The 71,925-nt window shown below is 47.8% G+C and overlaps 3 protein-coding genes, 1 long non-coding RNA gene and 1 other non-coding gene across 5 annotated transcripts; 3 read left to right on the top strand and 2 right to left on the bottom strand.

Annotated features, from left to right (window-relative positions):
- The first annotated feature begins 751 nt into the window (after window positions 1-751).
- LOC120838843 (sulfotransferase 1C3-like) lies at window positions 752-1,389 on the top strand. The gene has a single exon (XM_040208929.1). The coding sequence runs from the start codon at window positions 769-771 to the stop codon at window positions 1,387-1,389; it is 621 nt and encodes a 206-aa protein (XP_040064863.1). The 5' UTR covers window positions 752-768.
- Window positions 1,390-2,961: 1,572 nt separating this feature from the next.
- Window positions 2,962-3,036, bottom strand: Trnas-gga. The gene has a single exon. It is a non-coding gene; the product is annotated as a tRNA-Ser (tRNA).
- A 3,129-nt stretch (window positions 3,037-6,165) lies between these two features.
- LOC120838762 lies at window positions 6,166-8,837 on the top strand. Its single transcript, XR_005715178.3, has 3 exons — window positions 6,166-6,351; window positions 8,195-8,277; window positions 8,748-8,837. It is a non-coding gene; the product is annotated as an uncharacterized LOC120838762 (long non-coding RNA).
- A 16,551-nt stretch (window positions 8,838-25,388) lies between these two features.
- Window positions 25,389-35,881, top strand: LOC115321780 (sulfotransferase ssu-1). The gene is made up of 2 exons (XM_040208821.3): window positions 25,389-26,171; window positions 34,971-35,881. Exons 1-2 carry the CDS (start codon window positions 25,564-25,566, stop codon window positions 35,254-35,256), a joined length of 894 nt encoding a protein of 297 aa, XP_040064755.1. The 5' UTR covers window positions 25,389-25,563; the 3' UTR covers window positions 35,257-35,881.
- Window positions 35,882-62,847: 26,966 nt separating this feature from the next.
- Window positions 62,848-64,492, bottom strand: LOC120838841. The gene is made up of 2 exons (XM_040208925.1): window positions 63,269-64,492; window positions 62,848-62,952 (listed from the first exon to the last, which is right to left on the bottom strand). Exons 1-2 carry the CDS (start codon window positions 64,490-64,492, stop codon window positions 62,920-62,922), a joined length of 1,257 nt encoding a protein of 418 aa, XP_040064859.1. The 3' UTR covers window positions 62,848-62,919.
- Between the last annotated feature and the right edge of the window lie 7,433 nt (window positions 64,493-71,925).

The raw sequence follows: 71,925 nt of genomic DNA, 5'->3' as shown, positions 1-71,925 counted from the left end.
GTATTACACCACGGTTAAGATATATCAGGACCAATTATCGAAAATGCTGCGATCAGCTAAAGCTTAGTGTTATAACATGATGTTTAGGGAAACTCACAGTCGCAACGACTTGGTATTTATTAAAAAAAGTTAGTTTTAAATTTTGTTTTGGTTCTGCCCGTCAGCCTGCTGACGATATTGAACCAGATGGTGTTATACCAAGTGGCCTCTTTTAGCTGACCCGTTCAGTGAATACTTATACAAACAGTAACATCGATCCATGTAAATACATTAGCAGCAGAATGGCAGTTCTCTTTTTCTTGAACCTGTTACAGATGCTGAGACATTATCTACACTTGTGTCATTCAAAAAAAGTTCGAACCGAGTAGGATTTACTCATTTGTAAAGCTATAGCCAACGCGATAGGAGAATAGAGAAAGTTCCTTATCGCTGCAGAGATATCTAAAACCGTCCCCGAAACACGCAATCACGACATAAGCTCTCTGCAGCACGGGAATCAGAAACCTCCATAATCAAGAGCGTCCGATAGCGCCGCGCCAGGGGGGAATGGTATGGCGACACCCCGCTCCGAGCTTTGGGGGCTCTCTACGCGGCACTTTAATCGACACGTACCGTTTGACCTTGCCATAATTACGAGCGATTCCTCCTCCTCGTACTCGTCGAGCGATTCCCGGCTCTCAACGCGACAGCGACGCTTCCTCTTCGTTCGCCCTCGTTCTCCATTGAGCCAGAACAGCGAGAGACGTCTCATTCTAACCGCGCTCAGCGATGACCGAGCGACACAAGCCGACGTACAAGCGACACCCCGCCACGGGCTGGGTGTTTCCCCGAGAGGGTTTTGAATGGTCAGACTTCGAGGCCGCCTGCCGACACCCACTGTCCCCGAAGGACATCGTGCTGATGACCTACCCCAAGTCCGGGACGACCTGGGTGCAGCACATGCTGTACCTTCTGGTAAGGGACATGGTCCCCGTACCGGAAGGACGTCGACTGGACAGCTTCGTACCTTACCTGGAGAAAGGAGGACTGGACTTGCTGCGGGGACTGGACCTGTGTCCCCAGCCCATCAAGACTCACCTGTCTTTCACGGTGATGCCGTGGAGCGAAAAGCCGCGCTACGTCCTGGTGTTCCGCAACCCGAAGGACGTCTGCGTGTCCCTGTACCATCACGTGCGGGGGTTCTCTCGGTATCATCATTTTGACGACGGATGCTTCGATGACTTCTTCGAGGAGTTTATGGAGGGCAACGTGGACTCTGGAGACTATTTCGATCACCTGCTGTCACTGTGGAGCCGTCGAGAAGAGTCCAACGTGCTGGTGCTCACCTACGAAGAACTCAGGGCGGATCCACACGCGGGTGCCCGACGTCTGGTGGATCACGTCAGGTAAAGATTGGGGGAGGCTTCGGGGTTGTGAACGTAGACCGTTTTATATTTTGAAGTGTGACCGCGGCCGACGCTGGTATCTGTAGAGCCAATCAAAGCAACCATACAAGTGCATCGTCACGGCGTTCATTATCTTTGTTTGTCTTCATTCCCCGGCTAAACCAATCGCTCACTGAGAGATGATCGTGGCGCATTCACTGTGCGTGAGTGCGGTTGCGCTCGGACTTAAAAGTGATACAGAACCTCAAAGCGCCGTTCACACACTTGCAACCGAGTAGGACAGAGAGTGACAAGACCGGTTTTTAAGCCTCTGGCGACGGCGTAAGACCTGCTCCGCAGCAGCGCATTCGGTCGTCCGCTGTCGCAAGAGGCTTATATAATATAGCAATCGACCGGAATAAACAGGACTGCGCATAGTATCGAGAGATTCCCTTCAGGACAAAAGCACTGATCGCCGACAATGACACCACGAGTGCCAAAAGCCGTCCAAGCAAGGTTAGTCGGAATAAGTGAAGCGGGGTTGTCCCAGCTCATAGTGTGGGCAAGACACCCCTCGAGCGGGCCGTTCCATGTTGCGCCACGTGACTTGCTTAGTTTCCGCGAATGCCACCAGTCTAGCGCTCCCCGGAGAAAGCCGCACGCAGAGAAGGTAAAAGAGAAAAGAATGCACTCCCCCTCTCACCCGCATATCGTCTGCTCCGCCGAGTGGGCTGTACCTAGCACCTGGCTGGCGTACAAACTCTGTTTAAAATCGCGTCATTTTGGAAATTTCAAGCGCAGATGCGCAGATTTTGGTATGCCAGTTATTGTGTAGTACTATGCTAGATAAAAGACTAACAGGGTCCAATTGCGCTGTTACCTGCGTGCAAATAAAAGAAAATAGGAACAACTCTGTCAGATTGGCCAGTCTCTCCGGCGAAAAGTAAATCCAGTTGCTGTACCTTTTTTACTATACAAAGTTCGTACTGTTGTAGGCGTTTAGCGGCTATGAGTGGAAGTCTGAAATAATAAATAAAAACGTGCTCTCCTGCCGCAATACACGCAGTAGTTGAGGGTAGTAGTGCTGGCTGACTCAATTCCTATTTAGGTAACAGAAAAAAGATATGCTAGTTGATCATTTACCGAAATAGAACAACAAAGAGCTCAAGGCTGAGTTTGTTGTAGCCATAACTATCCTAAGAACGCGAACCACTTCACAACGGCAGCCACGAGCGAGAGTTCGATGGTCCGTACAGCCCGCCGGTACAGCCCAAAGATGGAGAATGGCAACCTCCCGGTTTGTCGTCTGCTAGCGGAGTCGGGCGCGTGCCCTCTCTCCCGTTTTACCCCGCCGAACCCGCTGAATTTCCCGGATGTATGGAGAGGACGCTCCTGTCGAACAAAATGGTGATTAGCACTGTACATAAAATTTATACGCAGCTGGTCGAACATCTCTATTTTATTAAGATGCAGTTAATGCAAAAATGCAAGCGAGCTGGACAAAAATGGTAATATTAATCTCTGGAGAAGGGGAACAAAGGACAAATACGAATCTCCAAACATAGCTATAGGTGAGTGGTGCACGACCGAAAAAATCCGCCTGGTCCGGGGATTGAACCCGGGACCTCTCCATTTCCAGTGGAGCGCTCTGCCAACTGAGCTAACCAGTGGTTAGCTCAGTTGGGGTAGAGAAGGGGTTAGACGTCAGCAGATTTTTTCGGTCGCGCACCAGTCACCTATAGCTGTGTTTGAAAATTTGTGTTTGTCCTTCGTCCCATTTGTTCCTCTTCTCCAGAGGTTATTATTGCCATTCTTGTCCAGCTCGCTTGCACCTTTGTATTAATGTCATCTTAATAACCTTAATAACGCAGGCCGTTCACCCTTGTTGGCGTTGGGCTGGTGGCAGCTGATAAAACCCGTTTGCTCTACACACTAAAAGTTTTTACACCTTTAAGGGTGTAAAAGGGGTGTTTTGGTAATTTACACCCTTGACTACACCCCTTTAGCACCCTTAAATCAGCTACTGCACCCACATTATTGTACCGAGAGGGGTGTTGTTTCGTGTTACACCCTCCATTTAGTGGAGGGTGTGAGAAGGGTGTAGAAGAGGGTGCTAAATAATAATATGAAAGGATTTCTGAAACCTTATATGTGGACCTCCCCATAAATGTATACACGAACTCATCTCTGTTACGTCACGGCGCGGTGGTGGCGCGTCGGACGCACTTCCGGTCCGGGGCTGTGGGCGGAAGTGCCCATTTGAGACGTGTATTCCTGCGTTGTTTTGAAAGGAACCAGACAAAAATTTGCCTTCTCGTCAAAATGCTGCGACTGGGGCTGTTTTAAGAGAGTCGGGAAAGGTTTGAAGGTCAGTTTTCATGCGCTCGGTTCGTCCGAGAACGCGGATATGTCCAGTGAAAAAAAAAAAAAAAAAGTGAAAGCCGTTTACAACTCCCTGTAACGCCGAATTTGAGCGCAGCTCTTGAGGAGGGGGAGGGAAGGGTAAGGGGGGTGGGTGGGTCACGTGACCTTGGGGGGCCACGTGACGATGCCAATGACGTCATCAGTGACGTCACTGATGACGTCATCAGTGACGTCACTCATGTGACGATGACGATGCGGATACCGATGACGTCATCAGTGATGATGACGATGACGATGCGGATGCCGGTGACGTCATAAGTGACGTCACTGATGACGCTATCAGCGATGATGACGATGGCGATGCGGATGCCGGTGACGTTATCAGTGACGATGACGCCATCGGGGGGGGGGGGGGGTCACGTGACCTCGGGGGAGGGGGTCACGTGACCTCGGAGTGGTCACGTGACCCCCTCAGGGTCACGTGACCGGGGGGTCACGTGACCTGGGGAGTCACGTGACCTGTTGCATGCAACCTGTTGCATTTCCACTGAGTTGCTGCATCTCAGGTTGCATGCAACCTGTTGCATCTTCATCGAGTTGCTGCATCTCAGGTTGCATGCAACCTGTTACATCTCCTCTGAGTTGCTGCATCTCAGGCTGCATGCAACCTGTTGCATCTCCTATGAGCTGCTGCATCTCAGGTTGCATGCAACCTGCTGCATGTCAGGTTGCATGCAACCTGTTGCATCTCCTCTGAGTTGCATGCAACGCGCGGTTACGCCGACGGCGACGGCGACGGCGACGGCGACGGCGACGCCGCTCAGGCTGGAAACGGGCCCCTAAGAGCTGCGCTCTAAAAAACCAGACGCCGTTGGACCAGATTGCTTGGGTGGGAAGCATTTTGGGTTAAATTCACGGATACTACTGGCCATCAAATTTATTTGTATTGTTCCAAAATGAACGCCGGAAAACCGTCAAGTTGTACGGACCACCTGCGAACTACGTTCAGTGCGTCTTCAAGTTCAAACGGTTGCCTGATCGTTCGAACCGTCGTCTGCTCTTTCAAACGTTTCTGCTTGTCGTCTGCTCTTTTAGAGGACACCGGCCCGTAGACCAAACGTGGGCCCGGTACTTGCGATAAGAATCAAGTGCAGGCCTCAAAAGACTTAAGTTTGAAGGTTGGTAAGCAGGCTCGACGTAAACAGTAGATACAAGAAGATGCTGATCATTGTTACCACTGGCCATCACCGACTTGTTATGCCTGATTCACTTGGTTGGATTCTGCTTGCGATTTTCAGTATCGACGTCGACCATCTCAGCTACGGTTCACGCTTTTGCAGTCCGAGCGACGTCGCTACTGAAAATTGCGAGCGAAATCTCATCATGTGAATCAGGCTTTAGCGTACATTCTGCGGCGTCTACGCGGAATGAATCGCCGCATATCAGATTATTCACGCGCAGTTTTGCGGTGTAACGAGCCTCGTTAATTTCGCTGACGCTGCTCAAGTAGTCAGACATCGCCTGGAAGACGTAGAGTCAACAATTCTAACGCGAAAAAGAGCGCGGGGACTCACACCGGCGCCGACAACATCGCATTTCAATGGTTTGTTTATGGGCGACGGCGAGCTTTTTGCCCACACCCCCATCGCGCATGCGCGGCGCCGGTGGCGTCCGCTAGGGGCGCTCCGGTTTGTTTGTAAACATGAGTTGGTGTATAGGTTAAATTTATGCTTAAAAACATCGGTTGTTAGCAGTCGTTTTTTATAATGTTAGTTGTAATTCATGCAAATAGTTGATAATAAAGTGCCTCTCCTGCGTGCAATTTTTTGTGTTCACAAAATTTTATACGAGTTCATATTCAATTTTCTTAAAAATTACTCCATCCACAAAAAATTGGAAACCAGGGAGAAATTCTGAATGCTATCATTTTTTACAAATATTTATTGATCGAAGTGTAGCAGTAAGAAAATCAGTCTCCAGTTTACTTCTGACAACATAACATGAAATCAAAATATAATATGTTTGACAAATATTCATGACATGCTGCCAGAACCTGTCACATTACCATGTCAACCTATGAAAAATATTGATTTGAAAATATGACGACATGCACAAGAACTCACACACATAAAGAAGCAGAACCCATAAAAAACCAGTCCGAGCGAGACATAAGACTTCCTAAAATATGGGCTAATGCAGTATCCTGGTGTAGATCACACAAAATCTGGAGAACCAGGAGAAAAAAGGAGACATTTGACTTTACTTTAGATGCATCATGTGAACAGATCTATTTACGGCGCCCCTCTATCGCGATTTGGTCAGTTTCGGTTTCAGTATTGCAACTTTTACTGGTTTCGGTTTCATATTTTAAGGATCGCGTCTTCGACGCCCCATCGGTAGCGACACCAGTTCTTTGTATTTTTTTTTTTTTCCGGCATGGTTTCGCCATTTTTGCGACCGTTAGGTTGTTTTTCCGTTTCGCGGTATGGAAATGCCTTTAGAAATGGAAATGTGCTAATTTAATCAAGTTTATCTATCTGTGAAGTTTTCTCTTGTGATGATTATGTTCAAGAAGAGCGCGGAAGGCCGACGACGCAACAGAACGAGCAACTCAACGCAGTTGGTAAGTGTACTTCTTTGTTTGCATTGTACGCGTTGAACGAGAAGTGAACATTATGGAGTTTTAGAATAATCTCGTGGCTGCTGTGCATGCGCAGACCCAAAACAAGCTTCGGACTCTAGCTTTGGGGCCCATTATTTTTCGATAATAGCGTGGTTACCTTAAAAGGCGGCGTACCGCAAAAGGCGGCGCCCACGACATCTCCGTTGATTGCGTCTTCGACGCCGTCGCCCGCTCGGGAACTGCGTGAGTCGCGCTCGGCGACCGCGGTCGGTATGGTCGACGCGTATTGAAAACGTCACAAATCGCTGGATTCACATCTCAAAGCTATCGAGGCGCGTGTACTTACGATCGCGGCAGACATGTAAGCATGCCTGGGTGGTGGATCGTCTGGGCTTCGTAAGTACAACAGAGCAGCTTGGCAGCGACAAAAACAAAACATGCGGCATTGAGTGTAAAAAAACTACAAAAATGTTACTCTGGACAAAAAGCTTGTTTAATTTTCAAGATAAACCGTTCTAACTTTCAAATAAAAGCTGCCGCGACATATTGGTGGCGTTTTAAGCGCGAGATGCTTGCGTTTGGGGGGGTCCCCTTCAGAGAAACGCTATTCTAAAATTCTTCGCCGCAATCCTCGCTATTTTGCCGTCCGTAACGCGCGGTAAAGTAGCGCCCGATATTCTAAAACTCCCTATTTTCTCGTTAAGCTAGAATGTTTTTTTTTTTTCTTTTTTTAACTAGTTGGGTTTGCTTTATCTGTCCTAATGTTTGTATCTATGTGTAGCGTAATGAAAAGTTGCCACTCATTCTGTGTATGGTCCGAGAAAGTGTAGCTCATGTCAACAGAGCACGTATTGAATTCCTAATGCTACTTTCGGTCCGTTGCTTTAGGAAATGTCTTATTGGTCTAGCAGTGTACTGATGTCTTTCAACTATAAATTGACTACATTGACAATACTTCATTATATTTCCGAAGTCAGACTTCCTTGGAATTCGGTTCATGCAGAGACAATATTCCTTTTCAGTCAAAATGGTTGAAGAGGATATCCATCTTTTGTTTTGAAGTTATGGAAGTGGACTAAATTGTACTGTTAGGACAAACTTCGGTCCCCTGGCTTTCTAGAATTGAACTGGGTTTATATTTGTCGGTTAGAACTTTTGATAAAGCAGTTGTTCCTTTTTCCTCTTTTTTTTCTCTTTCATTTTGCAATTGTGATGTGATCAAGCCGAGGGCCGCAGTTATTCCCAAATGAAGCAGCAGCAGTGTGTTCCCAGCTTGCGTCACTTAGATTCATTTCAAGGCATGCCACGAAATTAATGCCCCTGTTCATACACCGTTGGAATTGGGACTGACTTCAAGATGCAGTTCGACACAGTGTTTAAGCGGTATGAAACGTCTGTTGAATGACCTATGCGGTTGTCACAGGTTCGTGGTTGGTCAACCCGAAACGCTTGTCTTCCTCTTCCCAATGGTTTGAAGCTCGGCCGGCATTATACTTTTTCATACTTAGCGTGCAACGCTGTCAAAGCTACTGGCGCGAGTGCGTGGCTTCATCTACGGTTTTGTTTGTGCGAGAAGGCGTGCAAATGATCAACAAGACCAAGCCCCACGCTCGCGCCAGTAGCTTTGACAGCGTTGCACCTTAAGTATGAAAAGGAGTATAGTCTCATCCGAGCTCAAGCCTTTGACGCTCAGGTAAACATGTGCGAGGATTGTAATTGACCCTGCCCCCAAACCACCTATAAACAGCCCAAAATGACAAAAAAGACAAAATTTGTGACAGCGGTGTTCGAGAGAAACTGCAGACGTTTAATTACCCTGCCTGAAACTTTGCAAACATTTCAGTGTGGTTGCACCTGTGTGGGCGAGGTAAATCCACTATGAAAAGACCCTGAAGTGACGCCTTCAGGATGCCGAAAATAATTATGGTAAGTTAGAAATTAACCCACTAGTATACTTCCTAAATATTTGGGCCGGGTGTCGATTAAAAAATTTTAACCCAGTTCATTTGTCACAAATTTTCAGGCATAATATCTTGAAAAGAATGGAACTGCAGATGTTCCAAACTGGCTGAGGTAAATCAGCCTTGCAGTGCACCAAGGTTTACACTGAACATACTTTTGTGTATTGTCCACGAGGTGTAGCTCTTGCATTGAAGTTTTATGTTGTAGTTTCTTCAATGTTTGAACTTTCAGCGCGCCAGCTGGGTAGTGTGTAAATGTTTTTTTTTTATAGCGCAAGCAATATCTTAATCCTGGTGGCAGAAAGTTTCGGCTAGCAGTTGACATGGTTGGACAACGGTGTGCATGCTTGCTTTCTCTGAAGCGGCCAATGAAGCGAAATAACAGCATGTGCGGATTGTTCATGCATTTAATTTTTTGTTTGTTGTTCGTTTCAGACTACATGTGCTCCCAGTACAAGGGGTGGCCCTCCAGGCACTGACGACCAGCATGTCATCTCTGCTGTGCTGTCGAGGGAAATTTAAAGGGTAAATATTGCAGCTGCAGTTTTTTCTATTCTATCCCTGCTACACTTCCTGCGAATTTCTGTGCATACTTGGTCTTTTTGTTTTCATAGTACTGTAAACTTTTGTTATAATCCGTTGCAACTATAGAATAGCACAAGCCCCTCCCACAATTCCCTTTGCTCGCCATGATTGGTGGTGTCCTCTCGGCTCTCCTCCTCTCTAGTGTTTGCTTATTAAAAAGAGTGAAGGGCTTTGTGGGAAGGCCTTCTGCTATTCTAGAGTGGCAACAGAGTATAATGACCTCAGTTAATTTAACCATTTCGAAGAGTCCTAGCAGGCACCCATGCATTTTTATGGGAAGGACTCTGCATCATATTTTGAACCGAGAAAATGACCCCACAAACGGGAAAGCACGGGCTTTCTGCTACAAAATTAACGGAACCAAACTTTGTTTTCAAGATCAGACCGGAAAAAGTCGACTCCTGTCTTAAACGGCGAGTAACAGAAATCCTGTGCTAGTCTCGCCACGTTGGGAAGCTAATGCTATGACCCCCATCTTGATTTCTTTAATGCTTGTTATGGCTGTTTTCACATCTGGTATTTTCACTGTTCTTTGGCCAAAAGTGAGTGGCAGGTCACCATAGGTTTCCAGGAGAAAGTGGTCGCATATGCAGAAATTTCTAGCAAGTTCGTAGCGCAGTGGCACTTCGTCGCAACCGAGGAAAAACTATGGTATTGTTGGTGCAAAACATTAAGCCTCACGACTAGCAGCAACTTAATCATGGATATACTGCACCGTACGGCGTTTATTTGAGCTCTACTCCACTCAAAATATTACAGGGGCACTTAGGTACCCCTTTGTGGATTGAATGCGAAAGCATTGCCATTCCTAACGACACTTCCTTTTTTTTTCCTCTATTGTTAGGAATGGCAATGCTTTCGCATTCCATCCACGTATGTATAACTAAGTGCCCCTCTAATATTTGTATTACGTTACATAATACGGCGTCACACATCATGGTACGTCATGTCGTCACGTGAAGTGTGATGCCATCGAACCGAGGACATATTTTTATGACCATCTTTCGGGCACATCAACGCCGATGCCGTCAAACATGATGAAAAAACAGCCTCAGATAAACAGGGACAAAAAACGGGTAAAGACATGCCATCTTTTGCTGTAATGGGACAAGCTTCTTTTTGAGGGGAGAGTAATGTCGCATTCCGAAGCAGCTGAGATAGCACAGCAGCTAGCATGCCCGGCTCTCACACAGCAGCACCGGGTTCAAATCTCAGCCGTGAAAGTACATTTTATTTTTTCTTTAATCCTCCGTTAACGTTTGGTACAACTCGGATTTTTCGCTCCATGGACATATAATGCTTTGGCATTAAAAAGGCACATCCAGTCAGGAATGTGCCTTTTCGTGTGGTAGGGTCGTACAGCCGCTCACCACTTTGAAAATCACTACTGAAGTACAAGGGGGCGCTAATGATCACCAAATCAGGTTCACGCCATTCATAGGTGAAGGATCCTTTTGCGTGCACTGAAGATTTGTGTGACATTTGCTTTCGTTGATTCATTGGCGCATCTCGCCGTTGATCGCAGTCCTGCACCTGGTTAGCTCTAACGGGCTGGATGGACAGCTCGGCAGACTCGTCGGCTGAATCCTCCGTGTGTAGTTTAGCGTTGCCCTTATACTGCTTCAAGTAGGGATGCATCTGAACAGTGCGCAAAACACATGCCTCTTGCCCACGCTTCTATATTCATTGCTGGTCGCGGCGAAATAGCCAAGTGATGTGCGGCCATGTTTGCCCTAAAAAGTTTGTGAGACATTTTGGATAATGTCGTAATATTTAGTTGTAAGTCACTCAAAAGGTGCGACAAATTTTGTTTTGTTAATACGGATTTCTTCTCGGGTATCGTAAGTTTGCTTTTTAAACTCGGCCTCTGATGTATCGATCCTCCCAATAATTGAAACTTAGTGTGGCGGATCCAGACCTTTGTTTGTTTTGGGGTGGCGGAAAATTTTTAACGATACTATTCTCCCATTCTTTCTTGTTCAAGGGGTTCCACTCAGGGGGGTCCACTCATGTCCAATTGCCTCCGAGAAGGGGGGGGAGGGAGGGGGGTCCCCCCCCCCCTGGATCCGCCACTGTTGTGAAACCTGCAGTTGATACTCACCCATTCGGAGCATGGCTTTATGATCCGCATAGAACCCTATTACCGTTTCCTTCCTGTCCAGTGTGATTAAAAATACTTGTTCAAGATAGTAAACAAACAAAAAAATTAAATAAAAATACACAGGGACAACAAGTAGACATAAAACACTGGCGCCAGTGTTTACCACCACTTATTGTCCACGTGTTTTTTGCGGCGCTTGTCTACGATCATGGATCAGTTGGCCCAAATTGCCATGTTAATTCTGCGAGATGCCTATAAGTCTTAGCTTCTCTATGTTCAAATTTGGTAAACTTCATAAGCGATAACATCTGCTCGCTTATCTTTGGTAGACCTTTTCAAAAGCCGAAATAAAAGAGTGCAATGCAGCAGCAAAAACAGTGAGCGATTGATTCTCGCAGACTCGGGGGCAAAATATACTTTTGCATTATGGTGCCCCTGACAATGTTATTAGTGCCACTCATTAAACTATCAAGGTAGTGTGTAAATTAAGTGCCTGGGTGAGCAAAAATGTAGGAATTGTGATTGTGACCTGCATTTAGGGCTGGTTCACACATACAGTGCAGCGCTAACTCAGTCCTGTTAAGGCAACGAGTCACTGCTACTTCCATGGCTTGTATCGTGTGTTCTGAGGGTCCTCCTTTCCTAAAGGACTGATGTCCCGGTTTGTAATACTGATTCAGCGCTGAGGTAGTGCTGCGCTGTGAACAGGATGCCTTGCGCGGACATTGAAGTTTAGATAAGCAGATCAACGTGTAACTGTGCATCTTTTTTCTTTATAGGTTACCAGTACAAGGTCTCCCATGGACATGAAGGCAGTACAAGGTCTCCCATGGACACAATGGCAGTACAAGGTCCCCCATGGACACGAAAGCAGTGTACCGTATACTCGAATTTTGCATTTTTAATAAACCAGTTATTACTCCTTCACACGGTTTTATGCAGGCATTTTTCGAACACTGCATGCGTATATAGGCATACATAAAAGTGACACTTGCACTCACTTTCCCCTTCCCTCAAAACAACCGTTAGATCCGGACCACATGTTATGCAACCTATTGCCGTCTTTCCCCTTAGAGCCGTCTATCTAGAAACCCACGCTAGGAGTATAATTTCTAATACATTTCATTTGAAAGTCTAGATACACTGCTTTGAGTCTCTGTTGAAAATCAAATGTTAATTTCTACTGCGTTGCAATTCAGGTTTTGATGGGCCATCTCATTTGGTATATTCGGACTCGTCGGAATATACCTAACGAGATGGCACGTCAAAACCTCAAGTACAACGTGGTAGAAAAAAACATTTGATTTTCAACAGAGACTCAAAGCAGTGTATCTAGACTTTCAAATGAGATCTATTAGAAATTCTTATGAGGTGGCACGGCAAAACCGTAATTGAAACGCGGTGGCCAATAGTTTTCGTAAACTCCTTAGGGACTCGTTACAAAAAATCAATTGTTTTTCAACACAGACTCGAAACGGTGTCAATAGACTTTCAAATTATATTCATATGAAATACATTGGAAACTTTATGCGGTAGCTTTGTCGAAACATCAATTGGAACGCGGTGGCCAATAGTTTTCGTAAACTCCTTACGGACTCGTTACAAAACTCGTTTGCATTTCTATTGAGACTCGAAAAGATGTAATGAGTAGACTCCATAAACTGTCAAATGAAATTCATTAAAATTTTTTGTAAGGGCACATGGCCTAAGATTGGATCAATTTTGGTTTTCAGTTGTTAAGCTTTTATACCCATGTCTTACATGCTTGAAATAAGGAAGAATTCTTCTATCAAAGTGTGCTATAAAAAAAATTTGAATTTTGGGTACATTTTTTCGAAAACTGGCTGGCGCTTAAAGGGTTAAGCAAAAAAAGGAAAAATTAACAGATGAATATCTCAAAGCCTGTTGCTTTTTCGGGAACCGTGTCAATTGGGTTGGCTTTTATTAATGGCCACCTTTAAAACTACAATAGACCCTTTCCGGAATTCAGTCTGGCCACTTTGATCACTATCATCATCATCTGAAAACGCCATATGTGCTACACTAATGGCGGACTTCTGTTTACTGATGAAGGAAGTTGAAGATGCTCCTGAGCATCTTCATCTTCAGACCCTCAGGGCTAGGGTGACCAGACGTCCCGTTTTGGCCGGGACAGTCCCGTTTTTCAGGTCCATTTCTGCCGTCCCGTCTTTTTATCCCAATATAGAATCATGTCCCGTTTTCGCAGAAGTACATAGTTTCAAAATTGGCACCAAGCGAGTAGAAGCAAACTGCAACTATGCCTATTCGTTGCAAGTATATTTTACAAAACTAACCGTAGGTACTTTACAATATTTACCCAGAGAGTAAAATTTAGGACTGTTCTTGCCCACAAACACTTTTTCTTTCGCGAGGACGGTAGAAATATTTTTTTTTTAGTTACTGGATATAGCACGGATGTAGAATCATGTAGGAATAGCACGCATGTAGAATTTAATTACATTTTTTCTCAAACTTTAGTACCCCCCCCCCCCCCCCCCCCCCCCTTTACCGCTGGGATGTCTCGTTTTCTACCTTGAGGAATATGGTCACCCTACTCAGGGCCTGAGGACATTGCAGAGGGGAGTGTGTTACAAGGAGACATCAAAAGCAAACAAACAACAATCAAAAGCAAACAAACGACAATCTTAAGAATGAAAAAAATACATAATAATGAAATGCTAAAAGTTAACACTGTTAAGGCATCGTTTAGAAGCGATGGAATCGGATATGGATGCCACAGATGCTGGAAGGTGATTCCATAAGACCGTCGTCTGAGGTTCAGTCAAGGGCTAGACCGCCATGCTTCCAATTAGTAAATAGATATGCTTAAGGAGATGAGTGAAGCGTGTTTCCTGCAATCCTCTGAGACAAAACTTGGTACTTGATCTCCAAACAGGAAAGCTCCACATGCTTCATTTGTAAAAGCCCATTATGTTTATAACTATGGTTTAGCCGTGCAGTACGATGCTTGGGGCCACTGCTTGCTCACTTGAAGTTCGAGAAAGGGCGGCACCGGAAGCACTACCAGTTGCCCTCAGGCTTATGATGTGGCTTGCAAGTAGCTCTTTTGTATTACTTCATGAAGTGAGTTGCGTTCAATGTGACTCGTTCTTCCTTTATCATGTGCCTTGTATGTGATTTGGCAATACCCCCCCAGGTGAAAAAAAGTAAATGTGTTTAGTAAACATGATAAGCTGAGAATCATGATAAGAATATCCAATACTTTATATGATTTTCGTACAATTTAGAATTTCTGATATGTGTATTGGACACATGCCTATAAAATTTTTACTAGGGCCTATGCTTCATTTCAGCTTTCGTCCGAGTGCGGCAGACGCTACCGGCCAATCCAGCATCGGCAGAGTGTCATGTGAGCTTGAACTCCACATAACCAAAACGTTGCATGATACTCTCCCGGCACTGGATTGGCTGGGGTGGCCCAGCATCCACTGGGCCACCCCAGGGGGCGCCCATTTTACGGCAAGCACCCTCTACCAGGGGTGTTTGGCGAGCACCCATTATAAAGGGTGTTTGCCTGAACACCCTAAGGGTGTTAGCCCTGGGACAAACTGATGTACACCCTTAAGGGTGTAAAAACTTTTAGTGTGTACTGACGCCTAACCCGTGGTTAGCTCAGTTTGAAGAGCACTCCACCTGTAATGGAGAGGTCCCGGGTTCGATACCCGGACCAGGCGGATTTTTTTCGGTCACGCGCCAGTCACCTAGAGCGGTGTTTGGAAATTTGTGTTTGTCCTTTGTCCGCTTGATTCGCCCCTGTCTAGGGATTATTGTTGCCATCTCTATTTGTATGTTTAAGATGCCTTCTAAGAAAGTTTAGAGATAAGTCTTGGCGTATATGTGACCCACAAGACTATTCCAGCGCAGAGTATCAGCTAAAACGACTGCTAAATTCTTAGATTCTTCTAATTGATTAAGTTCGAAGCCGCCTATAGAATACAAGAAGTCTAAGACCTTTTTCGTACTGGTAATGCTGCGAGAGAGTTTAATCAAAATTAATTACCATACCCCATTTCTTACTGCACGAGAAGATTTTTTCCAAAGACTGGTTGAGAATTTCCTGGTCCTGAACTGTAGCCACTTGAGAAAATACCATACAGCGGTCTGCGAACAATTTAACTTGAACAGAGGAAGGTACATTTGTTGCTATATCATTTATATAAATTAGTAATAGTAGAAGATCTAACACTGATTTAACGGTACTCCTGAGTAAACAACTAAAGGGGGGGAGCAAGCTTTGTTAGAGCTAACATACTGCATTCGTCATACTAAATAAAAACGTATCCAAGATATCTAAGCCCGATTGAACCCCCAGAGGCTAATTTTTTAACTAATTTGTCATGGGGTACCCGCTAAAACGGTTTAGGGTAATCCATAAATATTACGCCCATCTGACTTGCGAACTTGTGTGTGACCTCTGATAGTTGCGTGACTGTCGATAGACCCCACCGAGCCCCTGCTGGTGCTTATACAGTAAGTTATTTTCCTTTAAGTATTTATTTATACTTTTAGAAGTTATGTGTTGTAAAAGTGTGCACCATGTCGTTGTTAAAGATGTAGGCCGATACTTTTGAAAGTCCATCTTATTTCCAGACTTGTAAATGGGCACAATTTTCTAACATAGCCAGTCTTCTGGTAGCTTACTCTGAAAGAGAGACGCTTGAAATTTTAAATATAAGTACCGCGACACCCACTCGGCATATCTTCTCAGAAATGCGTTAAAGATATTGTCTGGTCCGGATGCCTTTCTATCATTTATATTCAGAAGCAAATTAAAAATACCACTTTCTGGCAAAACCAACTCTGGCATTTGTGAGTCATTGGGTCCGTTGTCAAGGTCTACCGGCGGGTGACGTGACACCGTAAAGACAGACTGGAAGTACTTGATGAGTTCTTCCACAATTCTAAAAAGGACATGAGGCGACCTCATTATGAAGTAACTCTTTAGACGTTTCTTCCTTCGGAGTCGAAAAGAAGCGCCAACATTTCTGTGGGGCTTCCCTCAAGAACCGCGAGAGCACATTACCACAGTAGCTTTTCTTTGTTTGCGTCACGAGATCTTTTAAAGGGCAACTCCACTCCATTTTTACAATTCTTGGGTTATGATCTGTTTAGTCGAAGCCGGCGGCCCTGAATCACGAGATGTAATTTGTTTTTCGGTAGTGTGTATAGTTTTGTAGATATCGCGAATCCAAGTATCGTCCCGGCGGCACGGCGAAACCGAAACTACCGGTTGAAGCAGCTTGGCAACACTGATACTAGTGGCGCGTCGTCCGGAACCGGATCGGACGCGGACGGATCGGACGCGGGTTCCGGAGCTCGAAGCTAAGTGAAAATTTGTTGTTTTGTATCTGAGTTTGGTTTTAAGTGTACTACTTATGGCTTAGCATAAAGTAGATTCAATAGAGCAGTAGCATCGGGGAGGTGAAATGGGAATGTAGGGGTAGGGGGAAGCGATTGTAGCGGTAGTGTAGGGTCACGTGTCGGGACACGTGTAGTTCAAATTTTTTTGGCGGGCGCTTTGTCTCGGTCAGTTAATTTGAAATTATATAGGGACACTGTTCCTTCTCTTCAGTTGGATTTAGAGGTATTTGGGGAGGACAGGAGCGCGAATGGCAAAAAAACCGGACAAGGCCAAGCCAGACAGGGCCAAACCGGATGTGCCCAACGTGGCATGCGGTAAGTGTGAACGATGGTGCTTCCTCATGGAAACCCCGTTCGGGAGCGTGGAGGAAGCAGCGGACAAAGAGTACCAATGCCGGATCTGCGTGAATGCTGATGAGGTGAAGGGGATGTTGGAGATGATGAGGGGGGAACTCGGGAAGGAGCGGGAGGCTCGAGAGAGAATGGAGCTGCAGATGAAGGAGGCTAGGGAGGGGCTCAGGGACGAGAAGGGCGAAAACAAAGGGGTGGACGGGGGAGAACTTGGCGGGCAGAGGAAGGGAACACACGTACAGTGTGGTGACTGCAAAAAGTCAGTGGACATAGAGGACACAAGGTTTGATAGCGTAGACGAGGCAGGGATGACAGAGTTCATGTGTAGAATGTGCGTCCTAAACGCACGACAGGACAGGCTGGAAGCAGAGAACACAGAGCTGATGGCAAGGATTGTGAAGTTAGAGGCAGAGCTGGAGAGGGAAAGAAGTGAAAGGCAGACAGTGGACGACAAGCTGGCGAAGGCGAACGAAGAGTTGGCAGATCTGGAGGTGGTCCTTCTGCTATCGGACATCACAGCAAACGACACGGTCGTAGAAAGTGATGGGGGGAGGACGTACAGAGAAGCACTGAAGCCGGGAGGAGAAGAGACGGGAAAAGGGGAGGAAAAGTCAAAGGGCAAAGCCCCTGCTTTAGTGGAGAGTAGGCAGGACATGGAGGGCAACGTGATCATAGCAGGGGACTCCAACATGGAAAGGTGCAGGAGGGCAATAGCTGAAAGGGTGAAGGGGGACGCCAGGGTCCGGATTGGGGTGTTGCCTGGACAGACAAAGAGGGCGGTGATTGAGGGGGTGAAAGATAAACTATGGGAGACAAAAGAAGGCCAAAACCTCGTGGTGATAGCGGGGGGACTGAACGATGTATTACGAGGGAACGGGGGAGGGGTGGGGAAGCAGTTGCGCAGGGGAGTGCTGGAGTTGAGGGCGACATCAGACAATGTAGAGATCCATGTCTGCACAGTGCCAGAGGTGAGGGACCAGGGCGTTCACATCGAGAGAGCCGTGGTGGCCGCAAACCGGGACATCAGGAGACTGGGAAGGGAGATGGGTTTCGGGGTGATGGACATGAATTGGGAGGTGCGCAATAACAGAGCGAAGGCTTTTGAGGGGACCGGTATCCATTTCAGCCCCTACGTGGGGAGGGCCGTTGGGTGGCGGATGGCAGGGAAGGCGGTGGCTTTTTTAGGAGGCCCCAAAGCTCTAAGGGCGAAGAATCCTGCCAGGAGCGAGGCGAAGGGCCCGTAGGAGAGGGGAGGTGGGGTGGGCACATCAGAGAGACACCGGAGGGCAAAGGGGTAGAGGAGAGCGGCAATGTGGGTTTGGGGGAGGTGGCCAGGGAGGGTGGGAGGAAGCCACGCAGAAACAGGAAGAAGAAGCTACTTAACATAGCTTTCATAAATATGCAGGGGGGCAGGAACAGAATAAAGTGGGAGATTGAGGAGCAATTAGAAAGCGAAAACTTTGCAGTGTATGGATTAGCAGAAACACATCTGAGAGATTTGGAAGAACCACCACACATACCGGGATATCATTGGATGGGATGCAACCGGGCCAACGGGGAACGCAAGGGAGGCGGATTAGGGATTTTAGTGAAGGGTCAGGAATGGGAAAGGGAACGAGAGGACTGCAGGGAACACATGTGGATCAAAGGCAATATTGGAGGTTTAGACACAATCCTGGGTTTTGTGTATCTAAAAACAGGGAGCGATGCAGGGGAGGAAAACGCAGAACACTTAACATGCATATCAGGAGACGTTAGGGAAATCGGCACTAACAAGGAAATAATTATCCTGGGGGACATGAATGCACATTTGGAAGACTTTGATGGACATACGGATACAACAGGTAGGATGTTAGAGGAGTTCTGTGAAGCTCTTGATCTGGTATTGGTTAACGCCCAGGTAAAATGTGATGGAAAAATAACATGGGAGAGAAAGAACTCACACTCGACTATCGACTACTGTTTAATGTCACGGAAGATATACAACAGACTTGGAGGTATGGAAATAGATGAGGAAAGCACAAAAAGTCTGGGGAGCGACCATAAGAGAATCAAGATCAGATTTGGCACAGTAAAATCAGAAACGCAAAATCAAAAACAAGAGGGTAGAAATAACTTAAATGATAAACAATTACAGGAGGTATCTAAGCGGATCGAGAACATAGTGTCCAAGCTACCGGAAAGAGAATGGACATATGAAGACTTAGTTACTGTTTTCAAAAGAGAATTAGAGAAATATCGAACCAGACAAGGAGGAAGGAAACATAAACGCAAGCTCAAAAGCTGGTGGGATAAAGAGGTTAAGGCAGCAATATCGAGACGCCAAGCGGCATCTAGAGAACACAGATGGGCAAAAAATAAGGGGGCCACTCCAGCCGAAGTGACAGCAAAATGGGAGGACTTTCAGGAACGAAAGCGGGAGGCATCAACATTAATACAGGCCAAAATTGGGAGGGCAGGGGTCCAGTGGATGATAGAGATAAACCAAAAGGATAGGAATGCGGCAAAAAGGTTCTGGGAACACATCAGTGCACAGGGAAAAAAGACTGAGGAGTACCAGAAGACACTAATCACACAGGAAGGGACAAAGGTAGAGGGGGAAGAGGCAAGGGAATACATTAGACATACAATCGAAGCAGCATTTTCAGAGTTAGAATCAGATCAGGCCATAGGGAATAATAGCATCTACACAACACAAGAGGAGGATCATAGTGAAGGAGAGGAAACGACCATAGGGGAATGGGAGAAAGCAGAAGGAAGGGTTCCGGCTGGAACTGCGACAGGTCCAGATGGCATACCAATGAGACTGATAAAAGTTCTAGGCCAAACAAGCAAATTGAAACTAAGGCAGGTGATTGACCAGATACTTATGGGAGGGGAGGTACCCAGTGACTGGAAATTGAGCAGAATGAGATTATTATATAAGGGCAGGGGAAACAAAGACAGTATCAAATCATACCGACCAATCACAGTAACTTCAGTAATATACAGACTAGCTATGCAAATCGTAAAAAGAAGAATGGAAGAATGGGCAGAGAGAAAGCAGATTCTGGGGGAGCTCCAAAACGGTTTCAGGATGGATAGACGATTAGATGATAACTTGTTCATAATCACTCAGTGCATAGAGATAGCAATGACAAGCCAAAGGCCATTATGGGTAGCATTTTTGGACATCAAAGGGGCATATGACAATGTGAATCAGGAAAAACTTTGGGAACAGCTAAAAGGGTATGGCCTAGGGGGAACCACGGTTAAGTTCCTAGAACGGGTTTATACGGAGAATAGGGTGATTATAAAATGGGAAGCCGAAACTACAAAACCAGCAGCAATAAAAAGAGGACTTAGACAGGGTTGCCCATTGTCTCCCCTGCTCTTTATGATATACCTCAGTGAGATGGAAAAAAGATTAGAACAGTGCAACCTAGGTTTTGACCTGAATTACATGGAGGAAGGACATAAGGTAAATCAACTATTGCCAGGGTTAATGTATGCAGATGACATTGTACTCGTATCAGAAAGCCGTGAGACAATACAGGAACTGATTAGAATTTGCAGCGGGGAAGGGGACAGTTTAGGACTAAAATTCAGTAGGGACAAGTCGGGTATAATAGTTTTCAACGATGAGAAGGGGGAACCCCTGGAGATACAGGACACAGTGATAGAACACGTAGAAAAGTACAAATATCTAGGGGTCTGGCTCAATGAAGGAAGGAAATATCTAGAGGAACACGAGGAGAACACAATTAGAAAAGGGAAAAGAAATTCATCTATTATGAAGCTCAAGGCACTATGGAACTATAACAGATATGAAGTGGTCAGAGGTATATGGAAGGGAGTGATGGTGCCAGGACTGTCTTTTGGCAATGCAGTGCTGTGCATGAAATCTGAGGTTCAATCAGGGCTAGAAATTCGACAAAGAAGCGTAGGCAGATTGGCGCTGGGAGCACATGGAAAAACACCAAATGAGGGAGTACAGGGGGACATGGGATGGTCGTCTTCTGAGAGCAGGGAGGCAATTAGTAAGTTGAAATTTGAACAAAGGTTGACTGAAATGGAGGATACGCGGTGGGCACGTAAGGTATTCAAGTATTTATACATGAAAAGTTTAAACACAAAATGGACCAACCGAACCCGAAAGCTTACATTCAAATATCTACACACAGGTGATGGGGCTGAACAGACTACGTCAGTGAAAAAGAAGGTGAAAGAGGCGGAGAGGAAAATGTGGGAGGGGAGAATGCAGGAGAAATCAGCTTTAGCAGTGTACAGGTCACGAAAGCAGGAGATAAAAAAGGAAAAGCTATTTGACAATTCACTGGGAAGTGCTTTGCTGTTCGAGGCAAGAACGGGAGTTTTGAGGACACGGACATATAGGGCTAAATTTCAGGAGACCGACACGTTATGTGCCGCCTGCCATAATGATAGCGAGACACTGGAGCACTTGGTTTTGAAGTGCACGAGGCTTCGTCCTGCCCTCCCTGAAGGGGTAACGGATTTGGCCGGGGCCCTGGGTTTCACTGGCGACGATGGAAGGATGGTAGAGAAAAAGATTACAGTGACAAAGAGACGATTAGAGGATTGGTGGAAATTATCTAGGGAAAATTAAATGATGGACAACTAACTAGCACAGCTGGGAACAGGCGGGACAGAGGAAAATTGGGACTCCCTCCCGCGTGGCTCCGGCCCAAAGTCTCAACCCTGTCTCCCAGTGGGTCCGGTGCTGGGGTAACGCCGAAAAGGTTTGACCAGAGGAAAATTGGCGACTCCCTCGCCGGGGGGAAGAGGCAGGGGGGTGATGTTTTTTAGTTTTTTTGCCCGATCCCCCGAAGGTCATCCTGGTGATATCCCACACTGCCTGGTGATAGTTAGGGGGAGAAAAATTGGTCTTAAAAGGGCGGGAGGAATCACGTTTTTGTCTTTTTAGACTTAGGCTAGGTGGCGCAAGCTACCGCCCGTTACAAAGGGAATAGCCATTAACATCCATCCATCCATCCATCGTCGGCATGACCTAGTTCTCGTCCCGCGCTTCTGAGCCGACGCGCCGACGCACCGACAAGGTCGGCTCAATCGCACGTGGAGTTTCAAAACAGAAAGTTAGATGCACATTTTCTTTTTTTACCGCTTCACCTTGTTAATATGCACCAAATGTAGTAAGTTTTAGTGTGTATTTATAAATTTGCCGGCCGAAAAGCGAATCCGACTGCTATAAATATGACGCGGTCGGTGCCGGCGCAGCGTGACTGTATTTGTTTCTTGCTCGCGGACCGAGAGAAAACGAAATAATGGGAGATAGATGGACAGATCTATATACAAGTGGTCTAAGTTGCTAAGCTAAGGTGCCTTTATGTGCACGCTAGTTAGATCAGCCGCGACCTGCTGCGTCCGGCCGATCGTGCTGGAGCAGCCGGCGGACGGTACGCGAACAGCGACGGCACCGCATCGTTCTTCAAAGACACCTGTTTCGTGGAGAAACCCGCAACAGTCAGAAGTCACAGATCCCGTGTGTAGGTGTCTGACGTAAAGTGCTGGGAGCAGAGCTTCGCGTTGGAGCTCGGAGTCAACGGTCTTCCGAAGTCTATCCGGCGAACGGCACCGACCCACACCTTGTGCCTCTTCCGGTCTTTTGGGAACTGGTGGAACCGCAGCTCCGGGTTGCGCACCGGGTTGTTGGTGCAACCCAGAGCACTACAAATCCTGCTCGACATTGCCCAACGCGAGTCCGGCGGGTCTCTCCGGCTCCACGACGCGCGCGTGAGCGAGCGGCACCGCTTCGCTCTCTTCCGCGCTGTCGCGGAAGCAATGCTGGAGTTAAAGGAACTGCCTAGAGGCTAATAAAAATAGGGAAACACAGGATAATGTGGTAAACACCTCGTGCCGTCAGCAGAATCGCAGAATGCCACGGAAAACGAAGCGCTCGCGGCGTCCGTACGATAGCGTAGGACTAGAACTACGTCATTGCCCAGTGTTGCTTGACTAGCTCACCCGGTGCCAGCGTTGCTCACCCGCTTTCGGGCCGCTAACCGAGCCGGGAGAACATTTTTAATATTGGTTTTAATCGGTAACGCGGCGTCGGTTTGACGTGATATTTTGAGTATGACCGTATTTTGACCTCCTAAAGCAATATCAGTCACTTCGATAGGGTCGACTTTTTGAGTGGAGTTGCCCTTTAAAGGGCAACTCCACTCCATTTTTACAATTTTTGGGTTATGATCTGTTTACTCGAAGCCGGCGACCCTGAATCACGAGATATAATTTGTTTTTCGGTAGTGTGTATAGTTCTGTAGATATCGCGAATGCAAGAATTGGTCCGGTGGCACGGCGAAACCGAAACTACCGGTTGAAGCAGCTTGGCAACACTGATACTAGTGGCGCGTCGTCGGCATGACCTAGTTCTAGTCCCGCGCTTCTGAGCCGACGCGCCGACAAGGTCGGCTCAGTCGCACGTGGAGTTTCAAAACAGAAGGTTAGATGCACATTTTCTTTTTTTACCGCTTCACTTTGTTGATATGCATCAAATGTAGTAAGTTTTAGTGTGTATTTATAAATTTGCCGGCCGAAAAGCGAATCCGACTGCTATAAATATGACGCGGTCGGTGCCGACGCAGCGTGACTGTATTTGTTTCTTGCGCGCGGACCGAGAAAACGGAAAAATGGGAGATAGATGGACAGATCTATCCACAAGTGGTCTAAGTTGTTAAAGCCAAGGTGCCTTTATGTGCACGCTAGTTAGATCAGCCGCGACCTGCTGCGTCCGGCCGATCGTGCTGGAGCAGCCGGCGGACGGTACGCGAACAGCGACGGCACCGCATCGTTCTTCAAAGACGCCTGTTTCGTGGTGAAACCCGCAACAGTCAGCAGCCGCAGACCCCCCGTGTAGGTGTCTGACGTAAAGTGCTGGGAGCAGAGCTTCGCGTTGGAGCTCGGAGTCAACGGTCTTTCGAAGTCTATCCGGCGAACGGCACCGACCCACACCTTGTGCCTCTTCCGGTCTCTTGGGAACTGGTGGAACCGCAGCTCCGGGTTGCGCACCCGGTTGTTGGTGCAACCCACAGCACTGCAAATCCTGCTCGACATTGCCCAACGCGAGACCGGCGAATCTCTCCGGCTCCACGACGCGCGCGTGAGCGAGCAGCACCGGTTCGCTCTCTTCCGCGCTGTCGCGGAAGCAATGCTGGAATTAAAGCAACTGCCTAGACGCTAATAAAAATAGGAGAACACAGGATAATGTGGTAAACACCTCGTGCCGTCAGCAGAATCGCAGAATGCCACGGGAAACGAAGCGTTTGCGACGTCCGTACGAGAGCGTAGGACTAGACCTACGTCATTGCCCAGTGTTGCTTCACTAGCTCACCCGGTGCCAGCGTTGCTCACCCGCTTTCGGGCCGCTAACCGAGCCGGGAGAACATTTCTAATATTGGTATTAATCGGTAACGCGGCGTCGGTTTGACGTGATATTTTGGGTATGACCGTATTTTGACCTCCTAAAGCGATATCAGTCATTTCGATAGGGTCGACTTTTTGAGTGGAGTTGCCCTTTAAGAAGATTGCATCAAAGTTTAACATCAAAGTCGTGTTATCTGCGCCGGACAAACTAAAGAAGTTGTGTCCGCAAATTAACAACAAGCACCAGCAACGGGGTGTGTGCGGAGTTGTACATCAACAAAGATACGTCGAATGCCAATGTGCAGTCGTATACGAAATACCGTTTACTTGTGGGAAAGTGTATGTGGGTCAGACAGGAAGGTGTGTCAACGATCGTCTAAGGGAACATGCTGTGTCACAAAAGTCGTTGCTAGCAGGCCACTTAGCCATACATGTCAGGGACTGCTAGTGCTCCGCCTTGTTCAGAAAAACAAAAATTCTGAAACGTTTAGGGGAACGGCGAACTCGCGAGCTCTACGAGGCAAACATTATTTTGTCCAGTGGGGATGCCTGCGTAAGCGCGCCGTCCGTGGCTTTGTCACCAAAAGAACTTTACTTTTTAAGTCGCGATCTTTAACTATCCTTAGCTTCTGTGAATATCTGAGACGTAAACTTCCTCTTTCTTTTTTCTTTTTTATACCGGAGTTCTATGCACGTCGTCCCAGGATTCAATCGTTTTTAAAGAAGTATTTTAAGCGAGCAGCTTAAAATTGCGGGTTTTTGCGGGTTTTCATTATACATTTTTAAAAACATTCTTAGGGCCTTTTCCTCTTTCTCTTTTTCATTAAACGTCAGTTGTTAGTTCAGCACTCAATCCTGTCTCCTTTGTCTATCCTTCCTCGTCATATTTGCGCTGCTAATTCAACATAATGATACAGTTCTGCACGCAACAAAGAAATGAGTTATTTTTTTGCCCGTAATGCTGTGGACAACCTAACGAGGCCTGAGAAACGCGAGCTCGCCCGCGGAAACACAGCGCCAGGAACATACCAATAATTCCTACTTTAACCACCAAATGGCACCGCTGGATTTTCTTTTATTATTTTTTTTAACACGAGCGCACACAACGTTTAATGAAGTATTTTCTAACAGTGCGACTATGCTTAAGCAAAACTCAACCTCGTTAACCGGAAGAGCCAGCATCCGATAATATAACCGGTGTAAAAAACGTGCTCAGGCAGGCCCGACTGTTATCGTAGCGCAATAGATAGCGCCTCGCCGTGTCAGTGTCCTCGAGAAAACGCAATTACGAAAGGCATCTCCTCTCCACACACTTCTTGGCGGCGATCACGTCGGCCTTCGTGCCCTCCGTTGCCTTAACCTATCTTCCTCCTTCGGCAAGTACTTGCACTTGGCCGGTCTTGGTCCGGTCGTTCCTGACTCTCAGACATGACCGATCGAAGACTACCTGCATACAAGAAGCACGTTACGGGATGGGTCGCCGCGAGGGACGGCGATTGGTCCGACTTCGAAGCTGCTTGCCGCTACCAACCAGGCTCAGAGGACATCATCCTGATGACCTACCCCAAGTCAGGAACGACCTGGGTGCAGCACATGCTTCACCTTATGGTCCACGACATGGCCTTGGTTCCTGAAGGCCGTCGGTTGGATAGCTTTTCCCCCTTCCTGGAGAGAGGAGGCATCAAGCTGCTTCCAGGATTGGATCGAACTCCAAGGCCCATAAAGACGCATTTGTCTTTCGCTGTGATGCCCTGGAGTGCGGTGCCCCGGTACGTGTGCGTCCTGCGCAATCCCAAGGATGTGTGCGTCTCGTTGTTTCATCATGTGAGGGGATTCCCAGACTACCATTTTGAGGATGGCAGCTTTGCCGATTTCTTCGAACTTTTTCTGGACGGTGAGGCGAATTGCGGGGACTACTTCAATCACCTTCTGTCCCTTTGGAACCGTCGACTTGAGCGGAACGTGCTCCTTCTTACCTACGAGGACCTCATGGCGGATCCACTGGCGGGAGCTCGGCGCCTGGTAGACCACGTCAGGTATACTTCCCAATGAGCCGCACTGGGAAATAGCGAGTCGAAGCGTCTATTGTCTTGCATTCGGGTGTATTACGGCGTGGTGTATTTAATAAGCAGGATTTTTTTACCATTAATTTTAAGAAGATAATGCAGCGACGGAATCCCATAACCATTCACAGAGCACCTCATCGATCTTTCTATAGAATCCCAGGAGACATCGTGGCGAGAATGGCGGAGCTTTTCCGTTGTACACTCGTGCCGACCCTAAGGCGTCGCATGGTGGATTCGACACAGCGCACAAGAAACGAAGACAAAGTAGATGAGTGTACACGGGGCAAGCGCTTACTCTCAGCTGAAGTTTCTATTGTGACAGAAACACATAAGTAAACAACAGCATTCCACACCATGATGGCCAATTCAGCTCGTGTCGAGGTAGCATATCTCTTTATGTAGAATGACCGATGTCTGGCCTACACATTGCCCACTCCTTTCCTTTTTAATCGTGAAGGCCTCTGAAATTTCCCTAATCATCTGACCTCTCCCCCCCCCCCCCCCCCCCCGCCCCTCCAGCAATTTTGGCGTGATGGAAGTCGGCTGCCATCCACCCCCTTCCTGCTGTTGACCGCAGAGACCATGCATACTCACGTAATCTTTCATTTTTACATGGGCCCGTTTGGCCAACGTAAACCTTGCCGCACGTCAACGGAATCCATCGTACATTTCGCATATTTGTTCCTATGTTTGACTGAGAAAATGCGCCTGGATCCACTTTTGTTGGCAACTCTTGGGCCCAATTGAGCGAGTTTGCTAGGTGCAGAAAACACCAGCACGTCGTATCTCTGTGACACGTTTTTGAGATAGTGGTATATTTGATGAATATAGGGAATGACTATCGGTCTCTTGCTTGGATTTTACTCTGTGACTCTCCCCTCACTTTCTTAAGCAGCGACTCTGCAACAGGTACTCACAACGATGTGGGGAATCGTATATCCTGGAAGCGGCATGATTCATTATTTCTTACCCTTAGAAGGGCAGAATGCGCAGATTATTTTTGCTTCGTCTTCGATCGAAGTTGCCCTTTAAAGGGCATCTCCGCCTATCTTTTTGAGCTGCCTAGTCCAAAGTCATCATCTGAATGCTGGTGGCGTCCTTATTCCGAAATGCTATTTCGTTTCCACAGACACATTTTACGTAACTAAAAAAGTCAAAATTTGTTTGCCACCGAAACCGAAGTTTTCATTGTCCCCGGTTTTTCCCGTTTTCTCCGCCATGCAATTGCGAGGACACCGGCGAGAAGCAAGGCGCGCGACCGACAAACAGATACGCTCGCGCCCACCTTGCTCGCTATTAACAGCGAGCAAACAGGGGCGTTCGTGCTATTCGTGCTATCTGAAGTTCATAATAATGTCTAGCTGTACAAAGTATGACCTTGTCCTACGTGCTGAACTACGTGGGGGAAAAAAAAGGCAATTGTTATTATGGGAAAACCGTTTTTGCAACTCGCTGTGCTCCAGCGGCGGCTCGGTAGAGGTTTCCTACACTCGCTGCCGGAAATCCGTTCTCCTTCTATCACGACCAATCAATTACGCAGGCAAAAAAAAAAAAAAAAAAAAAAGTTTAAAAAACTTTGCAAAATTTTTTTTTTTTTTGCAAATTAGGGAGTTTTAGTAGACCGTGTTTTCCCCTCCGCTAAGCCCCTCCGCTACCCGGAACTCTACAGCCAAGGCCATCGGCACGCAGGCGCAGAGGTGGTTTCTTCGTTGGGGGGAAACTCGGTCTAATAAAACAACGGTAAACGCTCTGAAGGAGAGCACAGCTAGGTGCTATACGCGCTTGTCTTACATGAATGCGCGTGCCATTTGTTCTAGGTTTGCTTTAGCAAAGTAGAGCCCGAAATTAGTGCGTTCTCTTTTTTACGAGCTCTGTATGAACGACGAAAGGGTAGCACCAGGAATTGGTGTATGCGGAGGGCAGGTCAGTCCGCTTCTTGCACAGGGATTGCGGTGATGTTAGAACGCCGCGTTCTGACCGCCTCTGGTTGGAAGTATTGCGGGTAGACCTACGTCTTCCCACTATTCTTCCAACAGAGCCAATCGCAGCTCGTCGTTCTGACGTCACTGCAACTCCGCAAGAAGCACACGAACTTGCGCTCCGTACAGATTTGTCCCTGACCCGTGTCCCTGCGTGCATTCTGCGCCCTTTAATACATCCTTTTTATCCTAGGAGCTACGTGTATGCGGGAAAAAAAAATATCACTGGTGAATCCAAGCAGTCCCGCCTATCAGCGTCGCCGACAGCGCGTCTTGCAGTGTCACACCACGAGCTCGACGTTAGCACGCGTCGACGCCATGATGGACGCATCATGCAGTGTCACACAACGAGCTCGAAGTTAGCACGCGTCGACGCCATGATGGACGCGTCTTGCAGTGTCACACAATAAGCGCGACGTTAGCACGCGTCGACGCCATGCCGGACGCATCATGCAGTGTCACACAACGAGCTCGACGTTAGCACGCGTCAACGCCATGATGGACACGTCTTGCAATGTCACACAACGAGCGCGACGTTAGCACGCGTCGACGCCATGATGGACGCATCATGCAAAGTCACACAACGAGCTCGACGTTAGCACGCGTCGACGCCATGATGGACGCGTCTTGCAGTGTCACACAACGAGCGCGACGTTAGCACGCGTCGACGCCATAATGGACGCATCATGCAGTGTCACACAACGAGCTCGAAGTCAGCACGCGTCGACGCCATGATGGACGCGTCTTGCAGTGTCACACAACGAGCGCGACGTTAGCACGCGTCTACGCCATGATGGACGCATCATGCATTGTCACACAACGAGCTCGACGTTAGCACGCGTCGACGCCATGATGGACGCGTCTTGCAGTGTCATACAACGAGCGCGACGTTAGCACGCGTCGACGCCATGATGGACGCATCATGCAGTGTCACACAACGAGCTCGACGTTAGCACGCGTCGACGCCATGATGGACGCGTCTTGCAGTGTCACGCAACGAGCGCGACGTTAGCACGCGTCAACGCCATGATGGACACGTCTTGCAATGTCACACAACGAGCGCGACGTTAGCACGCGTCGACGCCATGATGGACGCGTCTTGCAGTGTCACGCAACGAGTTCGACGTTAGCACGCGTCAACGCCATGATGGACACGTCTTGCAATGTCACACAACGAGCGCGACGTTAGCACGCGTCGACGCCATGATGGACGCATCATGCAAAGTCACACAACGAGCTCGACGTTAGCACGCGTCGACGCCATGATGGACGCGTCTTGCAGTGTCACACAACGAGCGCGACGTTAGCACGCGTCGACGCCATAATGGACGCATCATGCAGTGTCACACAACGAGCTCGAAGTCAGCACGCGTCGACGCCATGATGGACGCGTCTTGCAGTGTCACACAACGAGCGCGACGTTAGCACGCGTCGACGCCATGATGGACGCATCATGCATTGTCACACAACGAGCTCGACGTTAGCACGCGTCGACGCCATGATGGACGCGTCTTGCAGTGTCACGCAACGAGCTCGACGTTAGCACGCGTCGACGCCATGATGGACGGATCATGCAGTGTCACACAACGAGCTCGACGTTAGCACGCGTCGACGCCATGATGGACGCGTCTTGCAGTGTCACGCAACGAGCGCGACGCTAGCACGCGTCAACGCCATGATGGACACGTCTTGCAATGTCACACAACGAGCGCGACGTTAGCACGCGTCGACGCCATGATGGACGCGTCTTGCAGTGTCACGCAACGAGCTCGACGTTAGCACGTGTCAACGCCATGATGGACACGTCTTGCAATGTCACACAACGAGCGCGACGTTAGCACGCGTCGACGCCATGATGGACGCGTCATGCAAAGTCACACAACGAGCTCGACGTTAGCACGCGTCGACGCCATGATGGACGCGTCTTGCAGTGTCACACAACGAGCGCGACGTTAGCACGCGTCGACGCCATAATGGACGCATCATGCAGTGTCACACAACGAGCTCGAAGTCAGCACGCGTCGACGCCATGATGGACGCGTCTTGCAGTGTCGCACAACGAGCGCGACGTTAGCACGCGTCGACGCCATGATGGACGCATCATGCATTGTCACACAACGAGCTCGACGTTAGCACGCGTCGACGCCATGATGGACGCGTCTTGCAGTGTCACACAACGAGCGCGACGTTAGCACGCGTCGACGCCATGATGGACGCATCATGCAGTGTCACACAACGAGCTCGACGTTAGCACGCGTCGACGCCATGATGGACGCGTCTTGCAGTGTCACGCAACGAGCGCGACGTTAGCACGCGTCGACGCCATGATGGACGCATCATGCAGTGTCACACAACGAGCTCGAAGTCAGCACGCGTCGACGCCATGATGGACGCGTCTTGCAGTGTCACACAACGAGCTCGACGTTAGCACGCGTCGACGCCATGATGGACGCGTCTTGCAGTGTCACACAACGAGCGCGACGTTAGCACGCGTCGACGCCATGATGGACGCATCATGCAGTGTCACACAACGAGCTCGAAGTCAGCACGCGTCGACGCCATGATGGACGCGTCTTGCAGTGTCACACAACGAGCGCGACGTTAGCACGCGTCGACGCCATGATGGACGCATCATGCAGTGTCACACAACGAGCTCGACGTTAGCATGCGTCGACGCCATGATGGACGCGTCTTGCAGTGTCACACAACGAGCGCGACGTTAGCACGCGTCGACGCCATGATGGACGCATCATGCAGTGTCACACAACGAGCTCAACGTTAGCATGCGTCGACGCCATGATGGACGCGTCTTGCAGTGTCACACAACGAGCGCGACGTTAGCACGCGTCGACGCCATGATGGACGCATCATGCAGTGTCACACAACGAGCTCGACGTTAGCATGCGTCGACGCCATGATGGACGCGTCTTGCAGTGTCACACAACGAGCGCGACGTTAGCACGCGTCGACGCCATGATGGACGCATCATGCAGTGTCACACAACGAGCTCAACGTTAGCATGCGTCGACGCCATGATGGACGCGTCTTGCAGTGTCACACAACGAGCGCGACGTTAGCACGCGTCGACGCCATGATGGACGCATCATGCAGTGTCACACAACGAGCTCGACGTTAGCACGCGTCGACGCCATGATGGACGCGTCTTGCAGTGTCACACAACGAGCGCGACGTTAGCACGCGTCGACGCCATGATGGACGCATCATGCAGTGTCACACAACGAGCTCGAAGTCAGCACGCGTCGACGCCATGATGGACGCGTCTTGCAGTGTCACACAACGAGCGCGACGTTAGCACGCGTCGACGCCATGATGGACGCATCATGCAGTGTCACACAACGAGCTCGACGTTAGCATGCGTCGACGCCATGATGGACGCGTCTTGCAGTGTCACACAACGAGCGCGACGTTAGCACGCGTCGACGCCATGATGGACGCATCATGCAGTGTCACACAACGAGCTCAACGTTAGCATGCGTCGACGCCATGATGGACGCGTCTTGCAGTGTCACACAACGAGCGCGACGTTAGCACGCGTCGACGCCATGATGGACGCATCATGCAGTGTCACACAACGAGCTCGACGTTAGCATGCGTCGACGCCATGATGGACGCGTCTTGCAGTGTCACACAACGAGCGCGACGTTAGCACGCGTCGACGCCATGATGGACGCATCATGCAGTGTCACACAACGAGCTCGAAGTCAGCACGCGTCGACGCCATGATGGACGCGTCTTGCAGTGTCACACAACGAGCGCGACGTTAGCACGCGTCGACGCCATGATGGACGCATCATGCAGTGTCACACAACGAGCTCGACGTTAGCATGCGTCGACGCCATGATGGACGCGTCTTGCAGTGTCACACAACGAGCGCGACGTTAGCACGCGTCGACGCCATGATGGACGCATCATGCAGTGTCACACAACGAGCTCAACGTTAGCATGCGTCGACGCCATGATGGACGCGTCTTGCAGTGTCACACAACGAGCGCGACGTTGGCACGCGTCGACGCCATGATGGACGCATCATGCAGTGTCACACAACGAGCTCGACGTTAGCACGCGTCGACGCCATGATGGACGCGTCTTGCAGTGTCACGCAACGAGCTCGACGTTAGCACGCGTCGACGCCATGATGGACGCATCATGCAGTGTCACACAACGAGCTCGACGTTAGCACGCGTCGACGCCATGATGGACGCGTCTTGCAGTGTCACACAACGAGCTCGACGTTAGCACGCGTCGACGCCATGATGGACGCATCATGCAGTGTCACACAACGAGCTCGACGTTAGCACGCGTCGACGCCATGATGGACGCGTCTTGCAGTGTCACACAACGAGCGCGACGTTAGCACGCGTCGACGCCATGATGGACGCGTCTTGCAGTGTCACGCAACGAGCGCGACGTTAGCACGCGTCGACGGCGTGACGGACGCGTCTTGCAGTGTCACGCAACGAGCGCGACGTTAGCACGCGTCAACGCCATGATGGACGCATCATGCATTGTCACACAACGAGCTCGACGTTAGCACGCGTCGACGCCATGATGGACGCGTCTTGCAGTGTCACACAACGAGCGCGACGTTAGCACGCGTCGACGCCATGATGGACGCATCATGCATTGTCACACAACGAGCTCGACGTTAGCACGCGTCGACGCCATGATGGACGCGTCTTGCAGTGTCACACAACGAGCGCGACGTTAGCACGCGTCGACGCCATGATGGACGCATCATGCAGTGTCACACAACGAGCTCAACGTTAGCATGCGTCGACGCCATGATGGACGCGTCTTGCAGTGTCACGCAACGAGCGCGACGTTAGCACGCGTCGACGCCATGATGGACGCGTCTTGCAGTGTCACGCAACGAGCGCGACGTTAGCACGCGTCGACGGCGTGACGGACGCGTCTGCCGCTCTGCGGCGGCTATCGACGTGCTTCAGCGTCTTTGGCGCTTGGGGCAGGTCGGGGTTCCACTAACGATGACGTCGTACGCAGGCCTTGTCTTCTAGGAGATGTCGCCCAGGCCCGCGCTTACCTTGGAGTTCCGACAACCAGTATAGCGACGTAATTTTATTTGCATCCACACACTATTGCATTTGTTTATAAATGTAAATATCGTATACAGTCGCTTTCAACACCACGAAGCTCTTATCGTGCACGTACTCTGCACTACACCGACCCAATCGCTCCTCGGGTGGTGTTATGACTTCAAGGGTGCGCGTGCCTGCACTCATTTATGGAGAGTACTCACTGGACGTTATCTTTGTGGGTGTTGTTTAGAGCGCATGCTCAGAACGAGCTCACAATAATAGGTTGCTAAGACCGGCAATCTTGACGGTGAGCAATGCACGTAGTAACTCTGGAAGCTCGCCACCAGCGAGCGCCGAGCTGTCGCGCACACAGCTATGGCCGCCAGTGACTAGACCCTATACTTGTTACCCGAGCGGTCTTTACCTTGAGCCAGTAATACATGTTTGAATGTTTTTAGATTTTTATTTGTGATGCGGTTTAATTGACAACAGTAGCAGTCTTTTGTAAATTAGAGTAACGCGGTTAGCGTAAGTCGAGAACAAATGTCAGGTGATGAGAAACTATGCCAAGCTGAGATGACTATCGATGTAGCCAATGGATCTTTTTAAGTTATAAATTAAACGCCAATAATTGCGGCAGCTAACCCTTCGCAGTTGCATGCGTGTCATTTTGTATTTACTCGCATTTTCTTATACGAAGATTATGAAAGTATAAAAACCTCTACAATCAGCTCATAGCTAGTACAAAATAAGCATCGAACACCAAAATATACCACTCTAATACCACTCACATGTTCACATTGTAGCCGCGGGTGTGCACTGTAAGAAACATCGTGGTTGTCGAATTCGCTTTCTTGGCGCGCCGATCAGGTGCATGTACGTCGAAGAATCCGAAAACCACGCTATACTTTGTTTCAGCTCATGTCCAGACATACAATAATGGGACCGATCAAGCAGAGCCAAAAGCGCGAGTCACTACGCCTTTTCCGTTTATGATGAGTTCAGCGATGATAGAACGCGTACAAAAACACGACGAACACCAATGATGGCCTGCTTTTGACGCTCTCTGGATGGACATAGAATGAAACGACAAAAAAAAAAAAAAAATTCGAGCCAACTTTTAGGAAAGCACAATTTTTCTTCAATTCCGGTGGGCGCTATTAGGGACTGCAGTGACCTCTACATCAACACGCCGTCTACAAAAAAGCAGCCAGCGTTTGTCCACACCTGGTGTGGGCACGGAACGCGCGCCGAATTCAAATTCGCGCGGAGTTGCGCTGCAGTCGGCAAGTGCTCCGCGTCATGCCGGCTGCAGCCCCACCGCAGTGCTAGTACACCATAGCAGTGGAGAGACGTAAAAGTCGCGCATCGCGGTAAACATGGTGGCCGGTGAGGGCCGACGGAAAAGGAGCTCCATTCAGGTTAGCAGATGTCCTTTGTTTACTTCACTATCTTTGCTTACTTTGCACCGCGACGGATAAGTGTAGTCGGCGCACTCGAACAACGGAGAATAAGTTTTGCTTCCCGGTGATATATATTCTTTTTCATATCCAACCGTTTACGGGATAAAAACTGCGGGATGAAGTTGCGAATATTGCGCCGCCGTTCACGCTTTTTCCTTCAACTTTATTCTGTTTTTTTTTTTAATTCCCCCCTCCCCCTCCCCCCCAAAAAAAAAAATTTAACGTTTGGGAAAACGTTTCGTTACACCATCTCTGCACCCATTGTTTCAGGCGCAGTTTTCCGTCGGACTGGCGTGAGCCCGACCTGAGGGAGCTTGTGGCGGCGAGCAGCTTCGAGGCCATGAAGGCCCAGTCCCCGGACAAGTGGTCCAGCACACGGCCCGAGGGCGCTCCCGGCTTCATCCGCAAGGGCCAGGTCGGGGACTGGAGGAACTACCTCACGCCGGAACAGAACGAACGGCTCGAGCGGAAGTTCCACCAGAGACTCGCCGGCACAGGAGCAGAACACCTCTGGCCCACCGAAATCGGACTGCCGGCAGGACTGGAGTCCTCGTAGGAACCGTCGGGACATTACTCAATCAATGTGACCGGGGTGCAGCAAATGCCCGTTGATCTTAATTGTAGCTCGAAGGCGATTTGAGATCAAATCTGTTTAAAACTCTAATTTGATAAAAAAAAAAAAATTAAGTAATTAGAGTAACGTAAAAGCGCGAAAAGGAAACGTGAATTTATGTATTGATGAATCGCTGTAAACCAATCCTATTTACCCGGTAAATTTAGAGAGAAAATTTGAATTGGCGTACAAGTGCATCAATTAAATTTCTCTGCTAAACTTAACCGGGAAACGCTTCCCGCTAAATGTACAGATTATATGCCGAAAATCATAATAATAAAAAACTGTATAAAAACGTCTTCCAGTTTCCGTTCTGTGCACCTTAGCTGCATCATGGAGGTCGAGCAAGTTGATTTGTTATTTTCTGGATTGTCATTTTTTATTTTCAAATTTCCGAGACACCGTGTGGTGGTAAGGAATTAAGAACAAAAAAAAAAAAACTCTTATGAAGTTTAGTTAAAAAAATATTAGTATGTGTCAAGCGTTTAATCACTAGCTTATTCGCGTATATACACATACCCGGAGCCAGACGAAATGCCAAATGTTGTTGGTTTAAACTTTAAAGTAAGTAATTTATTTTCATACAGTAAAAAAAAAAAAAAAATGGACAGGAAGTTTAAATTTATCAGAAAAGGTGCCTACGAATACAAAAACAAAATACTGTATATATATATATATAAAGAGTGACGAATGTTGACAAATGCTTCCGTTGATATATGGGCAAAAGTGATGTGCGCAGACACAGCAGCCGTAGGATGAAAAGTGTAAAATTCTAATTTAATGGCGAAAAAAAGTCACGCAAGAAAAAAGGGTGAAGTGCCGAAAAAAAGTTGTATTAGTTTACGGGAATAATGAAGACTAGGCACAAGAACGCTAATTACGTGGGAAAGAAACTTCTAAACAGGACGGAGTAAAAGTCAAAGTTAACACACAAGAACTTACAAAGATAAATTGTTAAATGAAAAATAGAATAAAGAATTGAAAATAAAAAATGAATAAAAATAAGAAAAGGGCCTGACGTCCGTCGACGTTTCGGCAGTGGCACTGCCTTCTTCAGGACGGGAGCCCATATGGCGTGGTAGGTTAGTTTTATAAAATATCTAGGGAGAGGGTTAGTTAACGCGAAAGTTCGAAGGGGTTTGTAGGGTAAGGGAAGCACGGGGGGGACGAGTCCAATTTTGTCGCGATGAGGGAGGCGGTTCTGGGTTTTTTTCACAGGTGCACTGGTGGTATGGAGGAGCTCGTAGGGAAGGGGAACACAGAGGGCAAAGTCCAATCTTGACGCGATGAGGCATGACAATTGTAGGTTCTGTTCGCCGGTGCATTGGTAGCAGAAGGAGCTTGCCGAGAGAGGAAGCGCCAGGGGGTATGAGTCCACTTATGTCGCGGTGAGGGATTAAGGTTGTGGATTTTGTTCGTAAGCTGCCTTCCCGGGTAATTACGGTGCAGTGAGTGAGTCGTAGCGTCCTTGAGTGACCGGGTCGTCTGGGGCCCTCTTTCTCCTTGTCCCCGAGGGCTGGTACGTCCAGACCCAAGAAGGAAGAAAGAGGAGAGAAAAAAAGGATTAAGTAGGGCGGGGATGTCGCGGCAGGTGGTCGTTTAAGCTGTGTATTGTTGACAGAGTGCCCAAATCTTTGTTAATTTTGCACTGGAATTTATGAATTAGGAATGACTCGCGAATTTCTCTATTTGTTTGACTCTTGAAGCCACTCTGTATGATGACTAATTTTGCCTCCGTTATTACATGTCCATTCTGGCTAAAGTGTTTGGATACTGGAAGGTCGGGTTTGCACCTAACGTCGGACTTATGGCCGTTGTATCTTTGACGAAACGTGGATTTGGTTTGTCCAATGTACTGCTCTTTACATTTGTGACATTCAATGGGGTATATTACATTGTCTGAGTCACAGTCGACATCGCTGCTAATCGTTTGACGGAAGTGCGAATTTGTGCTAGATACAATGTTAGTGGAAAGCATTTGACGGCATATCTTGCAAAGAGATTTTCCGCATGGTTTACATCCCGTTGGTTTTGAATGACTTTGTTTATTTAGTTTTGCATGCACGAGATTGTCACGAATGTTTCGAGGTCGTCTAAAAACCGCTCTGGGCGCGTCGGGGAATATTTCTTTGAGTTTAGTCGATTGCTCTATCAAGTACTGATGTTTCTTTAAGATCGAGCGGATGGCTGGGAGGTTATTACTGTAGGTAAGTGTGAGGTTCACAGGATTTTTGGGGGCATTTCGCGTGGTGTCCGGAGAAAGTATTAAATTACGATCTTTTGCACGTGCCTTGTCTATCGCGTTATCAACTAAGGCCGTTGGGTATTCACGTCCCCGGAACGCCTCCCTGAGTTGTTCTAAATTTCTGTCTAGATCGTCATCGTTTGAGCAGATTCGGCGGCATCGGAGGGCCTGGCTATACGGGATGGCTGTTTTGGAATGTCGGGGGTGCGAGCTTTTGAACGAGAGATATTGCTGTGAATCGGTTGGTTTTCGGAAGAGTGTGGTGCTTAATACACCATCTACGAGTTTCACAGAGACATCCAAGAAATTGATACTTGTGAGGGAATAAGAGCTTGTGAATTTTATAGTAGGATGAAACTGGTTAAAATTTTTAATGAAACAAAGTAGATCGCTAAGGCCGTGCTGCCAAATTATAAATATGTCGTCAATGTATCGTTTGTACAAGAGAGGAGTTAGCGCGCATTGTCTCAAGAAACTGTCCTCCAAAACTCCCATGAATACGTTCGCGTAGTTTGGCGCCATTTTTGTGCCCATTGCTGTGCCATTAGTTTGGAGATAATGGTTGTCGTCAAATTCGAAATGATTAAAGTTTAGTATTAAATCCAAAAGTTTTGAGAGAGTCTCGGAGCTGACAAGCTTGTCTTTTTTGCGGTTGTATGTGGAAGCGGTGGCCTGAATGCCGTCGGCATGTGGTATGTTGGTGTAGAGTGAGGATACATCCAAGGTTACCAATAGCGCGTTTGGGGGAAAGTCGACATTAGAAATGAGATTTAGAAAGTGTGTCGTGTCTTTGATGTATGAGTTAAAAGTTTCGGGGAGATCTTTAATGAGGTAATCTACAAAATTTGATAAGTTTTCAGTCACAGTGCTATTCGACGAGACAATAGGTCGGCCTGGGTTTCCTGGTTTGTGAATTTTGGGTAAAAGGTAAAAGCGTCCTGGTTTGCAGTCGGTGGGAGTGAGGAAGCTTAAGAGGTGGTCGTCTATTTTGTTCTCTTTGTGCATGCGCCTTAGGACCCGGGCGATGGTAGCTGCATAGTTAGCAGTCGGATCAGAAGTTAGGGCGGTATAAAAGTTTTGGTCACTGAGTTGACGCAGGGCTTCTGTTTTATACATGGCGGTATCCATTACGACTGTGGCCCCTCCCTTGTCCGCCGGCTTGATCACAATGTCGTTCCTTTGTTGAAGGTTCTCCAGACTTTTTTTCTCGACGGGTTTTAGGTTACTTTTTTTACCATTCGAGTCTTTGCGTCTACAATGCATTAAAACATCTTTTTGAATTCCCCTTACGTATAGGTCTAGATTCGGATCTTTGCTGGCGAATGGTGTAAAGTCGCTGGATTGTCTGAAGGGATGGATAGGGGGAGAGGAGACATTTCCATGAAAGTGCTCCCGAAGGCGGAGATTTCGAGCGAAATTATGTAGGTCGAGGTGCATTTGATATTCATTTACATGGTTATCGTCTGGACAGAAGGAAAGTCCCTTTCTTAATAGATTTATATCCGAGTGAGAGAGCTCAACTGATGATAAATTTACCACGGTGTTATCAATGATGCCGGATGCATTAAGCATACCGGCAGGTTCGCTCTGGCTTAGGGTAGGGGGCTCTGTGTCGGGTGACCGTTGTCGGATATCGGTTATCCCTTCCTCTCCGCGGGCTTGACAAGTCTCTTGCAGGGTGTCTGGATCGGGTGATTCTAGATCGATATGGTCGCGGGAAAACTTTTTGGATACTCTTACATGTAATGAATGGGACTTTTTGGTGATGAAGCTAGCTAATTCATGCTTGTGCTTTTCCGAAAGTGGCATGGTTTTGGACAGTTCCTCCTCCTCTTGGCGTAAGGAGGTTATATTAGATTTACATTGGGCAATTAGGATTTTGACTAAATCATTGGAAGTCCTCGAGAGCGACGCGCTCCATTGCGATGCATGTGCGGGATCAAGTGGAAAGTTTGGAAGAGCGGATATTCTAAGGCCCCTAGGGTAACTCTCGTTCTGGGAGTATCGTGATAATGACATGAGATGGTTTTCATAACTAATGCGTTTTCCAATTATTCTGCGGAGGCGAAAGAAATGCTGACCAGGAGCGTTTTGGTTAGGTTTATATATATATATATATATATATATATATATATATATATATATATATATATATATATATATATATATATATATATATATATATATATATATATATATATATATATATATATATATATGAGATACATGACTGTGAACAAATATTACACAACACAATTGATTTCTATATCTCATCCAGGCGCAGACAGTAACGACAGTAACTTACATTTTGACGACACGTGGCCTGTTTCTCGTAGTCAAACTATTGTCCTCAAGTGTAGAACCGCCTCGTTCCTTCGCCACAGAACCACTTAATTAAAAATAATATCTAGAAAAAATGAGTCCCCGGTCAGTTAATTATTTTCTTCGGAGTCAAACATGAATTCATTTATATATATATATATATATATAAATGAATTCATGTTTGACTCCGAAGAAAATAATTAACTGACCGGGGACTCATTTTTTCTAGATATTATTTTTAATTAAGTGGTTCTGTGGCGAAGGAACGAGGCGGTTCTACACTTGAGGACAATAGTTTGACTACGAGAAACAGGCCACGTGTCGTCAAAATGTAAGTTACTGTCGTTACTGTCTGCGCCTGGATGAGATATAGAAATCAATTGTGTTGTGTAATATTTGTTCACAGTCATGTATCTCATTGTTATAAAATAATCAAAGAAACCATTTGCTGGAACAATGGTGATACAATTAATATTGTTATAAAAATCAAGCGTTCGGCGTTTAATGTTCATCGCCATTCGTCCCTTTCCTCGCGCCTTCCTTCTGCCCTCCTTTTCGTCGTCTTCCCATTCGCAGCACCGCCACAACACCGCCCCCCGACAACAGATGAAGCTCGCCCCGGGGTGGTACAAAAAACAATATTCAGTCGGGATGATAGGGAACCAGCCGATCAAAATGAACAACGTGAACTTTCCGGCTTAGCAGGTGCCAAACCCGGTACACGACGTCGTTTAGTCGCTTGACAACTTCGTAGGGGCCTTCCCAATTGGTTTGAAGTTTCGGGCAGCGACCTTTGCTGCGGCGTGGCTGGTGCAGCCACACTTTGTCTACAGGCTGGAGTATGCGACCCGAGCAGCTTGGTTGTAGCGGGTTCTTGCACTTTCACTGCTCAGGTGCAAATGCCTTCGTGCAAAATCGTGCGCACAGTTCAGCTTTATTCGCAGGTGGCGGGAGTAGTCCCAATAAGGAAATTTGCGTGTTGTCTCACGCGATAGAAGCACTGGCGTGCCAAAAGTGATGTCCGCAGGCAGCCTGAGCTCCCGGCCCATTAACAACATCGCCGGCGTGTAGCTTGTCGCAGTATGAACGGCTGACTGGTAGGAAAGTAGAAAGAATGGAATGAGAGTGTCCCAGTTGTCCTGGTGCTCGGCAACGAAGAGCGAAAGGTATTGCTTGAGTGAGCAGTTGAGCCTTTCCCCCATGCCATTCGACTGAGGGTGTAAGGGCGTGGTTCTCGTCTTCCTAACTCCGAGTGTCTCACACATGCTCTTGAACATTTGCGACTCAAAAGTCCGACCCTGATCAGAATGAATTTCCAGCGGTACCCTGTATCTAAAAAAAAAAAATTGGGTTGTGTGTGTGTTTATACAGCCTAGAACTTGGTCTGCCTCACAGGGGCGACGAGTCTCCCAGCTGTAGATGAGAAATTTAGCCAGTGCGGTACAACCGCTAGCCTAAGATCTTTAACGTGCATCACGCAGTTGTGATACACGACCGCACGCCGGTACGATGCTCATCCAGATCGAAACGGGCAGGGGTGGGGCTCGAACCCAGGATCCCTGGGTTCTGCAGCGCGAGCTTTCGCTCCACGTGCTCCGAGCTGGTGTGCGCTAGACCACTCGGCCACCGATCCCCCAACCCTGTATCTTGAAACAATGTCTTCTGTCAAGATCCTCGTTACAGTGTCTGCGCCATACGTTCACACTGGAAATGCTTCTGGCCATTTGGTAAAGTAGTCAGCAATGGCTATAACGTACCGATTTCCTTGTGTCGTTTTTGGTAGTGGACCTACGACATCAATGGCCACTCTTTCGAATGGGACACCGACGCTGTAGGTTACCATCTTCCCTCGGCTTCGTGATGGTGGTCCTTTACGCGACGCACAGTGGTCGCACTTTTTACACCATTCGCGCACATCTCGAGTTGATCCGACCAATAGAAACGTAAAGAGAACACGGAAGGATAACTTCATGCCTCTTCCCTCTCTGGGGGTGGCCAACCAGTCATTTTAAAACACCAAACAGAGTCACAGTCTACAGGGTGACCCCTGTCCAATGGTCGACTGGGGGTCGGTCAACAAGCTTATTATAAAGGATTAGAATTGCAAAGAAGAAGAAGAAGGGCGTCCGCCCGAAACGTCGGTATACCCTGTCCACGTCTTTTTCGAGTAGCACAACCACATATTTGCAATTAGTGGCAAAGTGACAGTTAAAAGCATATTATTCTTTTTCTTTGGTCGGTTTGTGTCGAAGCGCAGCTGTATCGTCGGAAGGATCGGCCAGGTGGGCAGTGTCAATAAAATGTCGCCCTCCGGGGCGCCTCGAGTTTAATTGGGGAGCACGGGACGCACTCGTTCCCATGGGAGACTGTCGAATGTGGTGTCGAACCGTAAACCGTGCACAACATATCGGCTCTGCGTTCATAGTGTGAGCGGGCCGGTTTCGTCGGAGCGCCATGCATCTTCACGGCGCTTTCGTGTGATGTCCGTCGAGGAAAGCGTGGGGTCTTTTGTGTTTTATTTTCGTTGTCCGTTTAAAAGAGCGTGTTGTTTTTCTGATTGTATACTTTTATGACCGACCGTCTATCAGAAAGAAAATAGCGTGGGAATCTGGGATCCTGTTTGGTTTTAGAGGACGGAAAATGCCCGGCGGCGAACGTCTGGTCGAGCCCAACACTGTCAATGTACTATGTTAAAAGTTAAATTTTAATACCACCCGACTAAACTTCACTTCGCAATGTTTTCGTCATCAGGCCCCTTGTTGCAAGCTCCCGTATCTTCGGTAGTACAACCGGCCGGAGCCTACTCGGCGCCACGCCAAGTCCGCTTATGACAACTCCTTGGCACCTTCGTAGTTTCGCTAGTGCTCCAGTCCGCCGTCTTTACGGCGGACTGGAGAGAAACTACGCCTCGGCAAAGTCACAATACCTAGGTTGGGAGAGGAGGTGCCGGGGACCAGCTATCTCCGAAATCCAAATCCTTCAAACACCTCACAAAGCAGGCCCGCCGTAGAAAAGACATGAGCCCCACGAAACGATCGTAAGTCGGCGAAGGCCACACGCGCCCTCTCTCCAAAATGAACAAAACAAACTGACTTTGCGGACAGTCCGGTCCCTGCCAAACATTAAAAAAAAAAAAAAAAATAAGCAAGGAAGAAATCCCAAAAGCGAGGTCATTTCTAAAATTCGCTAAAAGTTAGAATAAATCAGTCCCGAACTTAACATTGTTGATTTCAACTTTCAGGTCATTTGATTAGTTAGATGCAGCATACAATTTTGGATGTTATGTATGTAAAAACCAGAATAATAAGGATTCGGAAAAAAAAAAAAATCTTGTCCCACTTACCGATTTTTTTAATGTAGATCCCCAAGTCATTTAGGTGAGTGGCTGCAGAAACTGAAAGTTTCTTGCCGCCTCACCTTTCCGTGGAACCCACCGTGACAAGGTCATTTTTCGAGGCGGCATCGCCTAAGTCTCTGAGACAAAAAAAAAAAAAAAAAAGAAATGAAATATCGCACAGCACGACGTATGAACTAAGGCTGTCTTATAATGTCCGCTATTTTATTTTTGTTTGGTCCCAAAATCCAAGGGAAAGAAAAAAACGCTTTTATCAGCGTTTTACCACATTCAAGAATATTTTTCGCAAAAATATACAGTAAATGTATAACTTGATTCTAGATGGTTCGAAATGCGAAAGCGCACACAGTCCATGCAATCAATTTATATGGAATCCTTCTGAAAACCTTTTTGGAAACAAATATGAAATTTCGTGTGTAACGCATATATCTCAGCTTTTCTAATACAACATTCCAAACTACCCGCGCTACACAACAATGAGAAAGCGTTAAAATAACCTAAAGTGTCGGGGCTTTTTCGCTAACAGTTGGGGACAGAACGCGATTCAAAAACGACACAGCGGTTAACTACTGGAACCGCTTCGTATTTTGGGGGTGTTTATTTTTTCAAATACGAAACATGTCCGAACATAGAATTTATAATGATTTTATATCTTCTACAGTGGATAGAGAAATTCGAGGAAAATAAAATATAGGATTGTACACACCGCGGCGACACCGGTGGTTTTTGAATTTTTCTCAAACGGCCTGTCGCGGAAGGCAAAATTTTAACACCTAGATTGGGGCCTGAATTGAGCCCGTTTTACTTTTAACGCATAAGTAATTGCGAAAATAATGTAATTTGTCGAAGTACCATAAGATAATCCGGAACTGACTCCGTCGTACTAACTCCGTCACGCCGTGTATATAATCGTCAATGCAATGGGGGGGGAGGGGGGGGGGGTTAGGACACTTAACCTCCCCCCCCCCTTCCCCTGGGTGCGCACTCTGGGAAACTGTACACACCGCGACACTGTTACCGTGAATACGATCATCGGCGGTTTTTGTATTTTGCTCGGACACTGTATCGAGGGACGCAAGGCACCTAGGTTGGTGCATCAGATGAGCACTTTTCACCACATAAATAATTTTGGTAATAGCGTGTCCTCTGTCAATGTAAGATTGTATATTACGGAAATGACTCGCTCGTGCCGTGTGCATCACCAGTGCAACGGCAAAAGGGAAAGGAGCAGGGGCCGGGGCGACTAGGTCCTCGTTGCGGGCATTAAATTAAAAAAAAAAAAATCGTCAAAATACGGGAAAAAAAATTCTCGCGGAGCTTTGGGAGGGGGGGGGGGAGGTTATGATCCCCCCCCTCCCCGTGGGTGCGCCACTGCTTTGGGGCATCTTTCGATCCATGCTGGGCCGCAAGAAAGGATTGCATTGATTTGAGTTTTATGGCGCGATAGCTACAAGGGCCAAAATGCGCAAACCGCATAAACTATTCCAGAAACAAGGGTTGGAGAAACAGAGCTATAGCAGCTGATTATCTAATAAGACTATGAACATGAGTTCTGGTATAAAAAAATTACGATGTCTATGAACTTTAAGATTAAACTGACCATAATCTACCGCATTTTTAACTATTCACAATGGGAGTAATATATTTCATGAATAAAAGTTACAACCGGTGTATGTAGCCAGTTACTTTAAGAAATTCTAAAACACGTCGAAAAGGGACTAGGGGTTAATCAACGAGAAGGAAGACAGGGTGAAACGGGGAGATGACATCTAAAAAGTTCTGGAAAACATGCCCGTCGCTGTTCATGTAGGTGCCTGCAATTCCACAAGATGTGTAATGCAGTCACTACTTTGCCGAAATGCTCACACTGTGGAGCATCTTTACCACAGGGCAAATGCAGATGTGTCAAGCGCGAGTGGCCAGTGCTCAATTGGGACATCAAAACTCCATGGAAACGATTCTTATGATGGGAACCCTCCCACATTTCCAAACAAGGTTTGATAACGTGTAGTTTATTGTCAATTTCCCTATCCCATTCTGACTATCATACCTTATTAATTGCTCATATGAAAGCTGGCTTAAAATCTTCATATGGCAGTCCAAGGGATATTTTAATGTTATCCTTGATTAAACTATCCCTTGGACTGCCCCTTCATTACCAATAATTCCTATATGGCTTGGTACCCAGCAGAGTTTAATATCAAGTCCAAGTAGGAGAGCACGGTGCATCTTTACACGCACTTGTTGTGTAAGTCAGTTTTTTGTGTCGGTAAGAGAGCAAACCGAGAGCAGAGCACTCTGAGAGTCAACAAACAAAACAGCTTTCATCACATGATTTTCTGAGATATGTTCAAGGGCCATCATATTATACAATAAAGCTCAGCAGTAAAAATGCTTGCAATGCTATCGATACGTCCTGCTTTCTTGTACTGTGGTGAAAACACTGCAGATTCTACGTAGGATGAGGTTTTGGCACCATCGGTATAAAATTGTAGGTAATCTTGATATTTCTTCAGCAACGCTAAAAACTCCTGCTGAATCACAAGAGGTTCGACTGATTTCTTATGAAATTTTGCCAGAGACCAGTCGCATGAAACTTTTACTGCACTCCAGGGAGGAATGCTCCCGACCCTTGTTATCATGTTATTCTCGGGAATAGTAAGCTGCAGAGAAGTTGAAATACTTTGGAGCCGAAAGCTTAAAGGGCAACTCCGCTTCATTGTTGGTTTTGAAAAAACAATGCAGTCCTCTTCAGTATCGCTTAGGAAGACCACACGTCAAATATTACGACGCAGTTCTGTCTAAATGTTTCTTAAACGGTCCGGCAAACTTTGCAACTCGCCAAGTTGCCGAAATCGGCTGACTCGAGCGGGCGAATTCAGGCGCAACCAACAGCGCAGTCAAGGCTACGGCATGGGTGGAGCCAACATTGAGCTAAACGCCATCTACATGGCCCCCTTTTGCTTGTTTACACTTCTCCGGGCGAGCGTAGCGCATGACGTCAGCAACGTTGCCTCTCGGCGCTCAGCGGTGTCCACGTGATTGGCGTACGCGCCTGCGCAGCGCGCTTCTTGGGAGCAGACCAACCGCCCGTCGTGGTCCCGCCGTTACCGCCGTCTTCCGCGTCACAACCACCGTCGTCGTCTCACCGTTTGTGATTATTGCCTCTCGGAGTTTCGTCCACACTATGGACACCACGTGCGCAGAGTCGCAGACTTATGCCGCAGTTGTGCAGACGTCGTCGAATGTCGTAGACACCAAAACGTACCGAAGAGTGGGGTGCAGACGACACTCGCGCCTGCCGCACGCCCGCCCGCTCCCATCCCGCCCGTCGTTGGGCCGAGGATCACATGACATCTCGTACCACGTGATGGCTATGTACTTGGCGGCCCGAGGCCAATGTTGCCGGATGGAGCCGAAGTTTCGGTTTCGATTTCCGCTCGTGTTCAAAATTAGATTTAAAAATATATATCCCATTTTTCGCGAAGCAAACGACGTAGTGTCTTTTAATTGGGCTTTTTAATTTGAAATCACTCATTATCCCGAAATCTTCAGAATTGAGCGGAGTTGCCCTTTAATGGTCGCACAATGCTCGGCTTGTTTTCAAAAAGTCGTAAGAGACAAGAAGTCTGTGCACAGCTGAAGGCGGGATGTGCAAGGTCAGATTTAACTTTGTATCCATAACACAGGGTAAGATATTGTCTCCTTTTTCCTAAAGAAATTTGATGAGTATCTGCATACAAGCTCAACACAGGCGAAGTCCGAAAAGCTCCAGTAGCAAGTCAAAGGCCAATATGATGGACAGGATCTTGCATTTTTAAAACAGATTCCCGTGCTGATCCATACACAATTGCACCGTAGTCCAGACGGGAGCGAACCAGGGCATTGTATAATCCGATGAGACATCGCCTGTCAGGCCCCCAAGACACGTGGGATAGTACTTTGCAGGCGCTTCTTCAGTTCCTTGATGCGCTTGCAGGCACTTCTTCAGTTCCTTGATGTGGGCCAAAAACGTAAGTTTCTTGTCAAAAACAACTCCTAAAAATTTGTGCTCCTGCTTTACAGGTACAGATATACTATTGAGTTGTAAACTGGGCTCAAGTGACAGGCCATGCCGCAGTGAAAAGGGCTCGCACACTGTCTTTTCAAGAGAAAATCTAAACCCATTTTCATCGGCCGGTTTACTCATTTCATTTATAGAGACCTGTCTGTCTATGCTGGAAAAAGCGATGAAGAAACTTCATCGTGACGTCGCCGGTGGGAGGAGCCTAATCTCAATCGGCGGCGAACTCACCTGGCAGGGAACTTCATCGCGGCGCGTTGATGACGTCGACGGAGAGTTGAAACTTCATCGGGATTTGTCCCCAAAATATGTCCCTAGAGGGAAATGCACAACGCCGCATCGAAGGGTCTTGTAAAAGCAACATTTTTAACTTCTGAAAATGTATAATGGGGTACAATCTAAATATAATTACCGGTGTCAAGTCTAGGTCGCATGAATCATGTCTTTTTACGTAAGTGAAACAATTTAGATGATCGCAATGCGTGAGCTGCATCGCGATCGTGATGAATCGTCATGGCCGACGGTGGATGTCGCACGAAAAGTGCTCGTGTGTCTGTACGAAGATTTGCTTCACTTTTGGAATTTATGCTGTCAAGTCGGGCTTTTTCACGTCGCGATTACCACTCGGCAGTCTGGTGGGGGTCGTGAACCAAGTGTCCTCGCTGAACTCGAGGAGTAGGACAGAATCTTGGCCCATATGAGAAAGGTTCCTCGCTAAGACACGGAAGAAGGCGCATGATTTCGAGGGCGGACGCGCCTCGTCCGTCGCCACTCGGCATCTCGGCTGCAGTGTCGGTAAGTAAGTGCATGGCATCTCAATGGGCGGTTTTAGCGTACCGTTGCCGTGCGCAGCGAAATTGCTACTGGGAGCTCGCGCTGTAACTTTGAAGCATGCTTTTCAGCGCGCTTAAAGCCTTACCAGCCGTACCGTGGCCACCGCAGAACACGGTAACGGTCTCCTGAAACTTGCTACTTGTGGTAAACAGACACTGTGTTGTTTTTGGTCTTATTGGCTTTGCACGAGTGTGCTGCCTCGTGATGTTTCTTTGAAAGCTCGGATCGTAGCGCTCAAGCTGACGAGTTAATTTCTCTAGAGCTGTGCATGAGGCACTCCGATACCTGAATTCTAAAGTGTAGGCAATTGGGCATTACATCAACGCGGAACCAGAAAGGCTGCCAATTTGTTGTGCGTTAACTTGTGTTTGATTGGATGATGCAGGACTCATCTGCTGTGGCCAAAGGTGCTAGTGAGGACCCACCACAGATGGCAGCTCCACCACCACCAAATGGTAGGTATAAAAAACAGTCTGGATTCATCTCCATAATACGTGGTTTGCGCCTGTGTCAGGACATGTATTATGCATGAGTGCCGTCGGTAGCCTCATGCTGGTGGCCATTGATGTTGTGGGGTTGCAGCTTTGCTAAACTGTGATCATGGTGAACTAAGCTGGCTCCAGTGGCCCAAAGTGACAGCTTTTGTACCCATCTCAGCAATTGCACAAAAATGTGAACATGACCTGCACTGTGCATAACTATGTAGAAGATGCTGTCATTAACATATTGTGCCTGGTCGGTAGCTCCCAAGGTGACTGTAGGTCCAACCGTGATGTTTCTAGCAAGGTGACACCTCAGCAAGACTTACAAAAACTTAAGTGTACACATGGTGCAGAGACAATCCACACATGGTTACTTGAGTTTTGTGTCGGACAAGACACAGATCCAATTAATGAGACTGTGTCAGGAAAAAGACGGTGCCTCCGGTCCTGTTTCCCAACAGCACCCTGCTTCCACCGAACATCCCCGGCAGCACCACATCTACCCACTGCCCTGAAATTGACAAGGGAATGACACTAAGACAAAACTGGCTCACCAATTCCAAAACCGGTGTCTGCCATTTATATAAAAGGTCCACTTCTAAAAATATTTGCTGCAAAGGGCTGTGGAAGCAGGACGCACCTGGCTGGGCATTGCCTGTCGAACTCGGCAAAATCATCAGTGTGCAGTTTTGTATACTTCTCTTCATTTTTTGCACTCAGGTATTCACGTCCTCCACCTTTGGCTAGATATCACAATCCGTCACAGTTGAGAGTAAGTAGCAGATGGTTCTCGCCACCACACAGAGCAATATTTTCTGCGTACTGAACTGGACAAACACGGACAAACTTTGTCATCATCACTTGACGGTTTAAACTTCTGCCTAGGCTTAGCCCAAGTGCCTGCACTAGCACATATTTCCCCGCACGTCTCCGATCAAGCGCGCCCGTGGCCAAATGGTTCTCGTACTTGGTTCCCACACAAAGGGCCAAGGTTCGATTTCTGGTCGCGCATGCACCTTTTTGTTAATGTCCCGCACATCCACCAAAATTTCGCGAATGACAGATGGTCAGGTGACGAATGAACAGAAACTAAACGTTTAATTTGGCAAACTTGTGCCGAAAACAAAAATACAAAGATGCCTGTACAAACACACAGGCATCGAAGGTTGGCGGAGTAGCACGATTGAGCGCAAGAGCGAGACTCTCTCTGTATCGCCACGCAGAGCCCCTCATGTATATGCGTGAACTTCTGGAACAATCGGCATAGAAAGTTTGGTGCGTAGAACATTCTGACTTTGAACAAGCAATGGGATTCTTGAATTAAACCAGAATGCAACATTTACAGAAATAACAAAAAGGTGCATGTGCGGCCAGGCATCATACCTCAGCCCTTTGTGTGCTAGCTAAGCACAATAACCATTCGGCCACGGGCAAGCTTGCTCGGAGACGTGCATGGCAATATGAGCAGCCTCTGCCATTAACCACATCTGACATGTACCAAGTGGTGGTCACCAACACGGTGCCCTTGGAAGTACTCAAAGGTCTCGTCTTTTATACTGACATGACATTACCTGCAAACCATGTATGCATGCTACTGAAACTGTGTCGTATCAGCTGTGCACCGGTCATCAGGTAGAGCTGCAGCGGAAAAAGATAAGCACAAGCGACCAACGACCGGAGCAGCAAAATCTCGACACACAATGGTGGCCGGCACAAAGCAGCCCATCCTAAAGCTTGCATTCCGAAAGCTATCTTATCCCTCAATTTTCTGGTAGCCACCAACGTTGAGACATGGAACATGACTGGCACTTGCTATCGGCGCGCTCGGGAACAATAGCGCTGCCTGTCGCAATTTTGCTACTCCGGTCATTGGTCACTTGTGCTAATCTTTTTCAGCTGCAGCTGTACACTGCCACCCTGGATGGTGAGGGCCTGAACTGCCCCCAGCTGCACTGTTTAGGACTTCTCGCCCACTCAGCGGGAGCAGCTGGTTGCATTGCACATGCTGCTGGGCACCCAACATTACAGCACGAGTGCCGTAGATGTAGAGAAGTGCAGTCAAGGTCTAAAATTGGCTGGCAAGCATTGTTTGGAGAACTGTCGAAAGAAAACCTGGGTCATATGGCACTAATGAATTATTCCAGGCCAAGTTTCTTCGTCTTGCTTTATTGAGTTACACCCAGAGCAGCTTGGGCTCACAGTCTTTGTTGTTTGCTCAATGCAATGCGGAAGAGCTGGACTTCCACAGCACCAAAAACATTGACGGGAACAACAGTTAACTTGTCACTGGGAATCAGTTATGACAGACAGTTATAGCATAAAGGAAAGTGAATGTAGGACTCTTCTGTTTTCGCTCCTTTTCATTTTCGAACCTTGTGTTGTGTTTCGAAGTGAGTGATTTCCAAATTTTCGCTTTCCATCTTTCATGTGATGGACAGAGCAGGCTTGTCTGCTGCAAAGTAATTGGATCATGCTAGGTGCACATTGCTCAAGGCTGCTTGCTTCATAGGTTGCGTGTTGTACTGGAAGACCCACAGCATGAGCTTGCTGGTCTGAGCAGTTCCTTGGTTAGGAAGGTGCCCCCATAAACAAAATGTCTTTCAGGAGTCTCGCATTCTTGATATTTCGAGCACTGCATAAGAGTTCTAAAAGAAAATAAAAGCAGTGGTATGCTATACACTACTGGTCACCACACCCCTGGAATTCTCTTGTTCTATGCAATTTCTGTAACATAGTCTTTAAAAATGCTTGTTTTTATAAACATTCACCCTTTTCGTGTACTTTGTTTGCAGGCTGTGGAGGGACAAGCAGCTGCAGATAGCCAGCAGTCATCTTCACTGACCACACTCGTGCTGCCCCTCATGGGGGTGCAGAATTACCATGCACAATAAAACATGCTCCCTAGGCACCACTTTGCGTCTTTCATGATTTCAGTATAGCATGGAAAAAAGGTTTGCAGCACTACCTTGGTCATACCCGACAAAATTGTCATACATCGAATACAAATTTTGGGTCAGGAAATCTCGGTGCAATTGTTTATGTGCCGGGACTCGTATCTCGACTTCAGATGTCGATGTATATTTCATATACAGGAAACCAGAAATTTCACAATTAACGGTGACACGGCGGTTCAAGTTCAATCGTCCAGATACCAGCAACCACAGTTAATTCTTCACCTTTTCTTCCTCTATGCTTGGAACAATATACTGTTAGAGCCAGAATGCTTATGCAGTCAATGGGAAACAAGGTGCCACCCATGAGGAGTCCCTCTTTTATTCTCTATTCTAATGCCTCGACGTTTCGCTTATGCGGTTTGCATTTTTGCAAGGTTACCCTGCCAAAAACATTGTGTTAAAAAGCTTTTTCAGAAACGCCAACTTATTACAAACTTCCATTTTTAGGTGCCATACCAAAACTCCGCTTGAACTATCTTTTAGGTAGACCACTCTGCAGCCAAAGGGACTTACCGTGTCTACTTGATTTGGCAAGTTACAAAGTATGACAAAACATTGCAAGCGGATACACACAAGTATATTTCGCAGATGTGACGAGAGACAAAGCTCGTAGTAGGCTCAACAGCTGCTAGGCTTCAAGTTTGAGCAGGGAGACCCTGGTAGGCAGCACATACTTGCAGAGGTGGTCACCTCTCAGATTTTCAGCACTGCACAGCGTGTCCTCTGCTGTCAAAGCTTACACCGTCCTCGGGGTCGGACTCTTGGGGCTCAAGGGAGAGGCCCCAAAATAGAGCTATACAAGCCTGCATTGCGCAGAAAGTCAAATGATGCTGCTGTGCCTAGCACCTTTGCAACCACCGGAACCTGCTTTTCGGCATCCTATTCACTGCTCTACGACAGAATCCTAAGCATTGCTTTTTGTTAAGCTTGGCCTCAGAACAGCAGAGCATCCATTGGGGTTGCGAGGAATTGGTGTGCAAGCATGGCTTCAGGGTTTTGTTGCTGTCACCTGCACACAACAGTGAGGCGGTATCTGACATGAATGTTCCATAACCTTTTCAGTTGTCCAAAAGCACATCAAGACTAGATAGAAATTCTATATGCTAATGCAGCCTCTACTTGGAGATAGTAGTTGCATAGCATCCCAAAAAGGCTGAAAATGTAATAACAAAAAAGTTGAAAAAAAACAAAACAAAGTGGAGATATTCCACTTGTCTTGCACAATACCCAAAATTATGCCTTCAGAGCAAAGAGGTGTCAATTGAGTTTATAATCTCTTTATTGTCCTTTATATACAAAGGTGGTAGATGGGGCATATAATGTCAAACCTCAAGCTGCATGGCTTGCAGCTTGACGAGGCGCCCTACCCGGTGTGGCAGAAAAGCAGCAGAAACGTTTCAGACAACACAAGCAAAGAACAAGATACTGTACCAGCTTGAACCTGCAATCGTAAAATGAAAACGTACACAACGTGCAGCAGCAGAACAATTTCCAGATGTTGAGGCCCGAGACATTTGGATGATACACATGCAATCACGAGTAAGCTTGAATCCGTGCGACTATCTCACACGACACTCATCACGGTGAACGAGGCACCCGTTTTCTACCGAGAGCTCTCGTGCAAGCGCATTGAGAAAATGTGTATTGAGCACTTACCGACAACACCGCTGAATTCGCATCGCTGAACTTCTTGGTCGTCGTCTTTCCGTCTTCACTTGGCGCGCGAAGCCCACCCACCTTTAGCCCCGGATTATCGATTATCGCCTCTGTAGCATCCAAAGAATGCGACTCGCAGCACACCGACGCACGGTGACGTCTTCGTCGCAGCAAAATGTGCCGCCAGCAACGCTCAAAGAGAGCACTTGCTGCTCGGCGGTCACCATATGGGGCCCCTCGCGACGCCGCCAAAGCTTCCACAGCAAATGTCAGCACCAGCCAGTGTCAGGCAGTATTCCCCGATTACGTCCCTGACGAACCTTGAACGGCGAACACATAAAAACGTAGCGATAGTCCGCTTTGGTCCGCCCCGTCCGCGAGCTTGAACGTCGCCATCTTCATTGACTTTGGCAACTTTTGCTGCCCGACTACTACAAAGTTATCTCCATCGCCAAACTCAATCGTGACGACATTTTGACGTCACCGCGAACTTCATTATTTCACCAGCATAGCTCGAACTCCATCGGAATCCGTAGGGAAAAACTCAATCGCAACGTCACATCACGTGACCAAAAGGGCAGCCAATCAGCGACCGACTGAGTTAACTTCATCGTTGAGTTTGCGATCTAGCATAGACAGACTGCAGTTGGCGCTCGCAACTTGAGAGGTTGCAGGAAGAAAATGAAATCTGCACATCGTCTACATACAACGAATAGGAGACAGATGGTGGTCACTGCAGCCAGGCTGTTTATTTTCACTGCAAATATAGAAACGCTCAATAGACCCTGTTGGGGAACCCCATTTTCTCCAAGAAAAACATCAGAGAGCGTGGAGCCAAACCTAACCTGAAAAGTTCGGTTAGTAAGAAAATCTTGTAGGTAACACAACACTCGGCCACGGATGCCATACATGGGCAAGTCCTTTAGAATCCCATAACGCCAAGTAGTGTCGTAAGCCTTCTCTAGGTCGAAGAATACCGACATTGTGCTGTAGATGTACAAAAGCTTCACGTATGGAAATTTCCAGGCGAACAAGATGATCTAAAGTTGAGCGACCCTTTCTAAATCCACACTGATTCGTGACTAATATTTTTTCAGCCCCTGAAAAGTTCACTAGTCTCCTATTTATCAGCTTCTCGTAAGTTTTCCGGAGACAACTGGTCAGCGCAATGGGACGATAACTCGTAGGCAGAGAAGAGTCTTTACCGGGTTTCAGCGAGGGGATTATGTACGCACGTTTCCAGCACTGAGAAAAAATAGAAACTCCCCACAAATGGTCAAAAATGTCAACAGATGTCCTAGGGATTCATGAGACAAGTGCCGCAACATTTCATATTTAATTCTGTCAGGTCCAGGTGCAGATTCCTTCTTTGTTGCAAGGGTCACCTCAAGTTCACACCGTGTGAAAGGCTGGTTATATTCTAGAGCATCCAATCCAGACGTCGCACACGCGGCCAGATTCATGAAACAGTTTTCTCTTTGTCATATTGGCACCACGGAAGAAGCTTTCTGGATTCGCAACCGCCTTAAACACCGTCGTAATCACCCCGGGAACACTGTCCGCTGTGCTGCTAATCGCCACTGCTTCCCCCCGATGATTCTGCACCGGCTACCGAAGAAGCTTTCCGGATTCTTAGTCGCCCACTGTCCTCTGTGCTGTTCGTTGCTATTACTTCGCGATGATTCTGCCGGCGGCACCGGCTTCCGAAGGAACTTTTCGAACTCGTAACTGCCTTAAATTCCGTCGCAATCACGAAAGGGACACTGTCCGCCGTGCTGTTCGTCGCCATTGCTGCCCGATGCTCCTGCGGCGGCTACCGCCAGGTCGCGGCGAACAATAGGCGACCGCCGCGACACGGCCGGCTTGCTCGCTTCCTCATGCTGGAGAGGAGGCGACCTCCTCTCCACAGTTCGCTCCGCTGAAGTGGAAAGGGGTGGGAGGAGCTTCCACTTCGTTCTTGACCTGTCACCGGCTTTACAGTTGGCCAGGGGGGAGAGTGTCATGGTTTCGGTTTCGCTCGACACGGCGACAAGAGATCATACACTGTTATCTTTCATTCTCTCGTCAAGAGCGATTAATTTTTGGTCTCTAAACTAACCTAAATGGCCGGACCTCGAAGTTTCAGCACGAGCCCGAACCATACGTAAAGTTTGTCTTGAAACATGATTGTATTTTTGTGCTCAAGCAGGTATGTGGACGAGCAAGTGCTGGGAATCTCGGCGATGCGAAGCTCGGGGGTCTTGCTTGTGTACGAGTCAACACGCTGTAACAACGGATAAGTACGCGTACACCGAGCTCGCACCTTTACATATTAGTTTTGCTGGTCAACACGTTTGTTGCTCGTTTTTTGCGTCCATTGACGAAATCACCTTTTTGAAATAACTGTTTTTTTTTCTTGATGCAAGTACGCGATGTAAAATTCGGAGTCGCAACCGAAAAGCTAAAGTCGTACACACTTCTTATATCAATCGGCTGTGTTGACCCGCAGCCGATCAACACAGCCGATTATGACGATGTCATAATCGCGTATGCGCGTGAAGTTATCCCGGAATCATATATGCACATTCGAAAAGTTTTTAAGAAAGCAACAGTCGAGCACTTGAAGCGTGAAGAATATCGCACCTTTCGCCGGACGGCATGCATGTATACGGGTGTGAACCCCTATGTGATGGGCCAAATGGACTAAAGGATTCAAATACGCATTTGACGGTGACTAATGGACATAAGATTATTATGTGTTTGCTTTCTTCGTGATTTAGTCTGTCAAGATAATTCCGGACCCACCGTTCAGACACAGAGCTTGGGCTCCGTCGTAGCTAGCCGATCTCGGTATATGCGAAAATAAAATTTGAGTGCGAGATATACGATACAAGAGGAAGACTCCCTAGCAACTTTTGTGCAGCAGTGTTGTGCTGCACAAAAATTTATGTGCCAACGTTGGGCTCAACTGTGAGTTTCCTGAGGGAGATGTGGCTTGTTTTTCACTCAGTGAAGTAGCAAGAAGCGCACGTTTGGCAAACAAGTTACGTGAAGGGCGCAAAGTGACCAAATTTAACTTGTGGTTTACCGGTACTTGACAGGATTATTCCCAAGCAGCACAAATGTCCACAGGACATCACTGGGACGTTAGGAGATCCTAAAGACGTTCACAGGACGAAGTGCGCTACTTGGGTTAAAATTGAGTTCAAAGATAAAACCGTGGGGGGAGGTGACTAAGCCACTTCTTACTGCATTTGCATACGCACGTACAATATCCGGCATGTCGAGAACCAAGAAAACTGCCCCAGTCTTTCTTTTATATCGCCCGAGAATGCTTAGAGTATTGTACATTCGCGGGAAGTCGCAAAATTGAAAACGCAAGCTGCGCATTCGGTCATGTGGTGATAGCATGAAGTGAAGCTGCTCAATCGAAACCGAAACCGAGTGGGCCAACTAGTTCCTAGAGTGCCCCTGGCGGATAACCCAAGTACAAGCTCTTTTTTTTGGTACTGTGTTTCTTGCTTGTTTTCGATTTCTAAGATAAATAGCACAAGCTACCGCCCATTATCACGGGTTCCGCCGTTATTACCTATCCACCCATAACTCCATTATATATGCAAGATGATCAAAGATGATTGATGGCTAGGTGGCTAGGTGGCGGGAGATAGCGCCAGTCAGGCGCCAGTTCCTTCGCAGCACTTTTGTTTATGCTCATGCCCAGAGCCGTATGGCCGTATCTGCTCATGCTCTGCTCATGCCCTCTGCTCATGCCCAGAGTGCTCATGCCATGCTTCATCCAGAACGCCGAGTCACGCTTTTGTTCGCGCTCGTTTGTCATGCAAGGCGACGTTGACTGTAGTCAGGTCGGTCAGATAGTGACGCCGTGTCGCGCGGTGATGGCTTCACGCCGGTACCAACGGGGTGACCGGCTGCTATGCAGCGAACCGAGGGACGCCCGGGGGCGACGAGAGTCGGACTGGTATGTCTTTCCCCAACTCCCTCCGCGAGAGGCCCACCCTACGAAGCGATGGCGGTACCAGGAGCAAGACAGTCCGTCGTTGTTGTCTGAGGCAAGCTGGGAAGCAGAAGACGCTTAGCGACGGCCTTCACAGCCCAAACAAGCATCTTTCTGGTAAGCCCCCCTCGTGGCGCACCTTTACGCAGCTTGCATATTCGACAGAGCTGGGTGCGGACATGAAACATAGGCAGTGTCTATTCTGTCGGGACCCAGGAGAATTCGGAGTTTTCGTAGGCGAGTTTAGCCGTCTCTCAACGCTCTCCGCAACCCGCTGCGATACGTACAAAATGATTTTTCTTGCTCTCGGAACATCGTCTATAATTGGTTCAGGGTACTTCTGTTCTCTTAATACTTCTCGTAGTTGGTTGGCGATGGAGCCGTCGTCGTTTGAACCGTGGTTTGAACGCACGCTTTTGAACCTGTGTGCCGCCGCGCGGCCGTTACCGAAGGTAAGCACTGCAGTGAGAGCCCCAGCGAAACGAAAATGTAGTGGTTATAGCTCGCCGCTAAGATGTTGTGGTCGCTTGGGGCCATTACGAATGGGTGGAAAGAGACAGGGAAAGCTCAGATAAAGACAGCGCCCCGAAAGGCCTGTAGAGATGCTGGAAAGGCTTACATTGCCGGCGCGTGGGCAGCGGGGTGCCGAGGTGCGGGGCCCAAGGCGGGAACCCCGACGAAAGGAAGAGACGTCACACCAACTCGGAGTTTCTGTGAAGACTGTTCTATTTTCAATATGTACACATCGATCCCGAGACAGCGCGTGCCGCTGTCAAGCGCGTGCACCATCTCGTAGTAACGACACAAACCATGACTTCTTGCGCCATCTAGCTTGTTGATGGCATACTACATCTTTTCCCCCCTTAGACAAAATGACTGTTGGATAACTTGGTACTAGACCGAAAAGAACAGCTTACTCTTTACGATATGGAAAATCACACGCACTCGAAGCCCTACCGACCAATCACTACAAGGAAAATAATTGTGAAGTGGTCGGGGGAAAATAAGAGTAAAGAAATACATTTTCAAAGATACGATCATGAATGCTACATCTCCACTGGAAGTGAAAATGTCACTGGAAACCTTTTGAAACAAAGAACACTCAAGTAATCTCGCTATAAGACGAGTCCTTCGAGACACGAATAACACTTTCACCTCAGCAAGTGAAATGAATGACTAGTCCTTTAGAAACATGAAAATACACTCACTTTCACAAGTGAATTCAGCTGGACAATTCCTGAAAAATTGAGAAATAACGTCTTTTCTTCCTTGGAAGAATTCAGTGAAGCAAGTCCTGCTAAACACAAGAAATAAGATGTTCCTTTTACGAGTGCTCTTATGGCAACTCATACATCGCACAAAAAAAAACTACACCGTGTATGTCCTGTAGTGGTGAAGTTCAGGAATTATTTAGACATTCACACAGCGCTGAACCCTGGATTGGCAGTAACCTCCTCTGCTCGACAGCAGTGCTCTAATAAAATTCAACATCAGAAAACAAAAATTGCACTGTCAAACTTGAAAACTCCATTTACATATGCATGACAAGAATTAGCATTTTACCTTTGTAGTCACCTCTACTAAACATACATGTGAAAAATGCAAAAATAACGATCTGTTCACATCTATCCCATAAAAATACAGTGCACACTATGAAATTGCAAACCACTATGACTTAAGTCCCATAGTTTTTAAGGAGCGTCTTTGGAGTACATATCCACTTGAAAGTCACGAAATTTCGCGGGAAGTCGTCTACGCCGCGTGGGGCGTTGTGGTGGAGTGTCCGATGGGGATTGTGGTGGAGTATGGTATGTCCTTGGTGGTGTGTCTGCACCACCGTCACCTGTTGTAGAAGTTGATTCTGGGGTTGCCTCAGGACTTGATTCCAGGTCTTCTGCTAAACCAGGAGCCACTGAAGGCTCGGAAAGCATGGAGGTCTTTGGCCCAACAGAGTGCAGGGACTCCGCTGAGACCGTTGCGGAGCTAGATGACGGCAGCTCGCTCCAATACCCGAGTCCCAGTTGAGATGAACTTGATCCGGTGCTCAATATCCCACCGCTTGTAGGAACGGAAGGTTCAGGACCCTTTTGGAAAGCGAGCCTGGAGGCCTCTTGGAAGACTGCAGCCGGGGCAGCCGGCGGGACTGGTGGCTGGCTGCTGGCTTGGACTGGTACAGCAGCGCGGAAGGCCGCTTGGAGACCGGAATCAGGAACGGCACCGGGGGCTGCGGTGGCGGGAAGGCCACCGAAAACCACCGCATCTTGCACGGTACAGGGTACCACGGAACTGGTGCCGGGTACACCAGGGACAGGAAGGGCACCGGGTACTACCGGTACATGGGCAGCACCAGGGACCACAGCTACATGGGCTGCAGGAGCCGTATGATGAGGAACGACGCCTGGCACAGCAGGATCATGGGCAGCGCCAGGGGTCGCTTGACTATAGGCACCAGGCACCACAGCAATATGGCCAGGGCCGGGTGCCGCAGTAGCATGGGCGGCCACAGGGGCCGCAGTGGCTTGGATGACCTCTTGGGCCGTCGGGACAGGACCGGCATCAGGGGCCGCAAAAACAGGACCGGCCGCAGGGGCAGGAACAGCAGCAGGGGCCGCATGGACAGGAACGGCAGCAGGGGCCGCAAAAGCAGGAACGGCAGCAGGGGCCGCAAAAACAGGAACGGCAGCAGGGGCCGCAAAAACAGGAACGGCAACAGGGGCCGCAAAAGCAGGAACAGCGCTGGGGGCCGCAGCACGCAAAGTTGCAGGTGCCGGACCCTCAGGTGGCACATGGCCCAGGCTTATAGCTGGAGCCGCATTAGTTGAAGTAGGTAATATGTCATCATCCATAAGCCACCACGGCTGACGTTGGGGTGGTTTCAATGTTGTATGTGTCATTTTGTCTGCATTCCATATGGTTCCATCATCTAATCTATATGTGGCTGGCCCAACTTGTTCATGTATATGTTGCGGTGGCGCATATTTGTTGCGCATTTTCCCTCTAATGTTAGGCTTGAAAACCTTTACTGCTTGCCCAGGAGCAAAAACAGGGTGCTTGACTGCTCGCCGGGCATCTGAATACTGTTTCATCTTCGTTTGATATGCCTTGACTCTATCAGGAAGCTCTTCCTGAACGACCTGCGGAGGGACGGCGGACTCTGGGGTCCCTCGCCCTTGAAGATGCAGTCGCGTCCGGTGGGTGCGACCGTGTAAAAGAAAAGCTGGCGTTCCTCCAGTCGCGGCATGGCGCGTACTCCGGTATACCCCGAGATATTCCGTAATGGCTTCAGAAAGCGGACGATGTTGGACGAGTGCCAACTGAATGACAGACTTAAGAACTCGATTAAATCGCTCTACCTGTCCATTAGCTTGGGGATGGTAAAGGGACGACTTCACATGTTTGATACCATGCGTCTTCAAGAAATCGCTGAACTCCTTTGAAATAAATTGTGGACCATTGTCTGTCGTGATCTCTTGCGGCAAACCCTCGCGGGCAAAGACAGACTTCAAAAACTTAATGACGGTAGCAGTCGTGACGTTGTGGGCTGGTGCCACTTCAGGCCACTTACTGTGGTAATCTACCAGTGTAATGAAAAACCTCTCTTGAGCTGGGGCTCGTTCAAAGGGACCTAGTATATCCATGCCCAGTTTTACCCATGGACGGTTGGGGAATTCAACTGGTTGAAGAGGTGCTGGAGATGCCTTTGCAGGCTTGTCTGTCGACTGACATACCGAACAGTTCTGAACTTTCGTCCTGACATGTTGACTTAAATGCGGCCACCAGTAAAGCTCCTCGATGATACTGGTGGTGCGCGAGATACCTTGATGGGTTTCGTGAGCTACATCAATCACTTGATCGCGGAGAGTGGACGGAACCACTATTTTCTCTCCTTGGAACAACAAGGCATCGGTGACTGAGAGCTGATCTCTTACAACGAAATACGGCTTGAATTCTGGAGGCAACTTGTCCTCTGAGGGCCATGTGTTTGAAAGGTATGTCATAATAACTGGTAATACAGGATCTTTTAGAGTTTCTTCCTTGAACTCCTTCTGTGTGAGACAAGCACAGACAATTGAAACAACCTCTTCTTCAAAAGACGTACCTTCTTCGGTATCTGGGACCGGAAGGCGAGACAGAGCGTCGGCAACTACGTTGTCGCTGCCTTTACGATACTTCATTGTGAAATTATAGTTGAAAAGTCTAGCAGTCCAACGACTGATGCGTCGTGGACGAACACCTGTCCCTTGAGTGGACATTAGTGTGACAAGGGCTTGATGATCTGTCTGAATTTCGAAATGTCGACCCCAAAGATAAACGTGCCATCTCTCGCAAGCCCAAAGGATTGCGAGAGCTTCTTTCTCTCCTGCTGAGTACTTCCGCTCTGCTTCAGAGAGAGAGCGGGAAGCGAAAGCAACAGTCTTTAGTTGCTTCCCATGCTGCTGCTGGAGAACAGCACCTAGTCCGTAATTGGACGCGTCTGTGGAGACGACAACTGGAAGATTTGGATTGAACATTGCAAGAATGGGAGCCTGCTGAAGGCAGGACTTGACACTTTGAAAACTGGCCTCTACGTCGGTCGACCAGACAAAAGATGCGCCCTTACTCAGAAGCCTTCGGAGGGGTTCTACCAGAGTAGCACAATGGGGGACAAACTTATTGTAGTATTCTACTAGACCTAGGAAAGCCTTCAACTGCGAAGGTTCCGATGGAACTGGAAAATTTAGGACCGCGTCTATCTTCGACGGAAGGGGTGCTAGACCCTCCGCAGACAGACGATGACCAAGGAATGACAGTTCAGAAACATTGAAAACGGCTTTTCTATTTAGTTTCATGCCGGCCTCTCTAATACATTTGAGGACTTGTCTGAGATTATTATCATGTTCCTTCTGGGAGGAGCCATAGACAATGATGTCGTCCAGATAAAACTGGACTCCTGGACAATGTTTTAATATCTTGGACATGACCTGTTGGAAGGCCGCTGGTGCAGACGCCAGCCCGAAACAAACTCGTTTGAAACGAAAAAGCCCTTCATGGGTAATGAATGCTGTTAAGTCGCGACTCTTGGGGTCGAGACGGACCTGATGATAAGCGGACGCAAGGTCTAACTTAGAAAAATGGGAAGCTCCACTGAGGGAGTTCAGAAGCTCCTCGATGTGCGGAAGCGGAAAAGAATCAATGACGACTGCCTGATTTGGCGCCCGCAGATCGACACACATACGGATTCTACCGTCTTTCTTCTTAACTACTACAATGGGGGACACCCATTCCGACGCGTTTACGCGCTCGATAACGCCTTGGCGCTCGAGCTTCTGAATTTCCGCACTGACGGCATCACGCAACGTGATGGGTAAGCGGCGCAGTTTAGCCTGTACCGGCGGGACATGGTGCCGGACAGTGATTGTGTGAGTTTGGTTTTTAACTAACCCTAACTCAGGAGAAAAGAGATCCTCAAACTCTTCAAAGCCAGAAGGTAACTTAGATGCATCGCTCACCGATGAAGGTTGCAAAGATGGTCCCGACGTCAACGGATCCCTTGAAGGCTGGTCTCCGAAGACGCCTCTACTGGAGTAGTATTGAGACGATGTGGATGGCTGAGTGCCGTGAACAGAGGACAATGATGAAGAATGCTTGCAGGGAGCACTTGAAGGACGCGGTGGAGGACTGGGCTCCACCGTACATGGGGGCTGCGGGACTCCAGCCGACTTTACATGTCCCGGGATGGCCGAGCGAGGATCAGCTGCATTGACATGGAAGCACTTGAGTGGCGCGCCCGATAAAATTAGACGCAGTCCATGCACGGCATCTGTCCCAAGCAGGGATCTGCCATTGCGAACGATGTAAAAAAGAATGTTGGCGGAGCGTTCTTTGAAGCTGACTTTGGTCTGGAAACATCCCATGACTGGAATCGACCCTCGGAGGTAGTGCACAAGAGTGCGCGGCGGTTTCCTTAGCCGGATTTGCTGCTTGAAGTTGATCTTGTTAAACATGCTCTCGGAAAGTATTGACACTTCGGAGCCAGTATCAATGAGTAAGGGTAATGTAAATCCATTCACCTGAACATCAGCGGTGAAATTCCGTGGGCGACGGTCCGCATGTCCTTCAGGGAGGACTTCCGGGGATCCGACGGTGAAGACGTTGTTTGGATGTTGTTCCCCCTCGTCGTCGTCGGGAAACGTCACAACTCCATGGATCGGCGTCTGGTTACGGCCAGGTCCAAGCCTCTCGTACCGGCGACCGGCGGCGCGGCCTCGTCCCGGCGGAAACGCCAGGCGACGGGGGTCGATGACTTCAGACGACGAAGACGAACTTCGGCAAACATTTGAAAAGTGGCCTATCTTGCCACAAGAAAAACAAGTCATTCCGGACGCTGGACACTCCTCACGCGGATGGGGTCGGCGACCGCAAAAGTGGCACGATTCCGCCCCGCGCCCAAGAGCGCGCGCGCCCGGAGGAGCATCCCGAGGCACTCGGCTTGTAAAAACACGTGTGAGTCCACGCGACTGGTGGCGCGGCGAGAAGGAAACCTTGGAAGGTGAGGAGGAAACATTTGCGGGGGAGGAGGAAACGGCAGGAAGCCGCCCTCCATTTTGACGTTGCATGTTCGAATTTGACCTCAACTGGCGGCCATCTTGTCCACGCCGAACGGGAACCCTTTGTACTGCCTCAACGGCCTGTGTCGACTCGGAACGCGGAAGACATGATGAAATTTGGCGGTAACGATCGCAATCTCGAGCAGCCCGTTCGAACTGTTGTGCCAGAAGCACGATACGTTCGAGGCTGGGTAGTCCAGCTTCCGCAGACTCTCGGATTGCCCGATCTTGTACCTCCGATGATAATAATCTAGCCAAAAAAACTTCCGCGATGCGGGTTTCAAGAGACTCCCCAAAATCACAAAAAGAGCCGAGGTGCCGTAGGGCACCAAGGTACTCAAGGACACTTTCTCCCTGCGACTGGACGCGGGTGAGGAATAACCTCCGTTCGACAACAACATTCTTTTTGGCAGCGAAGTGCTGATCAAGCGCCGTCATAAGAACGTCAAATTCGGAAACGGTCTTGCTATGTGCGAGGGCCGTGGATGAAAACGTTGAAACTATTCTTTGGCCTTCGAGACCAAGCAAGGACCACAACAACGCGCGCTTACGCTTCGGCGAGCTTTCATCAGCCTCTAGGACCACAAGATAATTTAAAAACGACGCTTTCCAATTTAACCAAGGCTGCACAGGGGCACCTGGCGTGGGAAGAAATGGTGGAGGTGTCGGGAAAGAAGCTGTTGCCATTTTTTGGAAGTTATGAATGAGTGAAGCCAATGGCTACATACACATATTTGATGGACAAAATATCTATTATATCTATTCACTTCGCCTTTTAAAGTCAATTGGGATGTACTACATGGACATGAAACATAGCGACGCTATCGTCTACTATGGCTATGGTTGGGAGACAAAAGTTGAAAACGAAGGTGAAAATCCGAAAAAATTCCACCGAAATGGAAACGAGACAGTTTCTCCGAGTCTCGGAAAATTAAGGACGACGCTTCCGTGCGGTGCGCACTATTTGCATGAAAGAAAAAGAACCATTCGAACGGCCGTTACGGCGTTCGAAAAAAAAAAGAACAAAGGATGGCGTTACGCCTAACCCTACTGGCGTTCGGAATGGACCATTGCCGCTCGAAACGGAACGTTAAATGTCGCTATGCATCGACAGTATTTTCATGTACTACATATGCAAAAGATGTGATGGATGGGAATATTCAAAAGGACCTCCTTACATTTCGAACGTTCAAATATTTCCTAACACACAAAAGAAAACTATACGTGCCGGTGCTGCCACCACTCATCTCCGGTACGGAGTCTCACATAAAAAAACTCACGAGGGCGAAAATGGAAAAAATGCAAGAAAATACCTCGTCGCCAAAATGTAGTGGTTATAGCTCGCCGCTAAGATGTTGTGGTCGCTTGGGGCCATTACGAATGGGTGGAAAGAGACAGGGAAAGCTCAGATAAAGACAGCGCCCCGAAAGGCCTGTAGAGATGCTGGAAAGGCTTACATTGCCGGCGCGTGGGCAGCGGGGTGCCGAGGTGCGGGGCCCAAGGCGGGAACCCCGACGAAAGGAAGAGACGTCACACCAACTCGGAGTTTCTGTGAAGACTGTTCTATTTTCAATATGTACACATCGATCCCGAGACAGCGCGTGCCGCTGTCAAGCGCGTGCACCATGTCGTAGTAACGACACAAACCATGACTTCTTGCGCCATCTAGCTTGTTGATGGCATACTACAGAAACCACGCTGCATACATTGGCACGCATTGAAGTTGGAGCGGTGCAGTTGCGCTGGGTTGACAGCATGAACTGCTGCGTCGTTAAGTGCTCCAATAGTTATGCGTCGTATCTCGTGGGGACGAAGTTTCAGTTTTTTACCTCTCCGATGTTTTGTGGGGCAGCGACAACGATGGTCGCGTGCCGTACGACGCGAGAAATTTGGTCTCCCGATCATGTCTGCCACTGTGTCGGCACGGCTGACATATTCTACACTGACGCTTTGCGCTCTGCGTTTGTTTTCGTACCAGTAACGCCTACATATCTCAGCTCGAACTGAAATGCCATCCCACACTCGCGGGTATGCAGTGCGAATTTTGTTGAAGGAATGCCCTCCTCAGAAGTTTCGTCCCCATCGTACCTGTCGATATTTCCGGACCAGTATGGCACGCCGTATGTACTTTATGAAGAAAGATTCGGATGGTACAAAAAGTGACAAATATGAATCTAAGGAAAACTACAACGAAACTTGGAATGACTGGCAAATCGTTGTTTGAGAATGGAAGTTTATGTGGTGTGCTTTCTTTTTTGATCAGCCTCTTTTTGGATGTGCATTGTTCATACGCCGGGCAAAGTAGTTCTTACAAGATTTGGTTGTCGGACGATGAAGCCATGCTTTTGGTGTTTGAAACGTATACGTCTTGTAGGTAACACATATCTAATCTAAAATGCACATATAATGTATAATGCATCTTATAGACACCTTTTTTTTCTCTCAGCTTTAGAGCCCCTATTGCAAAGTTGTTCGAACTGGAAGTACCGTCCACTGGTCCCTTCCTACCTGTAAAGTGTGCACCTCCCGGCCATGATGAGTGGTATCCTCTGGACAGCCTTTGACGGTCAAAACCGGTTCCCATTTAGTTACGCCGCCCAAAAAATATTTCCACCTGGTTAAACTATGCCACCTCTTTTAGGCATCATAAGTGTTTTGTCAAAGAAAAAGTAGCTTAGAACTACTTTTTGTTGCAGACAACACCGTTGCTGTTGCGGTAACAGGCTTCCGTGGCCTCAGTCGTCAAGTATTTTCAGACACTTTCCTCCGATGCTCTTATGAGGTCATGGGGGCCGCAGTGTCCGTGGTTCGTCCAGCTATCTTGAAACAGAGTATATCCTACTTCAGACGGCTCTGCACAATCGCTGCGTTTTGCCATCATCGTTAAAATTGTAATTTTCTCGCACTATTCAGGCATGCAGTTGTGTGTTAGTAATATCTTTCTATATTGTCAGCGTTTCTTCTGGTTTGCTCTTTCCGGTGTTTGCTTTGGCCAGGATGACTTGGATTGAGGAGGACACTGTGGGAAGATAACGTGTGTACCTTACCTCGTCTTTGCTCATCCTTGTTGCCAACCGTTCATTCACAGTTGGCTAAATGCAGGACACTACAGTGCCCTCCTTGTGACAAAGGACTAAACTGTGGTTATGCAACCCAAAATAAGTGTTTAAAATTAACAAAGAAGTTTGAGTATATGAGCTGATACCCAGCTGAACACTTGCCGAGATTTTTTAATTTTGTGCTCTTGGGTTCACTCCTCCTTCGCAAAAGAAAAACGAGAGGGCCTTAGGGCGATAAACTGGGAGCTGAAAGTGATCCCAATTGGCCGCCGCCATGTTGCACGCTTTTGATCACCAGACACGTGACCTTGTTCGCGTCTCCAGCTCGTTGCTCGCCCTCTTGCGGTGGAAACGGGAAGCATTCTAGCGAGGGTCCCCCGGTTCTGCTCAGCGGACACGGCAGAACTACTTGCGAGTATTGCTAGTGAAATGTCATTTCTAAATTCAAATAACTCTCTCCACTGTCCCAATGTACCGCTGCAGCCGGTATGGGATTGTGCCTTACTATGTAGAGAGTTTTAGTATTGAATACTGTTAGCACACGAGACCCAAGTTGGTCGGAGACCAGTTTATTCAAGCGGCCTGGCCGCTACACAAGACTGAACAACAAGTCACGCCCACCAGGGCTGTTATATCATATCAGCACAGTGTTATCACACTAGCATCGGCCCCCTACTGGGCTAAGAATACAACAAATATCAAAGCAAATGCAAGCATTGTGCGTTTGCATTAGAGTTGCGTGCTCCCCGCCACGTATGTACGCCGGTGCTATGTGCCAATCAAAGACAGCAATTTTGGGCACCGCGCACGGACAGTATGAAATACGCAACAATATCGCGAACACCCAGTGCTTGCGTTCGCTTGTATACACCGACAAGCGGGCTTGACGTCACGGAGCTGCGGCGGCGCTGCGATCGCGCCGGAGCCGGGGGGATGTGGGCAAAAGCGCGCACGTTTCGCATGGGCGTCATAGCATTTCAGCATGCCGCGAAGTTGTGTTGCCGTTAATTGCACCGAAATGTACAAGAAAAGCAGCGGAGTGAGTCTCCACAAGTTCCCGGCAGACTCTGAAAGGCATAGAAGGTGGATAATATCGTGGATCGAAAAGAATGGTCGCCTCACGCGAACGACCGTTTGTGCGGCAAACACTTTCTTAGAGGCAAGTGCGGCTTCCATTTCAATCTCCGTGCCGAGGCTTGCTTATGTGCAGGGAAACCGTTGACTGATCGAGACCACCCGGATTTTGTTCTGACTGCTCGCGCACAACGCACCGGCCAAGCGCTCGTCGGAGGCTCGCTACGCCCGTGCTACCAAGCAGAACGGAATCGGCGACAGAACGGCAGTGTTGTAGGCGTTACAAAAAAAAAAAAAAAAAGTAACGAAATACGTTATTTGTTACTAGCAAATAAAAGGTACGCGTTACTGTGCTACGTTATCTAAAAATAAAAGGAACGTGTTACCGCTACCGATAAAAAGTGAGGCACGTTACTTCTGCGTTACTTTTTTTAAATTATGCCATGTAACACATTTTACGGTTTTGACGATACAGGTCATATATCAAGAAACATTATGTTCATGCAGAAACTGGACATGAGTAATTGCTTTATCTCTTTTTACGGTTTCACCTAAATACTTAAGAGAAAAAACGCAAAGAATAACATGGCTTGATGCCTAAAACACGGAAACAATTGAAGTATAATTTCTTTAAGACTTGGGAAGTAGTAACGACTAACGTAACTACGTTACTTGAAATAGTAACATAAGTATGTTACCCGCTACTGTGTCGAAAACGTAATGAGTAGGTTGCTACGTTACTGAAAAAAGTAACGCGTTCCTGGTAACGCCGTTACTTGTAACCTGTTACCGCCAAGACTGCAGCAGGGACAAACCTTTACTGGTTGTAATGCCTTGTGGTCATGAGGGTATGAAAAATATCACACCTTAACTTGAAGACGCTCTGTGTATTTAATCAATTAATGAATACACACACTTCCGCAGATCCACAGTCTGCTGATGATGCCGGCAGTGGGGAAACCGACTCGATGTAATCGTAGACCTCGAGAGACTTGTACGCCTGCACCGTGTCGGCCGTGAACTGGCTTGGCGAAAAAACTCAATAAACGACGACCTGAGCCGTCGACTTCCGTGGCAGCAACTTTACGTCGGAAGTCCAGCAGGCCTTGTTTACGGCGTACGGATCCTCGTAGGCAACGCCGTCCACGCACAGTTTGTTTCGATACCGCTACCGTTCAGGCTGGGGCAACGAGCTCAAATAGTCGGGCATAGCATACGACATACGTTATGAGGAAATACGACGCACAAAAAAAGATACAAGCGTCCCTAGAACGTCAACAACGAGTGCACGCCATAGAGCGCAATGGCGAAAACACGGAGAACCGGGCTGCTTTTGCCCACATAGCTACCGCGCATGCGCGGCCTTCTGGCCGTGTTGGTAAACAGAGCCGCTCCGCGTGTCGGTCTATACGCAATAATAAAACTCTATACTTTTTTACCGGTTTTCCAACGCCTACGAAACGTGCTGCAGTGAGCAGACGTGCAAGCGGGCAGGTGTTCGTTCGAATCGGAAAAGCTGAGATTGGCAAAACGACAGTGCGTAAAAATGAAAGAAAATAAATGGTCTGAAACTTCGTAATAGAAAAGAAAAAAGAATCTTCTTTGTATTTTTGGGCATTTGGTCCAGAAGGATCGGTGGCTAATTTGAAACTTTTGCCGTTTGTCAAAGGTTGAGACTTCGTTAGTACCATATGCTTAGGGTTCCGGTTTTCGGTTTCTATTTTTTAAAAATTCGGCGTACTTCTTTCGATGTTTATTTTGAAATTCAATTTTAGTTTTTTTTTGGTGTATATTTATGCCCACAAAAACTTACCGTTTTTTTCGGTGAATATAAAAAAAAACACCACCGGACACCAGATCGTATGATCCTTGTAGCCCTGATATTTGTGATCACGCATGACACCCAAACAGCGGCACAGATACATTGAAAAAAAGAAATTTACACTTTATTTGGCATATGTGTGCAAATGTAAAACAAACAAGAAAAAAAAACAACACAGAAGTACAAACAAGTCACATATGAATCATATGCCCCAAAAACATGGAAATTCACCTCCTGTACATCAGGATTACGTGATCTTATTATACACGTTTCCAAGAAACACTCGACCCCAGGGGCAGCAAACCATTTTCGAGCCCATTCACTGCATTTGAGGCTAGACTATCACCGGCGTCCCTGTAAACCCCTACCGAGTGGACTTTAATTTTGATAGGTGCAGCCTGCGTAGGCACAGTTTCAAATACTGCTGGCGGCTAAATTCTCGTCTTTTCCCGCTGTATTTTGTGTTTCATGGTGCATGTACTTTCCCGAGGTCATTGAGCAGCATTGTACCACATTTCAATAAAACAAAAAGCAATAAAAAAAACCTATAAACTATTTTTGTTGGGTATGTGCGCGACAGAACAAATGTGACTGGAATGTATTGTTCTAGTTTTTTGTTGTTTTTTTACGATAAGTATTGACGGCGCCACGCGATTCGCCACATGTCAAACGACAAAGCACTTGGCTGTTGAAAATAATATACAACAGAGGGTAGATGAGAGGCATGCATTTTTCACGCTCACAAATAACGTGTTTACCGATGGACAGGACACGGACATACAATTTAGCAAGTGTTAACATTCAAATTATATATTATACGTACCACACGATACAGCGCGTTATCTGAAAAGAATTTATTCGAGAAAGATCTTAAATAACACAATCACAGTCGGCGACAGTCACATCTTGACGATCGGAAGGAATCCAAGATGACTTTGTTTTGGGGCACGTTGTGGGGAGAGCTTCCTTTTTTCATAACAGCTCTGAGGCAAAGGAATTAACGCGACTGACCCGTTTCCCACCCCAACCCATTGCACTATTTTTGGAGATGACAGGATTCTTTGCAGATTATCTCTGGAAGGGGGAGAGCAATGTTTGCAAAATCGCGCCGAGACTTTAGGGCCGTTCGACGTTCGACGTTCTTTGTTTCTCGTGTACGTCGAGCAGAAAAGCTTGAATGGCAGGCACTTACCAGCCTTATTTTTCACAATGGAAGATAACACTGAAAGGGTACACAGCACTTATAAAAATAATTAAGTGGAAACTTTCAAGAGGGGTTAGAAAATGTTGAATGTAAAACCGCAAAAACATAGGTAGAGAACCGCGCTGAGCGGGTCTTCACAGTCCAAGAGAGTGGCAGAAAATTTCTAGCTGATAGAGTACGCGAGAGTCGCACCAGCCGTATCAGCATCAGCAACATGGCGGCGGCCTAGGAGCGTTTTTTGGAAAGTAAACATACATATACTTTCCCAAGTTCTCCTTCTTAATGCGCGCCCTTTCTTTCCTGTTAACGACCTTGAGCTTCGAGAATGCCCTCTCTACGTTTACACTGGACACTGGCAGGCTGAGGAGATGAAGCGCTGCCTGAGCCAAAATCGGCCAATCAACCAAATGCGAGCGCCAAAAGAGACACGGTGCGACGTTTTGAAGCACAACATATTTCGTGTACTCACTAAACTGTGACTGCAGAGCTTGCATCAAGTCAGTCTGCCTTACGAGTTTGAAAACACGGTTGCACATGGCAAAGTCATGGGGCATTTTGAAATTCACGTTCGGATCAATGATATGCACATTAAACCAGAACGTCGTGATGGCATCCGTGTATCCCATACATTCGGACACGTTTCGAAAAACACTGTCGTCCCACTTTTTCGCCACGGCTCTGCGGTAAGACTGGAAGGTCAAAGTGAGCTCGCACCGTCAGTCCTCATCCACAAGATCTAGCATACTAGCTACGTCCTTGCTGTAGCCAACGTCGTCCCTTGCCCATCCCGTGAAGACACTTCCAAGGTGCACGGCAAGCAATGAATACACATCGTACACAAGTGTGTCTTCTGACTCCAGCTTCCGCAAAGTTGCTAAAACCGTGTTCGAGTTCTCCTTCACAAACTTCATCTTAATCAGAAGGTCAAGCGTTCCCTCGCTGCCCTCAATGATGGCCTGAA

The sequence above is a fragment of the Ixodes scapularis genome, unplaced genomic scaffold, assembly GCF_016920785.2.
Source record: "Ixodes scapularis isolate PalLabHiFi unplaced genomic scaffold, ASM1692078v2 PGA_scaffold13__105_contigs__length_92229423, whole genome shotgun sequence".
Taxonomy (NCBI): domain Eukaryota; kingdom Metazoa; phylum Arthropoda; class Arachnida; order Ixodida; family Ixodidae; genus Ixodes; species Ixodes scapularis.
Note: the sequence above shows the minus strand (reverse complement) of the source record. Positions and strands in the feature narration are given on the sequence as shown.

Coding starts and splice junctions, on each gene's coding strand:
- LOC120838843 (XM_040208929.1), top strand. CDS start 769: ATGACCGAGCGACACAAGCCGACGTACAAGCGACACCCCGCCACGGGC.
- LOC115321780 (XM_040208821.3), top strand. CDS start 25,564: ATGACCGATCGAAGACTACCTGCATACAAGAAGCACGTTACGGGATGG. Junction 26,172..34,970: donor CGCCTGGTAGACCACGTCAG/GTATACTTCCCA, acceptor CCATTGTTTCAG/GCGCAGTTTTCCGTCGGACT.
- LOC120838841 (XM_040208925.1), bottom strand. CDS start 64,492: ATGGCAACAGCTTCTTTCCCGACACCTCCACCATTTCTTCCCACGCCA. Junction 62,953..63,268: donor ATTTCACCGCTGATGTTCAG/GTGAATGGATTT, acceptor ATGTCAATGCAG/CTGATCCTCGCTCGGCCATC.